The sequence below is a fragment of the Cyclopterus lumpus genome, chromosome 24 (genome assembly GCF_009769545.1).
Source record: "Cyclopterus lumpus isolate fCycLum1 chromosome 24, fCycLum1.pri, whole genome shotgun sequence".
Lineage (NCBI taxonomy): Eukaryota > Metazoa > Chordata > Actinopteri > Perciformes > Cyclopteridae > Cyclopterus > Cyclopterus lumpus.
Genome location: NC_046989.1, coordinates 6200664 through 6266641, shown reverse-complemented (window position 1 = coordinate 6266641; position 65978 = coordinate 6200664). Strand labels below are relative to the sequence as shown.

The 65978-nt window shown below is 42.7% G+C and overlaps 3 protein-coding genes and 1 non-coding gene across 7 annotated transcripts; 2 read left to right on the top strand and 2 right to left on the bottom strand.

Moving 5' to 3' along the window:
• The first annotated feature begins 16102 nt into the window (after window positions 1-16102).
• On the top strand, window positions 16103-16311 carry LOC117727907. The gene has a single exon (XR_004609068.1). It is a non-coding gene; the product is annotated as a small nucleolar RNA U3 (small nucleolar RNA).
• A 19353-nt stretch (window positions 16312-35664) lies between these two features.
• mrps18a (mitochondrial ribosomal protein S18A) lies at window positions 35665-38759 on the top strand. The gene is made up of 6 exons (XM_034528110.1): window positions 35665-35829; window positions 36180-36211; window positions 37159-37263; window positions 37378-37501; window positions 38064-38136; window positions 38251-38759. Exons 1-6 carry the CDS (start codon window positions 35694-35696, stop codon window positions 38393-38395), a joined length of 615 nt encoding a protein of 204 aa, XP_034384001.1. The 5' UTR covers window positions 35665-35693; the 3' UTR covers window positions 38396-38759.
• Window positions 38760-38837: 78 nt separating this feature from the next.
• Window positions 38838-46841, bottom strand: rsph9 (radial spoke head component 9). Of its 2 annotated transcripts, XM_034528109.1 has the most exons (6): window positions 46591-46841; window positions 42117-42360; window positions 41839-42004; window positions 41338-41467; window positions 40887-41030; window positions 38856-39134 (listed from the first exon to the last, which is right to left on the bottom strand). In XM_034528109.1, the coding sequence occupies exons 2-6, from the start codon at window positions 42341-42343 to the stop codon at window positions 38974-38976; spliced, it is 828 nt and encodes a 275-aa protein (XP_034384000.1). In that variant the 5' UTR covers window positions 42344-42360; window positions 46591-46841; the 3' UTR covers window positions 38856-38973. The 2 variants fall into 2 exon arrangements, with proteins under 2 accessions (XP_034383999.1, XP_034384000.1); XM_034528108.1 differs by lacking the exon at window positions 46591-46841 and having other exon boundaries at window positions 38838-39134; window positions 42117-42688.
• Window positions 46842-48164: 1323 nt separating this feature from the next.
• On the bottom strand, window positions 48165-59607 carry tmem63a (transmembrane protein 63A). Of its 3 annotated transcripts, none has more exons than XM_034527516.1 (24): window positions 59431-59607; window positions 58905-58997; window positions 57195-57390; window positions 56894-56973; window positions 56721-56790; window positions 56595-56632; window positions 56373-56515; window positions 56024-56075; window positions 55797-55905; window positions 55491-55561; window positions 55299-55379; window positions 54844-54961; window positions 54459-54592; window positions 53653-53796; window positions 53064-53217; window positions 52868-52974; window positions 52677-52763; window positions 52330-52395; window positions 51811-51973; window positions 51236-51341; window positions 50678-50845; window positions 50371-50486; window positions 50234-50284; window positions 48165-49781 (listed from the first exon to the last, which is right to left on the bottom strand). In XM_034527516.1, exons 3-24 carry the CDS (start codon window positions 57363-57365, stop codon window positions 49653-49655), a joined length of 2358 nt encoding a protein of 785 aa, XP_034383407.1. In that variant the 5' UTR covers window positions 57366-57390; window positions 58905-58997; window positions 59431-59607; the 3' UTR covers window positions 48165-49652. The 3 variants fall into 3 exon arrangements, with proteins under 3 accessions (XP_034383407.1, XP_034383409.1, XP_034383408.1); XM_034527518.1 differs by having other exon boundaries at window positions 48167-49781; window positions 56894-56944; XM_034527517.1 differs by lacking the exon at window positions 58905-58997 and having other exon boundaries at window positions 48167-49781; window positions 59431-59578.
• Window positions 59608-65978: the final 6371 nt, after the last annotated feature.

The window sequence follows — 65978 nt, the reverse complement described above, 5'->3', positions numbered from 1 at the left end:
AAAAGTGTTTTCAGCTTCATGTAAACTGGAAATGCATCAAACACGTGAATGTTTTTTTTCCTCACACATACTAGATGACCACAGTTCAAGAGTCAGGATTCATCGGAACACTAAAGGGGTTGTGAAGGTTATTTTACAAGTAACTGCCCCGCTAATCAGACTTTTCCATCAGCAACACTTCTTTTCCAGAAGCTGTCCACGGACTACGTGTCTGACTGTGATGTGAGTAATAAACGCAGCCAATGGGTCAGCGGGGACAAAATGATGGAGCTTTGGTTAGTCAAACGTTCCTTTTACTTTTTGTTTTCTTAAATAGATTACCAAGTAACATGTTGTACATGTTTTTTAAAAAACATGTACAACATGTAATAGAGAGTCTGTCAAAAACCAAAACACTGGCAAATAATTTCTTGTTTCTACATCAATCCACCAGTAGAAAAAGTGTTTTCAGCTTCATGTAAACTGGAAATGCACCAAACACGTGAATGTTTTTTTTCCTCACACATACTAGATGACCACAGTTCAAGAGTCAGGATTCATCGGAACACTAAAGGGGTTGTGAAGGGTATTTTACAAGTAACTGCCCCGCTAATCAGACTTTTCCATCAGCAACACTTCTTTTCCAGAAGCTGTCCACGGACTATGTGTCTGACTGTGATGTGAGTAATAAACGCAGCCAATGGGTCAGCGGGGACAAAATGATGGAGCTTTGGTTAGTCAAACGTTCCTTTTACTTTTTGTTTTCTTAGTACAATTTAGGAAATGTGATTTCTTCCATGTTTCTTTTCTTCAACAAACATAAAAAGGTTCTTTCAATTCAAAGTTAACACTGGATTGAATCTGCAAAATCATTTCCTTCAAGAAAGATTTACCCCTAAGACGCAATAATGTGTTGGGTAATTTAATAAAAACTAATTTAATTGACCAAAATTACAGATTTCCTCTGGGCTGAGTGATTAATAACGATAATGTAATGACTAATTGCTGGGAAGAGTGTAAACCACAAGGCCCAAATCCTTGAGGAAGAAGATGATACAATCTCAAAATTGAAAAACAAAACATGGGTAAAACCAACTGTTTCAATCTAAAACCGAAACTACAAAGACAAGTCTTGTCATCCAGGTTACAAACAATGCTATTGTTTTGTATAATAGAGGAATCTGGTCACATTTATTGCATATATATTTGTACTTGAGTCCCTCGATCAATAGAGTTACAAAGTGGGAGGGGCTAAATCCGGTGAATTAAAGTCCTATTCATTTTCTCCCTAGACAATGTTACATGACTCACATCTGCGGCTTGAATTGTCACTACAAAAGATAAACAACGACGTTAGGAAATATCTGTGCTGCTTTAAATAAAAAGGTGAGACGTAGATAGACTGCGTAAGAAACGTTGAATCACCAGCGTTAGGAATCTGGTAGTCCGGATTTTACCAAGTGGTTGTTAAAGTCTTACAGTGTTGATGAAATCTGGGGTTTAAATAATTTAATTCAGCAACTAGTGTTGTTTTACCACTGAATGGTCAGCAACGATCAACTTGACACTTCTTTTTGGTTTTCTATTAGCCAAAGTGTTGGATAGTTGTGGATAGTACTTGGTACTTGAGTCCAATATGCAGTGAAAAGACGCCATATTGTTGTTCAATTCAAATTCAACTTTGCTAAGGTGTCCTACTTTGGCCACAGCACAACCCTACAGTATAGTGTAGTCATATTACTATTACACTATTTACATTGAAAGAAAATGTTATACATAAAATGGACATAAAGGAAAACACACATTACCACCCGATAGCTGTCAATAGAGCAACGTGGTCCCTCACTGGCTTCCCACCAGCTGAGATTAATGGGTTTCACGCCTGTGTTACCTGGATGCCTTCAGTAATCACATCATAACCCTCACATCTTTTCTTTGGATATTTCTTTGACCTACTTGTGAGTTGCTAGGATGAAAGGCTGCAACCTTGAAGCTGACATGTTTAGGCCCTCTTCGGGTCAGAGGTCAGGATCACCTCCAGAAACGTGCTACTGGAGCTGAAAGAGATCGCTCGAGGCCACTCAAATGGTGCCAACGCCTGCTGAGAGAGGCAACTAAAGAAACAGGATCCCCCTCACACCTCTACTGATGGACAGGACACAAAGGGAGAAATATTGTCTTGTTTTGCGGCTTTCAAAGAGGAAAAAAGAGGTCAAAGTGAAGATTCAATTATCCACGGTATATTTGTCCTTTTGGGATACGTTGCTAGTTCATTCATCCAACCTGACGATATAGAAAACCCATTCAAACTGAATACTATTGCACATTGCTCATGTTTTTTAATTTTTTGATGTTTATGCCAAGAATTTAAATGTCCTCCGGGACAACTTGTGGAAACAAAACAAATATGTGTGAATATATTTGTGTACATATTTTGTATTAAAGAGTTAGTTAGCGAGTCAGAACAGGTTTCCTTTGTCTAATTGACAAAGTTTCACGCAAATGACGTCCAGAATCCAGTTCCGCAGAAGTTGCAACTTTCCGGCTCGCTATGAAACTTTTTTGACCTAAATATGGGTCAGATTGAGCTAAGAAAAACATACACTTAAAACATGTTTCATGATGTTTATCTAAAGAAAATGAAATGGGAGATAGACGAAACGCATGCGGAGAATACGTGTGATTGAAAGCCGGGGGAGCCTTGCATTATGAGTGTGCGTGTATCCTCTTTCAGGTGGTTAAATTGCCTTCGCTTTGTTTGAACGGCTTGTTCTCTCTGTGACTATCCACGGACTGGTAGTGAAATCCAACACTCACCCGGGGAGAAGAAAAAAAAAACTTTTCCCAAAACTCTGGCTTGATTTCTTTACGAGGTGCAGTGTCCCACTAGGTGGGCCCCCCGCACGCTGGGGAGTCGGCAAAAAACCTGACACTGAACACGCCAAAAAACGAGCCCACGCCACTTAAAACGTACTCGCAGAAATTAAGACGCGGTGTTTTTCCAGAGCAGGGTGCTCTGGGTTTTAATACGCTCGATGTAAATCAAAAGGGAGAGAAAAAAGAGACGTGGAGTGGATCAGACAAAGTTGGCCCCTGCCCTTGAGGGAGCGTTATTTATGTGAACAAGGTGAGAGCTCAAGTTGAGGTTATTTGGAGGCTGATTTCTGGTGTTGACAAGAAACGTTGACGTTTGGCGTAAATCTGGAGTTCGCTAATGACCTAGAGTTGTAGTATTTCAGAAAGTCATGGTTTCCCCCTGAGTGTATTCGTTTGGCTGATGATGTGCTCAACTGATTGATGATGTGGAATATGGGTTTTCATAGTTGCAACAGTAGCAACACATTAATGTGACGTGCTTTTGACAGATCTCCTAAACACTACACTTTCCTAATTTTAAATCTCTCCCTTTGACATTTCTCCCGATCCCATTCCCCGCATCTTACATCTCTTCCACACTCCATCCATCTCATCCGCCGCCGGCCCTGCGTCACCTCTGGCCTTTCACTCTCACCGCGTCTACAAGCTATATCACCGCTGTCGATCAGTCAAACACACCAGTTCTGTCTCTCTGTGTCCTTGTTAAATCACAGATAGTCCTCAGTTTGTCCATCTGGCTGCCAGACATTAAACAGTATATGAACTCATGTTCTCGCTCACCCCTCGTCCTCTCTGGCTCCCCGAGGCTCGCGGCTGTAAATCTGACCGGAGCTGCTAACTGTCTTATCTGCTGTGTATATTGGCTGTTTCTGGTTCGCCCAGGCGAAGTTTTAATGGGGACACAGACACCCTCGCTTGCTCTGTGTGGTCTGCTCGCAGACTTAACGATATGACACTGCGCTCCATAAACCTCGGGAGGCCACACGATCAGCTAGCCGGGGCGCCCGGGAGACCGTATTGGAGTGCATGCTAACTGGCTTGTGCTAACGCGGTGACGCATGTTCCTGAGTAAGATAAAGCAGCATAAACAAGGGAACCTCCTCTGGTTGCAAAACTGGAGGGAGGGAAAATTCCCCTTTTTTTTTTTTCTTTTTTACCAGACACTCAATTTGCATGTGAAATCCCTGAGCCCGTGTTACAAGCTGCAACGTGTTTTCGAGGAAAGATTATTTGAATGTTTCAAGTCTGATGGCTAAACGCCTCTTCTCACCACAGCTAGTCAAAGCCAACAGGCTGGAAAGACTTCTATGGAAATGGGGAGAAGGAACTGTGGTTCTGAAATGCATTCATGCAAAGAGTGAGACATATATGACTAAAGCTGTGGTTTTCTTAAAGAATACAGTAATGATGAATCATTTCTAACTTAACAAAAATGGGAAACTTATTTATCCATATTTGGTCACTGTTTGTTGAGAGGAAGCATCGTAACGTACGATAATACCAGCATTGCTGTGACATTTTGGGCTTCAGTTTGCCATCTACAAGTAGTTCACTGAGATGGTTGATGCAATTTTGTGTGGGCGTACTAAAGCCATGATCATACACCGCATGCAGACACCACGTGCATCGATGTACTATCAGAGATTTGCATATGCAGACACATTCCATAATAAAAGAAATAAATCAGAAAAAGGTCAAATGGTGTGTGTGCAACCGCAGAGGAGCACAGTACACATATACACAAAACAAGCGTCCTGTTTTGACTCCTCTACCGCATGCAGTCGTTGCACCAATTGTAAAGTGCACGGTTCACACGGTCGCACATTTTAAATGTGCAGATGTCGAGATGCAGGTCATGCAGGCCCTCACCGCCACAGGGACACGATGAATTGGAAGTTAAAGTGTCTTTGGCTTCTGTAGTGTGACGTATTCTCCGGTGAAATGGAAATATTTGAGTGGTGTACAATTACAAGAGGGGTTTAAATCAAAGCCTTTGCATTAGATTCGGCCGCTAAGAAGCGGGCGGACTACAGTAGACTGGGACAGTTCAGAAAGGAGACGGATCACTGACACTCGGTTTACAAGTTTCTGTATAATTTGGTTTTTCACCACTGCCCCGCCCCCTTTAGTAGACTGGCCGCAGGTCCTGAGTCTCTTAACTCCATTGAGAGAACGTTTTTGACCTATTTCGCCGCTCATAGACACCGAAGTAAATATTGGACCCTGTTTCCACACGCCACATATCTTCCAAACATTCTGACACTGAAACGGCATTTTCAGACGGCCGAATCAAGTGAAAAGTACCTAATTTGTTCGAGACCTTTCTCTGTGTCAGCGACACACACTCGCGAGATCTGGCAGCTAATGTTGACAAACGGCCGAGCTAACTCATTTCCGTAATGCTAAATATGACCGTTAGCTGGGTGAATATCCGACTTTGGCAGAAGAAAATACAACCTCCATGATGCAAACGTAACATAATCTTTTATCCGTCCACACGACATTCAAACGAGTTGGAGGAGAGGCGGATGACCACGCCCACTGAGCAGACAGGAAGTGGACACCACTTCAAACCATTGGCGAAGCTTCGCAATGCTTGTCATTCAGCTGACACTTATTGCAGGGGAGAATTAAGAATTAAAAACTAATTAATCCACGAGAAATGTATCAACACATAGTGGCAAACAGCAGGCATTGCAACAATCACAATGTACTCCCTCACCATGGAGTGGTGTTGTACCATTGACACATCATAGACCAAATGGCTCATTATAGAGGAACTCAAGTGATCTTTGGAGGAGACAGCCTTGAGCAATACGTAGTCTATATATGTAAAGTTTGGACTGGAAAGGGAGCCTAAACACCTGCATCTCCCCCCACACACACACATGGTCATTATGTGTAATGAAAAGTTTATTTACGACCCCATTAAATTCATTCATCTGTTTTGGTGATGGGAAAGGCTGCTAAAAGGCTCTAAATGATGGTAAACTTGAATGAAAATAACATGAAGAGAATTCATGGTTAAAACCCAAGAACAGAGTTTGGTATAATAAAACACGTCACACACACAAACACACACACCCACGGAGGCCTGCTCCTTTCTGACTTGTTTTAAGAGAGTAAACTTTGAGTTTAGAAGTTGAATAAACCATTCAGCCTCAGCTTCCCACGTTACTTTTCCAATTGAAGCTTGAGTTCACCCTACCGTGGAAGTTGCTGATGCTTCGCGTCAAAGCCTAATACTTGAGCTTCTTTGAAGATGACCCACATTCTACACATGGCTGAGGACACAGCGGGAGTAAGGACTACTTTCTGACCTCGCACTACGCTGACCTGCGGACGACCTCTGCTGAAAGTAAGGAAGGGATCCCTTCAGTGAACACCGTCAACCAAAACTCTGACCGTTAACATGTCAGCCTTCGGCAATCAAAAAGGTGGACCCGTGAACAAAGGTAGTGTCAAACCACATGATATGTTTTAGTTTTGAGATGTTTTATAATTAAGAGCCAGGGTCAAACAACATCATCTGACCTTGCTTTGCTGATGCTAACTGATATATGTGTCTCCCACAAAGCACACGGCTACCAAAACATCCTGCGGCTCGACTGTTTCTACCAACTTAAGTAAAAAACAAAAATAAATGCTTTGATTAGATCTTCTTGTTTGGAAAAAGAAAACAACTTTTGGCCAGGTAAACAATGTAGGCGGAAAACACCGGTGGCCTCACTCTCAGACCTCAATATATCCGGCGAACCATCGGCGGTTTAGGAAGAACTCAAACACGACCAAAACCAACAAGCAGCGAGGTCAGTTTGATGGATGCAGTGTTTGTCCTCGGCTGAAGTAATTCAGCGCACAAGGATGTTAACTTTACCACCTACAGCACACTTACAAAAACACAGGATTCTGTACCATCTTGGCAAACGTCTGAGGCGAGCCGCAAACGTTGCTCTCCTCTTGACCTCATTAAGAGTAACCGAGCGAGCGGGTGTGAAATGCCGGGCCTGGTCTATACCAATACTACGTAAACTCTAACCACCACAGGGGAGCTCCTTTACTCTTTTCCAAAATGATAAATAGCCAACCGCAGCGAGATCGCCAATGTTACGCCAGTTAGCCAAGAGAAAAACAATGTCTGAAATCTACCGGTTTACCAATTAAACTTACGACACACATAATGTTCATTTAAGATAATTTGCCTTGAGCCAAACATGAAGGGACAATTACGCTTGAAAATGTATGGAACGATTAAGAGGAGGCTGGGTTAAAGTTAAACAGTAATTCAGTGATGAATATGAATATATTCTGAATATAATATTCATGGGATGGGAACAGGATGTAGTACCAGAATAGTAAGATCCTACTCAAAACTGCACAAATGTGCTTTACTTCAAACAGATTATTAAAAGTAAATCCACAGACATTAAGTGATTATTATTTATGTTATTTTCCCTGAGTACTGCTTGGCAGATGGCACTTCCTGCCAGTCTAAGTACATCACCAAAATTAGTACAAATAAGACGTTTTATCGAGTTGATGTTAAAAGTAAATATTGTCAAAGTTCTGTTATGGCTAGCGGGCAAGACTGCAGTGCAGAGAGGCGTTGCTCAGGGCTACGGACCGAGGATTCACCACAAAATATCTTTCTCCAAATCGCACTTTTAATTTTGAAAGTTCAGAAGTTGCACATGATGTAAGGAGCAAAGAGGGATATTGATGAAATGTGTAATGTTATTATGTTTCTGGATTACAGGATAGATTGCAAAAACAAAAAGTTGCAAATTGAATAATCGGGTTAGGAGAGTAGTAAAATGTCTGCCGGCGCTCTCTCAATACTGCTGGGAGCGGTAGGAGCTTTAACAAATTATCATCAAGTTCCTTTAGTCTCTCAGGGAGTTCATACTAAAGGGAGATTTCAGCAACGCTCACGGAAATGTCCCCCAAAAGAAAAGAATACAATTAACACATAGTGAGCGGGGAGAGGAGGAGGTGCACGAAACAAATGTCAGGGGAAAATTTGCAGGAGAGTGTCCGTGTGTGTGTGTGTGTGAGTGTGTGTGTGTGTGTGTGTCCGTGTGTGTGTGTGTGTGTGGTTTTGCTTGCCTGCACCTAAACAGGCCTGTTGGGGCCAGGTAGGGAGTTGAGGAATAGACACACAAAAGACTGTGCTTTTTGTCACCCAGAGGAAGGCTGCATGCCAAAACTCGTACGTGATGTAGACAGACGACATGCCTGACAACATCAAGAGCACATGGCCCGTGTGTGTGTGTGTGTGTGTGTGTGTGTGTGTGTGCGTGCATGCACGTGTCTGTAAGTGTGCATTTTGTATGTGTGTGACTTGTGCAAGCACATGGCACAGTGGGCCTCAAGAGACAGATTTCTCCGTTTGATTAGTTTCCTTTCCCAGGCCTTAGCTCCCCTCCTCCAGCAGCTTAAAGGAGAATACATTTAGAAGTATTGTGTACCTTTTTGTTACTTTCACATTGTCTTGTTTCTAGTTTGCACATTTCTTCCTAATTTCTAAAGTTAAATCAAAAAGGTATCCTAAAATAAATCATTCTTTCTGGGAGACGATGCAGATTTAAAAAAAAAAAGACCTTTTGCGTTAGAGTGAAGTTTCTAAGATAATAGGATTGATGACTCGTGACTTATCCTTCCTCAAATAACCAACTGGAGGTCTCTGCATATGTTCGGGCTTCATGTTTTCTGTAATGGATGATCAACTGTATAGTTGGGGGCAGTTTTCAAATCTTTGGAAGTCTTTTTTTATTTTCTTTTTTTCATTCAGTACATAAACAAATGTCAGCTTCTTTTGAAGGGAGGAACATGTTTAACTATGTTGACTTTGACCACTTGCCAGTTTCAATAATGTAAAGGTGAAGGGCACCCAAACAAAAAGCCTCAGAGCACATGACATATCTCTCTCTCTCTCTCTCTCTCTCTCTCTCTCTCTCTCTTTCGCTCTCTCTCTCTCTCTCTCTCTCCCAACTTGCTGGTTTTGTAGAAAGTCAATATTAACCTTCCGTCATAAAGCGGGGCGTCAGATCTAATGTAATTTACTGCGTACAGTAAAAAGCCAGAGATTTAAAGAAAGGAATACCCCCCCCACTCCCCGCCTCCCGCCTCCTCCCACAAAAAAAGCAACACACGTGAAGACATATGGAAAATGATTTTGAATCTTGGCTATGTTGCGACGAAAGCTGTGAAATGGAGAAGATGTAAGGGGAGAGAGGAGGAGCAGAGGGTCCGGGGAGGATGACAGCACCGAGAGGCCTGGAGGAGGTGTTAAAGGCCAGTAGGTGAGTGTTTAGCGGAGGGCACAGACAAAAGAGAGGCCGACGCTTGAGACAGAAACTGGAGGGCAGTGGAGGGGAAGAAAGAGGGGAGACAGGAGGGGTGAGACGAGTTTCAGGGTGGCAGTGAAAGCTACTGAAGCTCTGCAGGAGTTTGGGAACCAGTGAACCTTGCTCTATTCCCCCCCTCCCACACCTCCTCTACTCATCCCCCTCTCCATCAATGTGAGGAAAGCCTCCTGGCGTGCCGGCGATACGTTTCCCATGAGCTTTAACATGCGGCCCATTAACCCTTCTCTGTAACATCCTGCGCTGTTATCACTCCTTTTTCTGTGGAATCTTTGTGGGAAACCAACTAATATCTCGCAGAAAAAACCTTTTAGGGGAGGCCAGGGCGATGAAGATAAAACGACACTAGGCCGTGGGGAGGATGATGACGGTGACAGCGACGCGGTGGTTGTGATTTTCAGACACGCCAAACGTCGTCACTCGGTCCACTGCTTTGGTCCAGAGGGAAATGCCTTGACTGCAGATATTCATGGAGTGATCATCATTAGATGGAGTGGTCTCCAGAGGATCCATGAAGCATCTCGACAACTTTTGAATCAACCCCATTGGACAATACTGCAAACACCTGATTACGTTTGATTACTTTTAAATAGTTTTTGTATCTGTTCTATGCTTTTTAAAATACTACGACTAAGGCCAAATAGTCAAATAGAGGTGAAGGAGAACTTCACTCATGTTATTGACATTAGCGGGACATTGTGGGCCGGCGTTATCTCCTTTACTTCTGTAAAGGATGGTCCAGTGTATCCTTCCTTGAAAAAGGAAGCTCTTATCATGGCTGCCACTTAATACTTCCGAAGCTTTTCACAAAGTAAAAACGTCCGCGGCCGATCTCTCCACAATACTTTAACGTAACTCTCGATGTGTGGAGTCGTCCGGTTTTAACACAAATCCTGGGAATACTAAGCCGATTGGATCTATTGCCATGGATATTTTGTTCCCCCACAAGATAAATTGCAATGACCTTGGTGATCCCGTGACATTTCTTCTATTGTCAAAATGTGTCCAATTCTTTGGTTTATGACCTCCGTTTTACTTGCATGCTGACATGCCAACACATTCCTTCCCGAACAGCCTTTTTTAAAGATGTTTTTACTTTTTGCCTTTTTTGGATAGTCAGGAAAGAGGGTGAGAGAGGGGACAACAGTCAGTAAAGGGCCTTACACCAGGGCTGCTGCTACCTGGTAGAGCAGGTGCCCCCTGTAAGGCCTTAAATGGGGCACCTGCTCAACCAGGGTCTACACAATTTTCAAGATTGTCATTTAGCACGATAACCACGACTATTTCTACATATTCCAAAATTGATGATGGCTGAATTGCATGAAGCTCCTTCAGTTTTCCTGGTCGTAGTACACGGCTGCTCCATAGACTGTATACAATATGGATGTCGTCTCTGTGATGTCACCCATTGGTTTCTGAAGAGCTCAAAGTGATTGGATCTGGCCGTCGCCATCTTGGCAGTGACAACACAGCCAAACTCTAAAAATGGGCAAAAAGGTGGATCGTCGGCACCCACCTGTCACTCACAGTGTCCACGCCCTTAATTATGCATTTAAGCAAATAATAATAATAATTCAAACGGATGTATTATATAAAAATTCACCCCCGTTAAGTTGTCATGAAAGGAAATATTAGCTGTAGGAACCAAAACCGCTCTACAAACCAGGCTGTAAACATGTTTATTTTTGCTGTAAAGTTGGGCACTTTTACATGTGGAGTTGAAGCCTCAAGTGGCCATTCGAAGAACTGACGTTTCTTTTTCTTTAGCGTTGGCCGAGTGACTGGTTCACGGTCGCACTGTCATGACTTACTGGGACAGGCATTGCTAATGTTATTAGTAACACCTGCACTTGTCCTGCTATTACAAGTCCTGGTATTTCAACGAGAAGGAATGAAGGAATGCATAATTGTTTTTAAAAGAAATAACCATTTGAACTAAAATAAGTATTGAGTAAGTAACAGTTTCATACAATCTGATGCTTAATATCTCAGAAACACTTCCCACACGTGAAATGTGGAAACAGGCTGACTCCCCTGTGTTCATGTAATAGGGAGTGATACGATTCAATGAAAAGGCCTGTATATCAGAGAAGCCCAGACACGCAGACAGACAGCTCTGAGCTAATCCGGCAGAATATCAAAGAAAGTCAAGTCTCCTGAGAGAGATGGAGGGAGGGACCGTGGAAGAGAGACGGACAGATGAGGGGGAGAGGTCAGGAAATAGGCAGGGGAGTTCAAAGAGGGGGTGGAGAAAGAGAGGAGGGTCCAGGAGAAAGCGAAGAGAGTTCAAGTGTAAAATTAAGAGAATAAAACCCTTTTGTAATCTGCTCCTCGCCCGCTGACCAACCACTGGTTAGCCATTGCTCGCGCGATCTCCTAAATAAGCCGAAGCTGTGTAAGGCCTCTCAGATTTACACGGGGCTTTTCAGTCTTAAAGGTCATTTTATTGTCAGACTCCGACATCATCCGGATGAATCACACTTTCGGGAAAAAAAAAGGAGTATCCAAAAAGAATCGATGTTGCTAATGTTGCGACACAAACACAGGTGGAATTATTCTATTCTTGGGTTCATTTTGTACAGTGAGCACATGCACAGTGAGGAGGGAAGTGTGTTTTGTCTGAGCGGCTTCTAAAGCCCCGGAGCTGGCCTGCCTTATCAGCCTCCTCTTGTCCCCGTTGCCCCTGGCGACACATCCCACCTGGAGTGCAGCCAGCACCCCGTTAAGGAGATCAAAGCTGGATAAAGTGGATGAAGCTAGCTCTCTCTCTCTCTCTCTTGTTCTCTCTCTCTCTCGATTACTTTACATGTCAAAAGTTTTTGACAGAACTCGTCAAGAGTCGGTCAATCATTATCATCAGTGAGAGTTTACAGGTGGGGTTTGCTACGCTGGCAACCTCGTGTTTTCAGAGATTAAAAAAAAATAATCGCTCATATTTCCCTTCCGTTTCCTCATTAGCACCGAGGCTAATCGCTCCGAACCGTCATGACTTTGCTTAGAGGGCACTTTCAAGACAAAGTCCTGTTTCACTAAACACCCGAAGCCACCTGTCCGCTCAACCCGCTTCAACCCTTCATATTCAGCAATGTTCGCTTACATCGACCGCAGAAATCCCTGCTTCTTTGTTTGTCGTTTTTTTAATATGAAACAGAAATAATGCAAAAGATGTCAAAGTCATCTACAAATACAGCGGGAGGGGGGGGCCGTAACACAAACAGAGCGCTGGTGTTACTCCCATATGTCTCCTCGCTCCGTTTAGGATGATAAGCGTAAACTCGTGGGGTCGTCTTTCTGCTCACTGTGGAAAGTGGAATTGTTTGAAAGGAGGCCAACTTTGGAAGTGTGAAACGTTTCCAAAAATAACTCCAGTACACGGTGTAATGAATTAGAAGAGACTTGTAACTCTACCTCTTGCTTTTATTGTTACAAGAGCCCAATAGAGGAAGTGAGGTTTGTGTAAAATACATCATCTTTTTCCTTCCATTTCCCTTTTTAAAAAAAATGTACCTCATTGAACAGCAAATAAATCTGTAAGTTAAATTCCGGGAGACAGTTAAGTGCCTTGCAATGTTATCCGGCAGTAAACGTTGTCGTTGTGCATATATTACATGCGGTCCATGTTGCCCGCATGTCTCCTGTCTGACACTCAAACAGTGTGGCGGTATTGACGACTGCCACCTGTGGCGGCTATCAAACACTCACGAGGAGAAACTATTCATCTTGTGATGTGGCAGTTTGTCACCTGCCAACTGTCATATTCATATCACCAAGCAACAGTCAGGATACAGTGAGGTGGAGCCGTGATCATGTCTGGATGACACCGGCATGCGCTTTGTTTACTGAGAGCAGCCCGAGCTGCCAGGCACGAGGAGTCCCAAGAGGATTTTCCAAAAAGAACACAAACAATTTACATAATTAGCTCTGTAAATGACTCAGGCTGTAATAACATAAACGGAATATAATTGAACAGATTAAACAGAGCAATTACAGTGTAATGGCTGATTGGACTATATTTGAAACCACGACAAGCACGACCACCAAAAACTACAAATAAAACGAAAAACAGTCAAAATATATATATATATATATATATATATATATATATGTATATATTTATTTATTTATTTATTTATATATATATATATATATTTATATATATATATATATATATATATATATATATATATATTTATATATATATTTATATATAAAAACTGGAAATCCCAATACCATGATGGACATTCTGATTTTTAGGGGATCAAGATCCAAGTCACAGAATCCCAGCACATCTCCTGTGAGTGACCAAGAGACTCAACACCGCTGTTATCCTACAGAGAAACGGTGACGTCGGTGTGCATGTGAACTACTCTCTGGTTTACTGTGAGACGGCATCCCAGGTGCAGTCTAGTTTGTGTGGGAGAGGAATGTGCAGATGTATCTGTGTGTATTCTACAGTATCAACACGCGCGCATGAGAACGTGATGCCTCCAAAAGGGCGCAGCCAGGATTGTAAAGTAGTAATACTTTGTTACTGTACCTCCGTGGATGTCAACTTTGTTTCTGAGTCTGACTCACATCGTGTGCGTGTGTGTGTGTGTGTGTGTGTGTGTGTGTGTATGGGTGTGTGCTGTTTGGATGCTCTGCTGACCCCATTGACGCCCACAGAACCTTTCCTCCCAAGTATGTCCTCATTTCCAGTAGAAATCCGATAAGATTTACTTTCTTCACGGCTATTCTATCAAATTAACTTTTATGGCATTGGGATCATCTGCTTGCCTGTTACAGGCTGGCTGAGGATCTGAGGAGTGTAACTTGTCAAAGTCCGGTCAGGAGGGATCACTAGAGACCCCCCCTCCCCACCGGCCCCGCAGGAGGTAATGGTCTGTAAACACAAATAGGGGGTATATTCTCAGCAGCCAATGTATCTAAACACAGTACACGTAGAAGACAGCTCACGTACACACAGCGTCCTCAGTTGCTCTTCCTGAGCTTTCTTCCATTAAAGTTTTTTTTATTACTTTCCTCAGCGAGAAAGACCGAGGGTGTTGAGCGCAGTACGTGATTGTAAAGCCCCTCCCCCAGAGGCACATTTGTGATAATGGGCGATTATGAATGAAATTGATTGGACTTTATCGAAGAATCTTCTCCTTCTTCTCTCCTCCTTCTCAAATCTACCAGTGAACTTCGTGTCCGTCTTCACGTCACCGCCGTCTGTGTTTGGCAGCAGCTTTCGAAAGGCCAGAAATCAATCAAGGGACGTTATCAAATGAAAGATACTTGATCAGTCTCCATGGTAAAGTCACGGAAAGGGTCCCTGGAGAGGGAAATACTCCATTGGCTGCGGCTACTGGCACAAAAAACATTTTCCAATTACAGTAAGTCTTGTCATCAGTCTTCTCAAGTACCCGTGTACACTGGCTGTAAGCCACCACTGCTCCTTGGAGAGAAACAGAAGGGCGTTTGATACCTTTTTTGTTGTTTTGAGCGTACAATTGTTAATAAAGAGCTGGTACACGGTGTCAGACTGAGTGCTTCAGCGAGAACTGTGGGACTGAAAAGTCTTGAAACGTACGTCAAACTGTAGAATATCAAATTGTGTTTATACGCACCTCAGAAAAACAAGACTGGGGCATTCTGACCGCAAGACTGTGACAATGTGACATCAACATCTCTGGTTTGAGTCTGGCCGGGTGCCTTCGCCATCTTTCTTTCCACTTGTTTCCTTTTAGCTCTATCTCCCTTTAAAGGCCTCAACCTGCCTTGAAGACCAAAAATACCTAGAAATATCTGAAAAGACTGAATTTAGGATTTAGCTTTGATCTACATGCTAACGCCAACATGCTCACATAACGATGCTAACGTGCAAACTCGGCCGGGATAATGTTTTCCATACCCACAATTTTAGTAAAACGTGTGAGCTAACATTAGCACTAAATGCAAAGTTTGAGTACGCATTTTTATCCTTACAGTTATTTGATCATAAATTAAAGTATAAGACCAATTCAGGTCACCCTGTAATCATGTCTGTACCACAAGTTAATGGCAATCCATCCAATAGTTGTCCAGACGTTTCATTCTGAATCAAAAAGGTTAAATTGCTGGTGGCGCTAGAGATACTATCAGGGTAGTTCCAGAGTAGTCGATTATCCGGCAACGCCATCTGTGCCATTAGCTGTTAAACAACAGCATATGGGTGCAACATACTTCTTACTGGGAATAAGATTGAGTGATTTGGCAATCGATGATGTCACACAGCTGAAACGTCCCTTTCATTTAGTGCAGAGACTTTCCAAAATGTCCTCGTGTTGGGAAAAGGACCCATGAGTACGTGGTCCAAGAACAATCGGGAGGACAGCCTATCTGTCTTTCTTTTGGACTGTTTTTTTCTTTTTCTTCTTCTGTTTCACAGCCGAAACCGCCTCCCTGTCTCTCTCTCTCTCTCTCTCTCTGTGAGTTTTCTTACGTTCACTCTTCCAGGAAAGTTGAACCGATTTAACTCTTTTCCTTCACCAATCGACGGCTCCGTGTTCCCCGTGCGGGTATTTCTGATGTCTAGTGTGCAGCAGCTGTGAGTGAACAGCTGTACTGTTGGAATGAGTCCAACTCCCCTGTTCAAGGACAACTCACCAGGAGTGCTTGAGAAAGACTTCTTATTAAATACTCCCCGGCCGGCACAGCCAACCTGGTCTGGTGGATTTGAAGTGAATCCTGGAAGAAGCCTGCAGCCTTCAAGGTTCGAGCCCTCGTTCTTGTATCCTGTCTTTCACGGTAAAAGTGATTTAACTCATTCCCCGTTCGAGAAGTGAACCTTCTTTGGACCCTCTGTCACAATAATATAAATTAATGTCACGCTCTCACAGATTTGTGATCTGTGCTCTGAAAAGACCCACAACTTTCAAGGGATCATTTTTATAGTTTCTGACTTGTGTGTTTCTGAAGTGTCCGGTTTCCCTGGCGATGATGATGAGTTGTGATGTTCCTTTCCGAGCGCGGAGCAGATAGAGAGTAATGATTCGGGGTTTTTTTATGCTCTTTGTCCTCTATGACCGTTTCGCACTTCCTGAGGGCTTCAGTGGGTAGAGCGGGTCGTCTTTTAACAACAGGTCTGGAGGTTTGATTCCCCGCTCCTCCCCGCCTGTATGTCGAAGGGTCCTCCCCGCGCACTTCACAGCAGCCCACATGCTAAGAAAGGTTTAATGTCATGTATGTACCTTTTACGTATATGACCATTGTGATCAAGTTTGAGTTTCAAAATAATATACAATCTGTAACAATCTAATATCATTCTCTAGGAAGCTATGAACTTACTGGTTAAGGGACCTCAATAGAGCTGCATGTATCCAAGTCTTCTTTTCTTCTCCTCTGGTAGTGTGAAACAAGAGGCCTTGCTTTTACGCTCACACTTGAAGGCATCACGGGCCCTCACATTTAGCAAATGAGCGACCTCCGCCTGCCACCGAGTGAGGGGGAGTAGGAGCGAGAGACTGAGGGAGGAGGAGAGGAATGCTAGATGGACTAGGGCAGTTCAGTAGTCATGCTTACTTAACTTTGTGGGTTAATTACCATACTGACAGATTGATTACTGAGAGTGACAAAGGAGGGGGGGGGGGGTCAGGCAGCAGCTCCCAGCTGTACTCCTTAACCTTCAAAACACGGTGTGTGTGTGTGTGTGTGTGTGTGTGCGCGAGCGTGTGTGTGTGTGTGTGCGTGCGCGTGTGTGCGTGTGTGTGTGTGTGTGTGTGTGAGAGAGAGAAAGTTACTGCAACTGGTAATTGGTGAGTGTAAGGAATTGTTGTGTGAATAATAAATGGTTAAAAAAGTATTTCCAGACCTCCGTGGATGTACAACATTGCCTGGTTGACTGCACAATGCGTCTCTCTCTTTGTGTTTGCGTGTGTGTGTGTGTGTGTGTGTGTGTGTGTGTGTGTGTCTGTTGGACACCTGGAGCTTGAATAGAGTGTTTAGGATGCCTGCGTCCGTATACTTTTCAGTTCAAGGGTCACTGCAAAGGTCGTCCATGTCGCTGCAGTTGGAAAACAAACACATCAAAACACACACTACCATTTTCTTGTCAGTGGGTTCTGGCTCTGATCACATGATCGTGGTAATTATCATCACGGCGAAGCTGTGGCAGATGTACCATAACACACTTTTATCACATATACAGGTGGGAGCCACACATGTGTATAAGAATACACAGTAATTACACACTTGGATTTGGAGCTGTGTTTTTTAATATTTCAAACACGGTTGAATGAAACAAGTCGCTTGACCTCACGCACTGAACCCGACACACAGATGTGTTGACACTAGTTTCAACACAGCTGTTGCTTGTGTAGTTTTAAGCTCCATTCGGTACACAAGACAGAAACACGTCAAGTGGCCGACTACTGCGCGAGGTCTGTGTATGGTTATGTGCTTTGTGTATGTATTCAGGTGCCTCAATATGTCATAAATTAAGAAATAAGACAAAACTAACAATGTCCGCACTCTAATTTAGAGCTCCCACATCTACCCTCCGCAACCTCGCTGACCTCATCCCGCTGACTTTACAGATCCTCTGGGCAGCGATGCGAGGGATGAGACAAGAGACGGAGAAGGAAGTAGCTTAAGTGTTTTTTTGGTCCTCGTCTGTTGGGGATCAAAGCCAGCTCCTGCTATACGAGCTGTCTCTCTCATAAGTAGGATTAGTCGGAAACAAATGCAGCTCCGGAGGAGGAGGAGGATGGGGAGGGGGAGGAGAGGGAGGAGGGGCACGCTCCCATGCCAGCACATGTGGGTGCGTTACAAGCAAAAGGAGGCCAAAACGACAACTCATTTGGAAAATATCCCGGAAAGGATGTTGATAGTGATATCCACACACACGCACACACACACACACACACCCACACACACCCACACACACGCACACACGCACGCACGCACACACACACACCCACACACACGCACACACACGCACGCACACACACGCACGCACGCACACACACGCACGCACATGCACGCACACACACACACGCACACAAACCCACACAAACGCTTCTTTTGATGCTGTGATGGGTCCGTTTGGGGAAGCCCTTGTTCAGCCAAGCACCAAAGCAAATGAAACTCTGGAGAGTTGAACAAGTACACCCTCTTTGGTGTGTGTGTGTGTGTGTGTGTGTGTCTGCAGTATCTGAGTTAATGGGGCCTTTAGACATCATTTTAAATTGGCAACAGTTGGGCCTCAATTTGTATCGATCAGCAGTGAGAAATATCTACACATTTGTAATCTGTATTAGTTAAAGTCGATCAATACATATCAGAAACTATTAAAGTCAGGAGGGCAGACGCTGTCTTCATGCCTATATTAGGCCATTCTATTTGATATCAAACTAAAATAGAGTCGTGCAGCTGTCCACCCCACCTGACCATGCAGGTGACTCTGCCATCAACACCAGAACACACACTGTTAACTCGTGTACAGTATGTATATCAGCGTGCATCCAGTGCGTGTGTGTGTGTGTGTGTGTGTGTGCCCGTCAGGTATGCGGGACAGGAATGGCTCGACGGATGCCACAAGTAGTTCTCATTAATAGTGCTGTTCAAGCAGTGTGACATTTCCGTGACCCCCGGGCCTTCTTCATACGGTGTTTGTGCCAACCTTAACCTTGTCGGACCATGACAAGCACGCCATCACGCTGACAATCATCATAATAAACACCGGGCAATGTGTGGTCAAAGGATGAAGCATGAGACTGGCATGTCTGGTACAGGCTGCACGTGGTGGAACTCACTCACGTGCAGCGCGCAATCTATATGTGATCGACATATGATCGCAGAACTGGGTCCTTTGATCGGTGTGGACCCCCCCTGGGATGGGGGGTGTTTACAGGACTGGAACAGATCCAAATCGTGTTGTTTATTACGACACAAAGAATGCACATTGACTTCCAACATATTTATAATAATAAACTTAAAGGAATAGTTCAACCTTTTGAGAAAAAATACACTTTGCTTATTTGAAGCCAAGAGACGCTTAGCTTAGCTTAGCATAAAGACTGGAAGCAGGGGGAAATGGAATAGAATTCACACCAGTTTTTAAAGGGGGGAAGATCATGAATAGCTCTCCTTTTCAGTGGTAGCACACATATATTTGGGTTTCTCGGGGGCCTACCAGCCAACAAACTGTCAATCAAGACAACCCAGTCAGTATTTTGTGGGCTGCCTAGAATAGATAACATAGACTCATTCGAATATACCGGCCCTTTAAAGGCCTTCTAAAGGCCCTCTAAAGGCCCTCTAAAGCTCCCTAATTAACATGTGAAATTGAATTAGTCAAATACACACAAACAAAATAGCTTTTTTTTCCTCCTTCTTTAATTGTAATGCTAACTGGCTGCTTGCAGTAGCTTAATTTGGAGTGGTGTGTTTTACAAAACATCACTCTAATAACAAAAAAACATTAATGCAAAATACAGCAAATACAAGAAATTTAAAAGAGGCACCAAAGTCATAATATAAAAACAGGCCACTAAGAGCAGCATAACAACATTAAGCTGATAGACATTTTATACATAGTTTCTTGGCTGGCTGAACTCCTAAAGTTCATTTAAATTCTGCTTGTGTTCAATCTAACTATGCAGAATGAAAATAAACAAACCTAAGCAAGCAAACCCCAGACTGAAGACAGCGAGTGAACGATGTGCGCGCACACACACACACACACACACACACACACACACACACACACACACACACACACACACACACACACACAAGCCTCACTGTCACAGTGTTGTTCGGGGGTTACCAGGCTTGTCGTTGTGCCGGGTCAACACACATTTCTCTCTAAAGTGACAAGCAGCGGGGCTGACATGTTCAGAGCTGTTTCACTTTGTTTCCTTTTTATACACAAACAACGTCCCACTGTCATCACTCCAGCCTTCAAATACCAAAGGGCCCCCCCCCCCCGCCTTTAAGAGTACGGCCTCGCCGTTGGTCTCTCGTCGGGGGCCCCGTGATTTCTCTTGGAAAGCACGTCCCTAAGGAGGGAACTTTTACTCAATGCACGCTCAGAAGATTTTCTTCTCTCTGGGTTTTTCATGTAAGCAGCGCTCACATCCAGAATAACTCAATACACCCAAACATACTCTGCTGATCCTCGCTGCTTTCACCACATCCTCGCACAGAGGGGGTTTTTCTTCATTGAAAGGTGCCTTCAGAAGGACAATGCCCGCCTCCCCCCCCCACCCCCTCCCCCCCTCGCCTCATGTCTTGTGACATTAGGATTGCATTACACTCTGACAGAGCAACACTACCCTCCCTGATTGTATTTTACAGCTGGTAGTCAATCTCTCACCCTGTAAACCTGCCGGGCCTGTGTTGGTGTTAGTGGGAGTTTTCTCACAGGTTATCACTCGATCACAGCTGTTTTTTTCTTGCTCTCTGGCTGTAATTTAAGCTACTCTGCGATGATAATGGATTTAACAGGTTCCTCTTAACAGCACTCTGACCAGATGTGCAAGGCAGCCTCGGGATAGGCTGGTAAGTACGACTTTATCTTCATTTCTTCGAAGGTGGTCCTACATTTTCAACCAGGTAAGTCTCACCTGGAGGTCCTCGCCACGCCCCTTGATTACAGTTCACGTTTATGACTTTCTTGGCCTCATCTGATTCTCTGTGAATTTCCCTCACAGCTCATCCACTGTGGAAAAACTCCCACCTTAAGATTCAACCCAACGGCACACACATGTGCTGATAATCATCTTTTATATTTCCTTAGTTTCCTCATTGCTAAAAACAAAAAAGCCATTACTTCAAGCTTAGAGTTTACAGTAGCAGTATTCCTATCTCACTTGAAGCAACTTGTCTTAAAGAAAAAGGAAGGAATAGGAATAAGGAATTGGGAATAGTAGCTAGAGAGAGTTGAGTAAGAAGATTAATACCACTCATTAAATAAGGTTGAGGTTGCAGAGCGGATCCTCTTTCGGGACCATGAAGACTCCATACTATAACTGCGAAAAGAGCCATTTTGCATTGTGAGTACTATTTGATACTTTAAGTACATTTTGCTAGTACTTTGACTTTTACAATTTTTCAAAATTCACAGAGCTCCCGGAGAAGAGGTCAGGAGGGCCGTGTGATGCAGCCGGAGGGAGGGACGCTGCGTCTTCTCGATGACCACGGATGAGAATAGAGTCCCTTTTATGAAGCATCTCAACCTAAATGACCACAAAGCCAACATTTCTATTTTCTTAACCTTTCCCAGCTGTGCGAGTCAACGGAGAGAGCAGGGTGTGGACGAAGAAGGTGCAGCAACGTAATGAGAAAATATCGCCCAGTGGCGCCGTGAGAGAAGGAGAATATAGCCGGGGCGAGTGCGGAGGGGAAAGATGCCTCCAGGTGGGTGGGGGGGGAAAGGGGGGGGGGGAGGAGAGGAGAGAGATGGAGGTCTCTGCTGTCTGGGTGGTGGGACCACAGGGAATGACAGAATTATTGGGATGAGCATCAGACTCGCCGAGAGGCAGCCAGCCAGACATTGTTGAAAACTACAATAAACTGTGAGGTATATGGGTTAAGAAAACTTTTTTTAATATTGCCTCACTGGATATTTCATAACCGCCGCTCCTCAGACTGCGAGTAAATCATTTATTACGTCCAGAGGGCCTTAATACCCTCGTTTGAGCTGCTCCTTTTGGGTTTTCTTCATTTTCATTTGGAAAACGTAGCTTCATTAATCTTGCTTCTGGACGTGTCCTTTTGGACGTCGCCGCGTTGAAGGGGGGGGGGCGTTCCTTCGTGTTGCGTTCCATCGTGTTGCGTCTGGATTTCGTGCTCATGTGTTGATTAACAGGTGGAGGAGGAGGACAACTGGATACCTCAGTAGCTCCACTGGCTGAGGGCCATCCATCCTCTCTGTCATCCGCACGAGGATATTTGAGACGAAAAGAATGAAAGGCATGACTTTGAGGAATCCTCCTCGTATATGTCATTGTCAAAAGGGTTTCAGCCAAAGCAAAACAAAGCGACAGGTGAAACACTCCACTGCGCCGCTTCTGACACCACGAACGACATGAAAGAACATTTTTCTCATTCTGCTGGAGACATGACTTATGTGGCATCCTTTTCATAATGTTTGCTTTTCTGTTTTTGTCAGGCCGCGTTGGCTTGCTTTCCAGCTCCCCCCCCCCCCCCCCCCCCCCCCCCCCCCCCCCCCCCCCCCCCCCCCCCCCCCCCCCCCCCCCCCCCCCCCCCCCCCCCCCCCCCCCCCCCCCCCCCCCCCCCCCCCCCCCCCCCCCCCCCCCCCCCCCCCCCCCCCCCCCCCCCCACCCTCCCTCTCATGTGTAACAATTACTTTGGTTGATGGAAAGGCAGGGATCAAAATCCCAGAAAAATGGTCAATTAGCTTCAAACAAGTGAAACGTTATCTGGCCGTGTTCACAATTTAACTGGCTTAAACGTCTGGACGTAAACATGTGATTCTCCTTGTAGCTTCGGGGTAACTAGATGTGTTGGCCTTGATGTGGTTTTTTTCGACATCCTAGAACGACTCCACCGTAATGAAAGCAAATGACCGTGCTAATGCTTCCTGGGAAAGGAGATCAGGATATCGCTCGTACGATTCGTGATACTCCCTGACCGCTCAACACGCGGAGGCCTTCCAAAGAGCTGTGTGTGAAAAGAAAATGGAAAGAAATGGATTTAAAAGTCTTTTAAGGCGAGGTAGGAGACGGTTCACCTGAGTTGTGTTGGATCGAATGTTGCCTCCGATGTTTTGTTTGACGTGTCAGTTTCCTCGGAGCTGGTCGGACGTCTCGAGAACGTTGGATCCGAGTTGTTTGGATTGAAGAGTTTTCATTGTTTATCCCAGCGGTGCTCTGGTTCCAGATCTTTAAATTGGCTCCTCAGATCTCCAATTTCGTCAGTGATTGAAATGGGTCAGCGGTTGTGTTCACTGACTGCTGTTTATCTGGTTGGAGAAACCACTAAACAGCCAATCACAGCATTGGAAGGACACATTAAAATGAGAACATATTTGTTTTTGTTGTGTGCCAAAGCCAGAAAAAAAAAGTGGTTACCGGTACATCAAAATTGTTGTAAGGTACATATGTTACTATTCTTAAAACATCATATATGACTAAATGTGAGGACTAATGAAAGCGTAACCTGACATTTACAGTCCGGAGCAAAAACATTTCCTTCACCAGAGCCGGACTTTTGTTCCTTAAATAAAACGTCAATTAAAGATAACAATTTACAAATAAGTCCTAATAATTCAAACACGACGCAAGTTATTATCCTTTGCATGTGTTCTCCAATTAAAAGGGGGGTCAAGCGGTCGCCGCTGTGCAACGGGCATGAAGTCAGAGCAACGTCCGTGTAAAGTATATTATCCGTTCTGCATCGCACAGACAGAATATCTCTTCAGCATGTTGACAGTAAGTGAGCAAGTAATGCAAACAAGACTTTGCAACAGCCAAAGGGAGCGGAGCGTCTGCTCATCAACATTATCCTTCGATGATCTAAAAGTAATATTATTCTTTATGGGGTTTTTTCTAAACGTGACCACCATGCTTCGATGCAAAAGAGGTAATTTAATTTCCAGCAGGGCCCCCAGTCCACAGAGGCCTGGTCTGCGGGGCCTACTCTGCTTGGAGCGGATCCACCAGGATCCCCTGCCAGGATGTAAAAATCATAGACCAACACAGGCACGACTCTCGCTCTGGGTACTTGTCTTTATTAATAACATTTGTGTTATTAAAGTACCCTTTAAGGGATGACAAAGATCATTTAATTTCCACGTTAAGAGGCTGGTTGTGAAGGCTGAGTCCCTGGACGTGTGGCCCGAGTTCCCTCTAAACTTTCATTGCATCCCAAACCTCTTTAAAAGTTATTGTGATTTTTCATTATCTTTCAGTTCGCTGCTGGGATTCAATCATATCTCAAGAATGAGGTAAGAGAATCATACCCCCGTGTGGGACGAACGATAACTGTATAGTTGTATGAGCTGTATAAACATATTACAAGGATATTGGCTATTGTTAAACGTAAAACTGATAAAGCGAGCTGTTCTATTTCAATGTGTCTGCAGAAAATGTATTTTGGAGATAACACAAAAACATTACTAAAAGACCCCCTGGGGTCTTTGGTTTGATCGGCCGTCGATGTGATTGCAATCTGGCAGGAGTCCCGAAGAAATGTTCAGAGGCCAGTTTCATATACTGTATATGGTCAGGTTAGAGGTTGCCTGTGTCTCGTTCAACAGAATTAACGCCTCGATAGACAGCTTTTCTGTTGAAGCCTCCGGGGAGAAATATTAAAGGAAAATTCCGGTTTATTTTTAACCGGTGTATTTTCAATAAATGTGGCTATTGTGGCTCTGTCGTGTGCTAACTTTGCACTCGGCACGTCGGATTGTTTGCAAATCTGCTTCTGACCGTCACTGCTGTTATACTCTCCTAAGGAAGCTCACAAAGCTCAATGAAATGGTGGATTATTGCCATATATATTTATATATATATATATATATTTATATATACTCATTTCACATTCCTTCACACAAAGGAAAGGAGACACAAAGAATGGAGGCCGAGAGGCAACAAGAGGAAAACCTTTGCTGCAGAGAGTGAGACTTGTAAAATAGACATGTCCACGAATGAGAGTGATGCCAGCTGTGTAACTACAACAAATGAATTTGCAGCGCTTATCGACATTATCCCTCCGCAGACTTTATTTCACTTTCCCAAAATCAACGGGAAGAAAAAGGCCTCGGCCGTCTGGGTCAGCAGAAAGTGTTAGTCGATGAAAACTTCTTGGCATTTGTATTCTTTCATTTTTATTAGCGTAAACACACAGTAAATGGGAATTTAAAAAAAAAGCCTCATGCACGAAGACAAACGGACATGCAAGTTTCCCTGCATGTAGAGCCCAACTACTCGCTTGGGCAGCTTCCTGAATCTCGACAACAGAAGTGACAAGTGCAAATTTAGCGTGACCACGATCGCCACATTCATGGGAAACACGCCAGGTTAAAATACACCACAGTCAAAGGCAGCCAGGCACATGCCAGATGTTTTACATCTGGGTTCATGTTTTATTAAAACATAGTAGAAGGACACATCACTGGTGAAGTAAGGTCAGTTTAAGTATAGACCAACGTCTGCCTCAAAGGGCTTTAATGAAATAAAAAGATAAAATAGTGTTCATGATTGTCAGTGCGTATAAACAACATCTGTTGAATTGTTATATAGAGACTTTGCAGATTAAAATATAAAACACAAGCTTGAGGGAGTGACAGTTTATTACGTAATACAATTATTAATATATTCGAAATGTCATATTTACCGCAAGGTACGCCGTCGTTATCCGTGCTGTCGTCGCAAAAAAACAACTTCTCCTATGGGATCTGGTGCAGTTGGGAAACAAAACTTCCAAAAATATTTGAAGTTCAAAACAGTAAATCCCCCCCCCAAAGGTAGTGCGGAGCCTTCGCTTACAACAGAGTTGCAAATATTTTGACAGAGCATGAGTTAAATGATGTCGGACTATACTATTACTAGTGGCATGCAAACCCTATACCTCCTGTCGGCGAATGCTCCGTGACCTCGGGCTCAGCAGATATTACTTCAGGGAAAAGAATCTCATTCAGCAGGCAGGTAATACTCTCCGTGTCCTCGGAGACTGTTGTCTGCTCTCGGGATTTGAACCGCCGGGTTCACTGCCCCAGAGCGCAATACTTTCACATGGTTTTCTGGATGATGACAAAGGTATGTCTCTCTTTAAGTGTGGCCTATTGTGTTAAAGACACGGCATTGCTGTTTCACATTAGCTTTACCGTGCAACTCATTCAACATATACAGCACGGGTAATCAGAGCCACATTTCTGCTGCGGGGGGGCGGAAGGGGGGGGGGGGGGAGCTTTTCAGACTGGGATAAAAAAATACAAAAATATATATACAGTATATATATATATGAGGTCCGAGTCTCCTGGACCGAGCACATGCAATAAGTGCAAAGCGGGGGAAAAGGCTCTCCGGTGTAAAGTCTTCACATGAACCCGTTTGAGATTCTGGGAAATTTTGGGAGAATGTGGCCAGATTGAGATGTTGTATCTTTAAAATAAAATCCACAATTTGCTGTTTTTTAACAGGGGGGGGGGGGGGGGGGTTATGTGCTGTGACCAATAACTTCTTTAAGTTAATATAATGTTTTAATAAGTGAGCCAGGCTATAGCTGCTTCCCCGTTTCCAGCCTTTATCGACATGGCGCCTTTACGTTCATACAAGTGTCTAGTTACTGTCTTTAAAGCTATTAGTGGCATGGCTTTTGTCCAGCTTTCATTTAATTTGTAGCTCCGGGTGCAGCTCGGTCACATGTTCTTTTTGAACTTTCAAAGAGATCTATCTCAGATCAAATATCTGCAGATTTCCTGGGGATCTGTAGAAGATGAGCTCCAGTAGTGATTGAATCATACGGAACACTTACGACAACAACAGATAGATGTCCTTAACTTCTAACAGGTGTCAATGTAAAAAGAGGTCCTCAATCAGTATCATGGAAAATGTACTGTACGTATATGTCCATATATACACGTGTGGAGGTCAGATAAACCAATGGCGTGTGCTCCAGGAGGATGGAAACAAATTGTACAGGAATGGCCATTATTTACATGCTGAAAAGTATGATAAGAAAAAAAAAAAAGAGTACGAGATGAACTATCTCTGTTTGAAAATGAAAACGGTTCTCATTGTTCACGAAGGGAGTACAGATATGATCCAGATGCAGACGGAGAGCAATTTTTAAAAATTTTTTAAAAGCTCTCCTAGACACAGAACATGAAGTCCGCCTGAGATTAGATTATGATGGCAGGCTATCGTTCAAGCCCAGAAACACAGATTCAATGCAAAATCTACATTCATAATTTAACTTTTTGTTTGGTCTCAGTGTATCTGTTTGGTTTGTGTCGGTCCACTCCTTTGGTTCAGGCTGATAGATTAACTATGTCATTTTGTAAATACATTCATGTTTCCCAGAGGATGACCCCTAACGGTGCAGGTGATCCCTTGGATTTCCCTTTAGGTCTATAGACAACAATCGGCTTCAAATTGGTGGTTTTGAGTTAAATGTCTCAGCAGCTATTGGATGGATCGTCGTGACATTGGGTCAAAACATTCATCTCCCCCTCAGGAGGAAGTGTGTCTTTCCATCTAGTCACTGTACATTTTGACCCTAATGGTGGCACTAGATTCTAGTGCCACCATTAGGGTCAAAATGTACATTTGCTGCAAACAACTCAAATCTTTTAAACGGCTCTTTGGCCTTGTTGTGCCTAAATTGTGCTGCCTGTCCTAAATCCACAGGACATTTATAGATAGAGAGAGAGAGGAGCAGAATCGTTACCACGTAAAGCCTCAATGCAAGCGGCAGAAGAAAAGTGCTAACGTGAGGCTATAAACGAACCGCACCGCGGTCACATGAGCTCGAGTTTACACAACGAGGCCGGGGAGGTGGACTCGTTGGTGTGACGGCGTTTTGTAGTCTAGTAACGGGCCTTTTTTTTAAGACGCATAAAAGCTTCAAAATTCACAAGAGGGTTATTTACTGACGTGTTTTATGTCGTCGGGAAAGAACTTGCGTTAACCACAGAGCTTATTTCAGGCATTTAACCAACCACTCATTGAAAATAGACATCGACTTCCAGACGAGGGAACCTGGAAGTGCTAAAATAGGAACATGTTTCCTAGTTTTAGGCCTCATTCCTGCAGCACTCTATACTTTGGTTTATGACCAATTATACCTGCGTGCTAACATCAGCGTGTTAGCATACTGACGTTAGCGTTTAGCTCAAAACACAGCTGTAGCCTCACAGAGCCTCTAGTCTCCTGTAGACCTGTTCTAGGTTGTCTGATTCAGTTCTGGAGGGATACCACTCGTGTTGTCATTAGAAGCTTCGATGAATTAATACAGTGAAAAGATTATCCTTACTAAAAAATAAAACAAGTAGAAGTCCCCCATCTCTCAAACAGCTGTGGGGTCAAACACATGAAAGAGCACACGAGACACGGATCAAATGTAGGAGACATGAGGGACCAGTCTTTGATGCTTTTGTGCTTGTTCTTCTTCCCCGCGCGAGCATAAGGGGAGACTCTGAAAACAGGGTGTTTAGCAGACATAAAGAGACCTAAATCAGCTGAGAGGACTTTGTTTGTTCTTCCCGGTGCATCACTGTGTTCCTGTGTTTCACTCGCTGTTCACTCGCCTCTTTAATTCTTTTCTCTCCCCCCCCCCTTCCCTCCCATCACAGCCCATGAAGGTCCCTTGTGAGCTCCCGGTGCTTGGGATCATTGTTCTCACCCCAACAAAGAAAAACACATCCCACATTTGTAAAATGGCTCTTGCCAGTTGGATGGATTTTCCCAAACAAGTATTTCAGCAGGTAGGGGGAAAGGAAGTCTGCTCTTTTGAATCTCAGCAGCCAGCGTTGTGCGTTACGGGCGAAATGTGCGACCCAATCAGATCTAATCACATTTACACAACGTTTTACACAGTTGACACCTTCCTCTAAGCTCTCTGATGCAAGTCCGATGGGTCTATTTACAGATCCTGAGTGCTGAGAGAGATACAGAAGATTACTTTTATTAGCACTGCGATACTTGTGAGCTGCAGGGGATTTCTTAATCATAACATTGACTTGTTTCTTTTCCAAGTTCTTCCCTTGGACATTATTTCTTGCTTGTCTTTCCTTTATGGGAATGAATGTCTTATTTCTTAACCAGCCAGATGTTAAACTCTGAGCCAAATACTCACACAAAAGAATTAAAAAGATTTTGAAGACAGGAAAAAAGGTATTTATCAGCTCTTTTGGCTTCCTTTATTGCCAAAAGCGAGAATATGACAGATAATCAATCATAACAAAAAACAAGTTTGAAAAAAAGAATAGTGGGCAGCAGAAGAATCAAGGTGGCAATACGCCGAGGTGTCGAAGACGATTTGTTCTGCAGAACAACAGCGCAAGTATAAAATAACCCACAGAGCGATCCAACACTAACAACTAATCTACTTTAAATGGTCAAATAGACCATTATAGATTATTTTCAGATGTGTGACACATCTGGAGAACAGTAAAAATACTCCTTGATCCAAAGCTCGTCTATAACACTTAAGAAGATATGGATGTTGCAGCTAAAAGTAAAAAATGAATGATCTACATATATATATATATATAAATGTATATGTGTATATATAAATGCATACGTATATATATGTATATATATATACATATATATATACACATATATACATATATGTATATATATATATACATATATATATATATACACATATATACATATATGTATATATGTATATATATGTATATGTATATATGTATATATGCAAATATGGTAGCTCTGCCTCAGGCTGCCTAATTATGCTGTTATTTGTGTAAAGCAGATGAATCAAGACAAGTTTGTGCAGTTATCTGAATTAATAATGAATTACTTAATTAATTGCTTCTTGATGCCTCAATATCTGCAGATATTGCGTGTTCCCTCTTTAAAGCAAGACTCAGTGAAGGCCGGTAATCCGACTTATAGACGCTGAAAGCTCAAACAGGGCATCAGTTAAGTCTTGACCAAACATCATAGTGGGGTTATGAGGAGCATTAAACATGTATACTTAATTTAAATGTAATTTTTTTTTTTTCCCCCCCGGGTGTGAATGGAAAGAATTAAACATGTGAGTGCGCTTCCACTTGATGACAAAGCAGCTCTTGTTAAAAAAAAAAGAAAAGAAAAAAAAAGCCGCTCTTCCTTTCTGACTGTTCTCAGCGCTGTGTTTGCCAGCCGTGGAATTTTACTGGAGAGTTTGCCTTGTGTTTGACTGCCCAGTCCTTATACATACGAGTGAAGTGAAGAGTGGGAGATGGAAGGACTTCAGCTTTGCTTCTTTTCAGCGTCCACCCTTTTGTTGCATCATGTCTCTTTGTGTGGAGAAAATGTCTCCTCATTAAGCCCCATGCATAAAGACTGGAGGAACTCTTGACTGATTGCCGTTCACTGTACAGCTTCTTCTCACCGTGGCAAAGGCAGACTGGACGGACACACACACACACACACACACACTCACACACACACGCACACACACAGTAAGGTTTTTACATTCTCATTCAGGGGATAAGATGTATTGGACATGGTGTTAAAATACAAACAAAAAAAAGAGAGTAGTAAAAATAAGATAAAAGACGGTCTCAAGTTGTTTTCATGAATGACCCCCAACTGGGAAAGGAAGAGAACAAGGGACAAAGATCATGTACCCCATCGGGGAGCCTACATAACATGTCTCGCTGGTGGAAGAGGTTTTTTTTTTTTGTAGATCAGGAAACATATTGCTCCGACGGGAAAGTCATTAAGTCTCTCTGCTTTCACTCCACTTTGGGATTGGAGACATTTCATTCCTGCATTCGTATTGTTCCTTTAAATGCGTGTTAAACTGGTTTATTTAAAGGATTATAAATATGACTCCTACCTCATCTGCCAAATTAGATGTAATAACTGAGTTATGAAAACTGGGTGTAGAGCCCTTGAACATCCAGTTGAATGATTTTAGTATTTAATCCCAACTGACTGGCTGCTGCTGCACACTATGTCCTGCTGCACCTGACAATCACCACTGCCCCCTGCTGGGATACACCTGTCTACAATGTGTGGCCTCCTTCTACCAGTTAACACCACTCATTACGTTCACCGGAGTTTCACTTTGGGGAGGAAAAGGAGACGGAATAATGAGGGCCAAGGAAATGCTGAAGTGACCTTGTGTAACACCGGGTTTCTTTACAAGCCGGGCATGGTTCACATAAAGGGGGGGCGTGGAGCAGCCAGGCATATGGGCTGCTTTCACTTTCTCTTGACAACATCGTCACATGTTGAAGGTTTACAACTCGTGACAACCCAAGCGTGAATAAAGCATAAAAATGTCTTTGAAGCACTGATATTTTTAATTAAATATAAACTGCTACCACCCCCATTGTTAAGGGTATAATAAGTCAGTTCCCATTGTTTTGCTGAAATAAGGATGATATACGTTTTGTGATGTAGATCAGCAAGGCTACGATAACGTAAACTGACCAATTTCTCAATGGGAATTTCTGACCCATATGCGGAGGGGCAGGTATTAAGGTCACACTGAGATAAGCATGGCTGTGATGAAATGCACAGCGGGGGGGGGGGGGGGAATAAGTAGGAGACGCGAGACTCATTTCACTTTTTTTTTTGTCAAAAGCGCCATGGCACCACATCTCAAAAATAAGAAGTGATTTAAAGGCCGGCCAGAACTGCCATTGGTTTGGGTGAAACTGGCTTTTCTCACAGAACTTATCGAAAATATGAACTTGAACTCAAATTTGGCAATGGATCAAACGGCCGTGTGTTATAAAGGCTCATACTAATAACTGTTTCAGCAGTTCCCCTCAGCTCTACGGAGCTTTTTAGAATCTCTCAGCTTATTGTCTTGGTTTTACGACCCCCAAACTTTGTATGTTTTGATTCATTCAAGAAGAGTGAATATTTGAGTACACTTGTTGACTACATATTTAAGCTATAATGTTGCTCCGTGTGAGCTCAATGTTTATATATGCCACTGCTTGCTAAGACCTTAATAAAGCCATATTGACTTAATACGGTTATCATATATCAATATTGTGTTTATAGCTTGTTTTGCTGCCCCCAAGTGGCCAACAAATCAGCTGCAGAAGGTCTGACTTTACTTTACTAGATCGTCAAATTCAGAGATTTTCAGCACATCGACCAGAATGAATAGTTGGTCAAAAATAAAAAATAAAGTGGAAACTCCATTAATATAAATGGTCATCTCATTAGTCACGTCCCCACTCGTAGACCGCCTCTTATTAAAAGGGACTGCAGTTGACTGGAAATCCAGTCGAAGTGAGAATACCGCTGCAGGCGTCATGGCAACATGCACAAGGAGGAAGTTAAGAGCAGAGGCAACCGCGGTGGGAAACTAATCTGGGCAGTGCTGCAAAAATCCACACACAGCATGGGAGGGCCGTGTGGCGCATTAAAACTTCCTTCAGAGCTCACATGAAACACCGGTTACCCTCCTTGTAGTTTGCTGGGTTTTTTTTCCGACAGGTGAAACGTGATGCTTTCATCAAAAACAGATGGACGGGGAAAAAATGATTCCGGTCAGAGTTGTGTTTTAAATTTACTCGTTTGCGAGCCACTGGGGATGACAAACGCGACTCGGCCCGAAAAAAGGAAGAAAAAAAAAGAAATGCAAAGAGAACCGCGGTGTTTTCAAAACATTTTGAAGAGGACCACTCGGGAGCCGAGGAGCTATTGTTCGTATTGTATTAGCAGGCAACGCGACCCGCGTGGAAATTGTACAGATTCTAAAGACGGCTCGTCATATATAAAGTGTGCATATGGAGATCCAGGGGGAGCAAAGTGTTTGTGTGTGAGAATGTGTGTCAGAGAGAGGATGGAAGCAGTGGAAGAAGAAAAAGAAGAAGAGGGATAAGAGCCTCTTCAAAGAGCAGTGGGTCGGTTGAAGAAGCCAGTTGCCATTTAGCAGTACACCCAAATAAGTGCCGGAAGGGTAGTGACTGAGAGGGGCTGAGAAACAGAGGAGGAGGAGGTTAGGGGGGGATGGGGTGGGGGAGCTCGTGGATACTTAGATGGATGAAGATTCTTGTCAAATCTTTACCCAACATCAGAGCCCATCGGATGTCACTCTGGACCTTGAGATCCGCTCTTTTAGTTTCCAGTTGTCCGCTCTGGCAAGCCTTTTGCCTCTCACCTCATCTTGCAGGCGGTGGGGGCCTTTTAACCAAACTCACTCCCTTGAAAATAGGCTAATTGTGTTCAGTTGACTTCCTTGGATGCAACAGCCCTTACGAGTTAATCACCCAGGAAAGCCTCTTAGTGACAGCTATGCCTTAATTGCATACCAGACTATGCCCATCAATTTGGATGGCAGCAAATCCACACATTCCATCTGCCATGGGAATGAGACAAAAAAAAAAGTTGGCTCTCACCGAGAGAAAATCTTTACCGAAGGAAGCACTCCGCAGAGTCAGATTGCGTAATTCTGAGATTTTGATAAAAGTAGCCGAATTCTCCGATCCCACGGTGTTCCTCACATGACCCTCCTGGAGGTCTTTCTTTGTGTTTAGACTCTTCAGCGGAGACTATCACCGGGGGCCTTTGAGTCTTCCCCAAAACATGAAAGGGAAAACAAACTGACCAGTGTGACAATAAAAAGGGAATGTGCCCGTGTGGTTTTGGATTTGTTTTTTGTGTGATGTGACCGTGCCCGCTCCTCTTCTGCTCGCTCCTCTTCTGCTCGCTCCATGCTGCGCGTGAGCAAGTTCGTCCCGAGGAAAGCGGAGGTCAAACCTTTTCCACGCGGCAATAACTTCCCACCACGACGTCGAACCAACATTGCTTCAGCATCCCTCAGTGCTCGCTGTGAAAATGTCAGGCGAGCTCTGTTCATCTGAGGGAGCTCCTATCTGATTTACTCACCCCCCTCTCCCTCAGCTGAGGCGCCTGTTTGTACAGGGCCATGTTTCATTTGAATATCAAAGCCTGTGAGGAGGCGGCCAGACACTTTAAATGCCATTTTTTTTGGGCTTCTCTCAAGGAATGTGACCGCTTAAGTGTCCTTGACGAAGGGACCTGATCACTGAGACAATGCTCCCTTTGTGGCCGCAGGGTGACGGTAATCTCTATCTATCTACACTCTGCGGAGACGGACACAGAAGGCCATTTGCATCTTTGTGTGCGGCTCCATTAGGCTCCACAGTTCAGACGGCATTGAAGAAATTGTTCACATTTTTTGGGGGGGGGGGGGGGCGGCATGAAATCAAACAACCGCGATGCTTGGAAAGTTATTACAAGAACAACGTTGTGTCTAGCGTGTGTCACAACAAAGATGTTGTCTACCTATTCTATTATCACTGTTTTACTGGAATCTTTTATGTAGACATCAAGTTATTCCAATCAATTATATAATCAATTATATCAGAAAATAAACAACTATGATGTCCACTGTTTACAATGTGCAGCGTCTCTCATTAAAATTGCATTTCCAAATATGCTAGATTCCTTTTTTCCCATAAACAAATAAGAGTTTCTCCAAACACCTGTGCAACTTTTGAGTGTAACAAACACATATGAGCCATTTGGAAAGACGATATTTTAATACTTTAAAGTGTGCATTGTTGACGTTGATGCTTGGATTGTTCTTCTTCTTGTTTGTCGATGCATTACTACGTGTTTGACACTCGTGGAAAAACTGCTCTATCAATGACCCTTAAATCAGTAAGAATGTATTAACAGAGAAAATGCTGCATGCACAGTGAAGCCCGTAGCAAACTGAATATTTCATATAAATATTTATAGAATTTTTTTGGGGAAAATTGAGACCTACCCTGAGGACAAAAAGGAAACCTGTTTGCATAAAGATAATAGTTGTACGGCAAACAGCTCTTATTTGAACATGTACACGTTGCATGAATGTGTTTTACTGTATATCCAAGAAAGGACTTCTGTAAGCAGATCCATTGTTGCCGCCATGTCTCGGCTTTCTTATTGCTTTCTTTGTGCAAACAGCCATAAGAAAGATGCTGAAGAACAGCAAACATAAACATGACTGGACAATGGCATAGTGTACTCATGATAACACTATCAAACATCAAACTCTTTATCTTCTTTGAGTCTCTGCATCGTGAAGAATCTACCTGTATCCACCAGTTTCTGCAACAAAGGTTTTGCACGTTCCTCTTGTTGCCTCTCATACTTTCATCAGATGAGCGCGGTATGAAAAGAGGCGTGAGCTGAATCTTTTGGCATGAACTCTGAGCATCTAAACAAAAGCAACGCAAGGATGAACGTGTCTCTCGGATTCACATGCTGCAGTTTATCGCATGGATTTATTTTCTCCTACACTGGCTAGACGAATACATATTAGCTTGTGCAATCTCTTTTACGCTCCCTCTCTCTGTGATCCGGACGTCACTATCACATTTTCCCTGGAGTTCCCCATTGTTCTGGGAAGGCTATTCCTTTCAACATGCCTTCATTGATTGATTGATATGTTGTAGATTAATTAGATTTAGGCTAGATCTTGGCTCATAATGTGCTGTCCTATGAGACAAATATTTTTGATTAAGGATCATGACGCCTATTGTAATTATATTCATTTGTATTTTAAATGTAATTTCCTGTTGGCCATATTCTTTCCTTTTTTTTATCAAGCCAGTTCATTAAACACAAACACATGTCATACACGTGCATGGGGGGAATTTAAGTTGATGTGTTTACTTATATAACCTACTTTCGGTTGGAATGTGACTTTTGTTGGTCTTTAGTACCATCGATGCAAGAAGAGGTCTTCGCCGCGAGTGTCGCTGTTTCTTTATTCTCGCGAGATTACCAGACCGGAAGAGACGGCGGCGAAGGTCGGGACGTAAACATGGCAGCCCGCAGTATGCTGAGGTCTGTGTGGACCTCATTTTCGGGCTTGAAAGTAGTGAATGTTAATGTCCAACAGGTGATAAATGTTCCCCAACTATCGGCTTTAACCATTCAGAGTCGAGGGATCCGCCAAGGTGAGTTTTATCTGGACACGTTAAGATGTTAGCCCTCCGATGTAAGAAGAGCTCACGTTAGCTAGCATGCTAACGCATCTCAAAGGTTATTTCATCTTAGACCTGCATGCAGCATGTACCTCTCAGGAAATACGACCTAGCCTCACCGCAAAAAAACAACAACAAATAAAAACAACAACAACATTAATTTCAGTAAATTGCTGCTTGCTAGAAGCCTGTCGGTGTATCTGTAGCTTGTAGCCTCACTTCACCACAGTCTGAGTTGGCACCACAATAGGAAAAGCAGTAAAGATTTGTTTTCTTCATTTTTCTGTTGAAAGGCCTAACATCATAACATGTCTGTGTTACAGTGGTGAAGAAGCAGGAGGGCAAAACAACAACGGTAAGTCAACACAGACTCTAATGTGAAACTGATCATGTTCATTGTAGCATTTGAGGGACTTCTGATCTAGTTGGTGATTAGAAATACACACACACACGTCAGGAATATTAGAAATACACACACACATATATGTGTGTGTATTTCTAATATTCCTGATTCCCTTGGTATGTCATGCTATTTACTAAAGAAACACATTGAAAGCCAAATAGACACACAGTATGGATGTTTACAGCTATAGTATGCAGCATGTTCACATGTATAGACTGATATAAAAAGTAATCCCTCTCAATCATCATGTGTGACCCACTAGAAGTGTGTGGTGGTGTCTGTATCTACAGAGAGCCGTCCCTCTGCCTGTATTTCATCTTCTCTTCTTATTTTGCTGTTTTTGGGACATATTATTGTCACAAGTGAAGCGCTTCATTGCAGCCTGTCATCAAAAATGGCATTCGGGCTTTGTTGTGAAAGTGTCTGTCTGACAAATAAAGCTCAGGGTAGTCGGACAGAGCCAAAACAAGCTTCTCCGCCGTTGAACTTTTCTGAAAAGTTCAGAGATTTTCAGCTTGAAGGTCAAACACGTTCAGAAAAATAGATACTGGTTTGCAATGCTTTTACTTTCCACCATAGGGAAGGGGGGGAAAAGGCACTCATGGGAGAGAAAAAATGCTACCTGTATGCTGGCTTGTTACATCATTGCAACTCAAGTACAAACTCGTACAAAGTTTCAGCTTGTTTTCCAAAGGAGAGGCTCTGTCAGATATAAGGAGATGCAACGAGGGCAACTCCCTTGACCTGCATTCGCACACCTTCAGCCTACAGTGGGATAGCATAGTGGGAGAGGGGGGCTGGTGTTTAAAAATCACTTTCTCTTACTGCACATATTATTCAGTCAACCTGTCAAGAAACCTACCGTAACGTATTGTATCCCTTTTATTTTAAACTGTCAGATTGAGGGACAAATAGTGGACGTTCTAACGGGACCACAGCCTCCCAACCCCGCAGCCAAGTGTCCGATCTACAGATGGAACCTGCAACACAAATACAACTACACGGTAAGGGCGCCTACAGGAATGCAATGAGCAGAGTAATCTCCGAAAAGGGAATCCGCTTGTTTATTGTGTCTTGTTTGCTTTTCTTATTTTCCTTTTTTGTTTCAACCCCTCCAGGATGTCCTGTTGCTTAGTCAGTTCATCAGGTCAGATGGAGGGTTGATGCCAAGGAGAATCACCGGTCTCTGTCCTGAGGAGCATCGCAAGATTGCCATCTGTGTCCAGATGGCCCACAGAGCAGGTCGGTGTTACTGCCGGCCCCTTGTTTGTGTACTTGAATCTTCGTTCACACCAAACTCAAATCACTCTCTCATTTATAATCTGTTTGACACTGAGAGCCACGAGTTAGGCATTTAATATTACTGCAAGATTTCAGAAAATTCCAATCACAATTTAGTATTGCATGAAATCTAAAACTGTTTAGTTGTACTATCTTTGAGGGGGAAATCTCTGAAGCCAATATTTATAGTGGACCAAGTACCGAAACAGAATTTTGACTGCCTAATATGATGCTGAGTGTAATGGATTTTTGAATTATCAACCAATGTTTGGCAATTTTCCCTGATATGTTGCTCTTTTAATTGACCAATTGTTTCAGTATCGTTGATATTAAAGACATTAAAGACAGAGCTAATGAGTTAGTTTAACTCTGCTAGACTTAGTTGGATAGTGTACGTGACTTAATACAAAGCCACCAAATTCAGCTGAATCTTTTTGTTTTTGTTTACTAATGTCTGTTTTTGATGACTCATTTAAATTGAGTACATGCATGTATGAGACTAGTGTGTTTCTCTGTGTTGAAGGTCTGCTCCCTGACCATAAACCCCAACTTCCAGTGGGCCACGTCCCAAAGAAGACCAAGCCACAACTTAACAGGTAATGTACACACGTGTGTGTCTGCTCATATGCGTTGTTTCCCACCGTGACCTATCCATCTGTCAGCACCAGCCTCAGTGCAACTGAAACCAGCAACGTTTTTCTGTTGTACAGATACCTCACTCGCTGGTCCATCGACACGGTGAAACCCATATATAGAACTGGACTGAAGTGGTGTAAGAAGCGCATGGCTGTCGGCGACCCAGCTCTCAAGGACAATGTGCGTTACAGTGTGAAGCCCCTTAATATAAAACACTGACGGCCTGACGAATCGCTTCAGCAACCGGATGAGAGTGGGTGGATCTTTTCTTCTTTTTTTTTTAATGCGAAGACGCAGTTTCAAGTGGATTAACTTTTGTCATACCTCCCTGGGAAAGGGTTTGAAAGCTTCAACCATCTGTATTTATTCTACCTTTTTGTTTATCAAGCTGAGTCACCCTAGTAATGAAGCATGCGCAGCCCGACCTACCACCATCTCTTCTGTCTCTGCTGGTTTTCAAAAAGCCCTTAAAGTGAATTCTGCAACAACTTAATGAAAGCAACAACTGGGTCAGTGTAACAATTTCAAAGTAGGTGGTATGTCGACTGTATACTCGGATGTGCAAATAAAATGTGTCTGATTACACTGCCTCTCAACGTGTGTTTACAGAAAAGGAACAGCTCTTGTGCATGAGAACCGAACGCAACAAAGAGCTCGTAGACACACCGTGTGACTGTACTCTTTTTTTTGTTTATTTGTTTGAAGACGGGACGGGAAATATGTTAACATAGAATACATTTTGAGGGGTTAATATGAACAACAATTCTCAGCTCGAAATAGGTGGAAGATGTCTCTCTTCACAGCATGAAGGGAAGGTCCAGGTTCTTGGTCCCGTCACCGATGTAGATGTATCCGTGCTGTGGCGTCATTGGCACGTGGTAGAAGGTTAGGCCGAGCCACAAGAGGCTGCGGACCACACACACGCTGCTGGCACATTCAAACTGAAGACTCCATGATCCTACACAGACACACACAAAGTCTTGCTGTAAATGATCGCTGCTAAATGGAGGAGGCTGCCACATGTTGAGCAGAGTTTAAATACAGGCTACAATAATCTTTGGAAATCAGTCCAAGATTATTAAATGTTTATGTTCAATAAAACAACCTTTCATGCTTTTGATATTGACAGTCTAATCTGTTCCTTTTAGTATGTTTGGTTGTGTTTGGTGAATTGAGAACAAGAGCTGGATCTGCAACTATTTCCTAATGTAAACCAAAAGAAAAGCCCCATTGATGCCGTTCCACAGAAGAGAGATCATTTCGCTAATTGGACGTCTCTTTCTCCTCCCTTTTTTTTTTTTTTTTTTAATTTTTGCCTTTTCGGAAGTATGATTCATCTAAAAGTGAAGACATGTTTCAGGTCATGACTACACTGCTGCAGGAGAAACCTAGAGTCATAAATCCGGAGCTGGAAACCGTTTGCAAGATTGTTGTGGAAAAAAGGGGGTGGAGTGGGGGAGGGCCCGACGTCGGGTCTCAGGAGAGCACCTGTCTTTTGGTGGAGATCCTTCATACCACGTTTTCCCCCGAGTCCCGTTTGAAAAGAAAAGTTATTAACTCATTCTCTTTGTCGGCGAAACGCATGCGATCTGGACCCAGACGGCTGCAGTGAGTGTGGCATTCAGACAGCTGTGCAACGTTTGCTGCAGTGACGGACACCGCTGACATCCGCATCAGCTCATGGAACACACACGGCAAACATATACACATGTGAAAGCCCTCTTGATAAATCAAACAGCTGTTGCATGTTTGGTCATGGGGCGCTGAATTCTTTTTTTTGGGGGAAGGGGTGCATTTTTCTCTCACGCACATGCATCAATTTCCATCACAATGGAGTAGATTCAGCAACTAACCGTCAAGACTTTCTAAACACGACTACTGCACTCAAGATGTTCATATTTGTGCTCTGCCTCCTCATTGGCAGCGCTCACTTTTAAATTGGCTAAAACAGTAATGTTATTCCTTTGGTATTGTTTTTGTTTGATTTCCTACAGCTGTGAGCATTCATATTAATCATTTGACTTCAGTTTGGTTTCAGGTGGTCCTCTTCCCATGTACTGGTTTCTGGTCAAGTTTTTATGATGATAGAATAATTATCTGTAATGTTCCTAGGAAAAGGAGAACAGCCTCTTGGTCGGTTGGCTATGAAACCAGATCTAAGAGGCCAGACATTCCTCATCCAGCAATAGCCGTCTGGCTATAAGACCGCTGTATACCGAAGTTCTTCCAACATATTCCCAGAAACCCTCTTGCATCATATCATGGCAGGTAGGTTGATCAGGCGTTTTATGACTTTGTCAAGTTAGGTCTGCTTCAACTGAGCATGTTATCTGTTTTCTCTTAGAAGAAACCCCTCCTGACTGTCAGTTGAACCACCAAAATGATCGGTGCAGAAATCCCACCTCATTCAGTTGTTATGTAGTACGGCAGTTGGAACACACTGAATGAGGAAAGAAAACGGACTCTTTCCCACGAGCATTGTGAAGGCCTCAATAACACCGATCCAAGATGTATTAATGGATCCAGATCACAGGAGAATCTCTCTGCACTGGTTTGATGGACTGTTTTCTCATAAATCTCTGTGATCATAAAATCAACAAGGGCTTTTCAATACTTTCAATGGTAGCAACGATAATCGTCTTGTCTGTGTGTGACATAACGACTGGTGGCATGTTACGGTATGGAAGAGACTGAACTCCGTTGGTTTCACCTTTAGGAATGTCATCGCTCAGTACATCCAGGAAGTCGATTGCTTGGTTGAAATCACCAATTTCCAGGATGGATTTCTTCGGATTCTTTGCTTTGCTGAAGTGAAAGAAGCTGTCAAGCTTCCTCGCTTCTGATTGAGACAGACCTAAATAAAATACAACAAAAATGCACATTGGTAAGTAATTTAAACTAAACCACAGCAACGACGATGCAACTCTACAGTGGAATGATGTCAAGATATTCATAGGCATGCATGCATATGTTTGCTTGGAAGTTAACCAAATGCATTTTAAAAAGGTGCGTATAAAATGTTTTATTGTATGCATCCAATTGAAATAAATACCATATGAAACATCTTTGGGTCATTCACATGCTGCAGCACATATTGATACTCCACAATGAGACACCATGTGACAGAGTGATATATGTGTGTATATACAGTATAGATTTACCCCCAAAGCTGCGGTTGATCTGGACAACGCCGAGAGGACTTTTAACAAAGGCGCCACGCGGCACCACAGACACTTCCTCCTCGATCTGATGGACTGTCACCGCCAGCCTGCTTTCCTCGTTGACTTTGGTCTGAAACCAAGAACAGGCCATCTCTAAACTGGAATTGTATGGCTGTGACTTTGACATCCAACAGAACAATTATTGATTCGTCAAACACTTTTTTGCTGAAGACATAGTTGACCTTAGATATTGTGTGACTTTTGGCAAAGGTCGTACATTGTTTTGGTGCCACATGACTTGGGAGACTTGTGCCACATCACTTGTTTTGTCTTTAGTTATAATTCTACTGCATAATGCTGCGCTAAAATATTTTTCTTTGGGTATTGGTAGATTGATTTATATTCATAAACTGGCTACTTTTACACTTAAGCTTGCTCTGACCGCATACTACTATAACACTCGGGAGTATAATGTGACGGCTCAGTAGTGATCATACTAACAGCTGCTTCATTCTCTGCAGCATCATCCTGCTGTTCTTGCTTGTTCTCGAGATGCTCGTACACAAAAGAGGGGTCTCCGATGAAGCGACCCTTCGCGGCCTTGGACACCTCCTCGATCATAGAGTCGGTGGCGGGAGGCAGCAGGGACCAGTCCATGCAGTTGAAGCTGCACACACAGAACGAATAGGAAGGTAATGGCATCCCACCCTGTCGAGTGCAGACAATGGAGTAGTTAGCTCCAAAGAAACAGAATAAAATAACATAAATACATACATTACCTATAGAGGGTCTTTTTGTCCTGCATCTCATCTTCTCCTCTCCCCTGAGCGATGAAATAATCACTTTTTAGCCCCAGTATTTTGCCCCAGAACAAGACCCGATGGAACTTGTAGTTTTTCTTCAGCATCACCAGAGACGTCTGCAGGGCGGCTCGATGCTCGACGCTTAAAGTGCTTCCGGTCCCGGCAACGAGTTCCAGAGAGTAGTACAACGAGTTTGAGTCCATTGTGTCGGCAGTAAATACTTTAAAGCGGAGATATTATAGATATTATTGTCACCTTCCAAGATACCTGGCGTCTCAAGCTAAGCTAAGTGCAAGTCAACGTAACGGCTAACGGCTAGCCCGGTTGCTAATGACAACAAACCCTGTTGCGCCGGTTGTCACGGCAACGCGCTATTTTCTTTTTCTTCTATATTTTTTTGTCTTCTCCTTTTTCTTTTTGTAAATCCCTGATGTCTTTATTTCTTTTAACAGGGTGTACATATAACCTCTAAAAAAAAAAAGAAGTAGTTTTCGGTGTTTGCTCGTCGTGTTTATACAAACCGGAGCGCTCGCGAGTCTCTGACGTCATACCCCGGCTTTTCAAGTGAGTGCGTGCAAGAAGAAGCAGACAGACAACATAAATATTAATATGGCTGTATTTAGTTTAATTTGTTGCTATGGGAGATTTTAATGTCAGCTCTCTGCCTCACCCCACCACACCCAAAGAATAAACCCCAAACTACAATGAAGTGAGGAATCTGTGTCATTATTATGATAAATAAAGTTACAGCTTGTTCCCGGAACTAATCATTTGCCTACTTAATGATTCATTAATATGGGATATCCCAGTCTATTCTCAAGTAACTCATCCACATCCTTCATCAGTCATCCATCAGCAATTATTATGGGAAATTCATCACTTATCGCGTTAAACATGAACTAATAGTTAACTATAGCAGTTAGTTCCTCATTCGTTTCTCATTTGCTCCTTGATAACTGCTCAATTAGTTATCTCTCATTGTAAAGTGATACCCATCCCAGTTAATGAATAAAAGCAGGCAACACCTACATGTAGCCATCATTAACGTCAGCTGTGATAAAGCAAATGCAAAGCCATGGAAAAAGGCATTCAAACACCCAAAACATATACTCAGTATACAATACATTATTATTATTTGGGACTTTTCTCTTAAAGCCATCTTGTGATTTTTCTTCTGGGGCTCTGTGTGCAGCCCCCCCCCCCCTTCTCTTTGACTAAGGAAGCCCAAACACAGGCTCTGGCAGTTTTGTGTCTGGTAGTTTAGCCCAAAATGTCTTGATGACACAATCAGTTAAGCTCTTTGCACAGCTGGCAGGATGCATACTCAGATCCCCCTAACGTGGAGCACATGGTAATAGGAAACCGTCTCAGGGTGTATTTACTGTGTGCAGACGATCATTGTGTGTGTGTTTGTCTGCATGTTGGAGAATAGGAACAGCCCGAGAGCGTGTTGGTGTTCACCTGAATAGTTAACAATACCCGTGAGATGAGATATTGTCGAGGTAAATGTGTTCATAGTTCAAAGTAACTTGTGATTGAGGAGTGCAGGGCAACCGTCGCCAACATCGCGATCGTCCGCTGGTCCTGCAGTATTTGAACAAAGAGTTCTCATCCTCCATCTGCTCTTTGATTGCCGATTGATATCTTTGTGTTGAAGCTTTGCCATTAGAAGGGAATTTCTGGCCTCGGGGAGACTGAGCAGCGCTGAAATCACAGTTTTTTTCTCGCAAATCCTACTTTAAAAGACCCATTGGTTTAACCTGGCTCCGATCCAGCCGTCCCAACCAGTATACGCAGTGTGAAGCTGGCTTACGTTACTGTACACTTAGGAAAAACATGATTGGCTTCTGTCCAGCAAATGATGTTGGACAGTCTGCCAGGTTTGGGGCCAATCGTGTGGCTGGTGATCCTATTTTGGCCCCTCATCTTGCGTGACAATGGTGCCTTCCATTGTCACGATTTGTTTCTGAGTTGGTAACTTCATTTAGATGTGACAAAACCCGAAAAAACCACAATAATAGGACATGGCAGTGTTCTCTTTCATGCTGATTGAATTAACTTTAACCCTCAACATCCTTACCTTTATATCTGGCATTTATTCAGCAATAGTTTTTTATAATTACTGATCGATAAAGTAGTTTTCTTCGACACACACACATAAGGGATTCACAGGAAATGAGGCATGCGTGTAATCCAGCCTGATATCAGCCTCGCAGCTCGCTGACCCTGGATCAGAGCTGCAAATCCAACATTTCCTACCAGCCAATTTCATGTGAAGCAAGCATTGTTTGTAGTGAATGAATCCCTTGGGCGTGGGAAGGCAATTTGAATCCAGCATGGGAACAATGAAAACTACTGTCTCAAGAGGTCATTGCAGAATATAAATACATTGAATGGCTTTTTTTTTTGCACAAAAAATAATACAAACTATAAATGGTATCAAAAATGAGGTTTTGATTCCATGAGAACATATTGAGTTGTAACTTTCAGGCAGTTTTTCTCTAAAGAACACAAGCACGGTTTTAATAATTCCCGATGCCCATTCATTCCCATGCTTGCCTATTCCCATGCCACGCTGCATTTCCAGGGCTCTGTGTGTTGGCTGTAATTGTCCAAACAAAAGGACCTCGGTCTGGAGTCACATGCTTCATCAGCAGCGGTGATTTCAGCTGTCTGGCGCTCTGCCCTTCTGGCTAATGTAGTCCACCAACAGAAAGGGGAGGGAGAGTGGGGTGACTTTTTTTTTTTTTTTTACAGAGTACCCCACACAGAAGAGAACACACAAGGACAGCCCCTCACCAACCCATCCACTCACTCACACAGACAAACACACTTTGAGCTTGTGGCTCAGGATGTCACCCCATTAGAGTTGGCAGTCTAGCTGGAAGTTTTGGAGTTTTGGAGGCCACCGAGTGATCCACACAGACAACACAACTCCAGTTCTGTTTCCCAATCGGACGGGAGGGAAGTAATACTTGGGAGTGAAGCGTCCTGTTTCTGTCCTCGTCCCGCTGCTCTGGGAAACTCACCTCCCAGGCGACCGGCGTTGCCACGGCACTAATCCTGACGGACAAAAGATGGGAGTGCCACGGAGCACGATGCTGCCAGACGCTCTCATTGGCTGGTACCATCCCACGCGATGCTGTGATTGGCCCGCGCTATGTTTATATACAAATTGGAGCAGTCAGAGGTCACATCCATCGATCTTGGTGGTGACATGAAGGAAACCTGACCTCAAAAACCTTTAGGACTCGAAATGGGTTTAATTCCTATTTGATACACACACACACACGCATGCACGCACACAGGGGCTGTTTCTTAAGTTCAGTGGCCTGGGAGTGCAGAATTCAGTGAATACTGAGAGAGAGAGGGAGTGAAGTGACTAAATAATAGTGTCTGTGGTATACAAAAGAACAGACGACAACAATACCAAGAATGCATTGAGGGCACTGAGTTCAGGGGGTTGCACACCTACATACAAACACAGAGGTTTTGGATTAAGACTGGATAAATATTTTGATCCAGAGAAGGGCGTGTTGTGTAAACTAGTAATACCTTACAGGCTAAATTACTGCTTTCCTTTGACCTGGGGTATAGCGACAAAGCCGTCTGAAACCAATCATTATTATCATAGTCGGGTTTTATCTGTTATCTTCAAATTTCAAAGCGTATTCTTTTTTTGAGTTAATACTCTCCTCACGCTGTACTTTCTAAATCTAGTACCGTCACTCTCCGTTGACAAATGGGAAAAAAAACGATTGCAGATGAATTGGCTATGCTCACATTACGGCGACTATTGTTGCAGATATATCTGTATCGGTGTACAATAAGTTCCAGGACAGAAAGGTCAAAGATAGCCGTTTTAAGGTCATTTAGAAAAAGTGTCTCATTACTATTCTGTCCTTTTTTTGTATCTGTTAATTTTTCTGTTTAAATAACTTGGCCACAATTCTAGAAAGTAATATGTCAACATCATTTTTTTGCTGAGAAGATTGACACCATTCTCGTGTGTTTTGCACTAAATACGAAGCTTCTGCCAGTTAGCTTAGCTTAGCATGAACACTGGCGGCAGGTGGTATCTAAAGCTAACACATGAACATCTTGTTTGTTTAATTTGTACAAGCAGCTCTCCTCGCTGTAGCTTCATGTTTAGTGGCAATAATCTTCTGATATTACGATACCAGAAAATAATAATAAAACTTATTTTAAAAGGTCTCCAATGTCTAAATATTCTGTTCTGTAAATGTTCCAAGACGTCTCCTCAAATAGAACGGTGGAATTTGTTAATAATTATAGATGATAAATGAAGTTATAGTGTAACCTGGAGTCCCTTTTGGTGCACATGAACAAATGACTTTCATTTTCCCCTATAATTTGAACAAAATGACATAGTGGTTTTCTAGGAAAACGTCTTTGAAATCATTTAGCAAATAATTAGAAAAGTACTGACCTGTCAAATAAAGCGCTCACACACAGATGTGAGGGTGTCTGATGTCATCAGGGTTATCTCAAATTAGGGTTATGACTAAACGGAAAGTTAACAGACTGGGCGTCTGAAAGATTTGGGCATTTACCAGGCAAAAAAAAATATTCCATCAATGACGGAAATGTACGATTCAGCGTCTTTCTTTTAAAAAAAATTGTTTTACTTCTTGTTGACCGACTCGAGGCTTTCTTTAAGTGTCTGAGTGAGAGGCGCTGGCTTGGTGTTCAGAGGGAGAGCATCTCGCTGAGCCGTTTCGACATCAGATGCCACAAACCGCTCCCAGTTTGGAGTGAACTTCAGATCAGACTTTCACACGCCATGTGGGCCCGAAATCGAGCCAGTGAATGTGTGGTGTGTTTAACTTTGGGGTCACAGTTTGGCTTCTGGTACGCTGCACAGAGCTGCTTCCCATGGCTCCTGCGGCCTTAACGTCTCCTGTAACAGCAAGTGCATTAAAACACACATTTCATACACACGACCCAGAGACAATCTATCAGGTATCTGATATCAAACGCTCTTCTCTCTTTCCCAGCTCATCCTCGGAAGCCACAGGAGGATATCTGCAAGTTATTAGTGCCCCCGCATCCCGACCCCGCACAGCTTTCTCACGTGACTTTGTCGAGGTATGTCTGTTCAGATCTGTCTCCAAGTCTCTTTGTATGGGGGTCATGCAGTGCACGGTTTGTATGATTACAAATAAAAAGGCTATATTGTGGGTTTTGTTATTACTTTCAGCATACTGGAGATCATTTAGCACTGAGAATAGTATTTCTTTGATTTCTCTCTCTCTCTCCCTCTCACTCACTCACACACACACACACTGAACGACTTGAGAAAGTGTGAACACGTGAGAGATTGTTTTTGTAATACTTAATCTTTGTCCGACATTTGGGGGTAAAGCACAGTCAATAACCTTTGTTCACTCTGATCTTACAAAATTGATACAACAACAAACAAAAAAAAGTTAGTGCTTTTTAAAAAGTCTCTTTATAAACAATCTTTCAAATGTGTGGGTCCAGTGACTAAACACGCTGTTAATAGCAGCAGCTTGGGACCAATGTCTTGTTACATTGTGACTTTTACAAATGTAGACCCAAGAGAAAAGTGTCAGATACTTTCTATTAAGCTTTTAAGGAGCGTTTCAGTAGCCGCTGCTCTGGATCTGTATCGGTCATTTCAAGAACTATTGTGAGGCTCCATCAGGGTACACTGAGCCTTGTCCAATAATCTCTAAACCACAGCTAATTAATTAATTGTATATATAAATAAATGACAATAGAGGGTCTTATCAGCTGAGGCAGGTACCATGGTGAGAAAGGGGAAAAGGGCAGAGGACGCAAAGGAAAAGGGAGACAATGGTGAAAAATCAGGTGAGGAGGCGGAGCTTCTGGAGTTGTCGCCCAGTAAACTGGCTCATACCAATGTCAGAATAAGTTAAAAATCCTCAATGCAACACTGTGCATTTGTCCCTTTTTTTCTCACCACCCCACTGCAGCTCAACAGCGCCCCCACATGGCAAAAGAATAACTGTAAAGTTGTTCCCGTTTGTCCTCGAAAGCTGCACGAGGGGTTGTTTAATGTTGACATTTGAATCACTATGCATAAACACAGCCACGGCAAAGCGACGAGTTCATCTGAACATATTCGATATGAAGACCTCGTCGATCACAGTTACAAGTTTGTCTTTTAAAAATGCGGTTCCTTGTCGCACATTTTTTTTAAAAAGCTGCAAAAACATAACTTCAGGAGTACATTCAATACAAATACACATTGACCCGTCATCTTAGACAATAATAAATTATGACTCTCACCCTCCAAAAGAGTTTTGGTTGCAAATCTCCAGCAATACAGATGTAAATGTTCTCTTGTCCAATTACAAATATTGTTAGTAGACACAAAACTGGCGTCTCTTGATACAGAAAGTGCAATATGAACACGAGGCAATATTAATTATTCCTTTGGCAAAAAAAGAAAGAAAAGGAACTGGGAAGAACTCTGAATTGAACCAACAGAACACGTAACCAACAGAACGCTCTGCATGTCCACCTCTTTGGCAGCCGTGCTGCTGGCTTGATTGTTCTGGTAATACTTGCATAATAAGCTTCAACATGTGCAAATAATAGACTCCAGTGTTGGGATCCAACAGGGTGATGGCTCGTTTGAAAATGGCAGTTTTTTTTGGTGAAGACAGAAAATACGTAGAGCATCGCTTTGTGATATACACATCAAATAGAAGACTGAGGGGTTGTCAAGGATGTGTGTGATATGCTGATCAAGTGCAAATCATGATCCAGGGGGGGGGGGGGGGGGAAGAATCATGAAAGGAAAGCCTGCAGCGGAAATAAAAAAGTCCTACTAAAGTGAAGCATCGGGGGAAAATAATGAGCGTCGTTGATGCCGTGCTACCTGAGGGTCACATGGTCACTGAAATAGTAATGTAGTAACGGTTTGATATGGAAAACGTCTCGCCGCAGCAACCCTGTCAATGACTGCAGCGGGAGGGGGGGCAAATAAATGAAGTCGTTTGGCAGTTTGCAATCTTTCTTCCATTGATATTGTTGTGTTATGCAATAGCATCGGCAACAAACTTACATTATTGGCGATATTGTTAGGCTAAATGTGTCCATCTAGAATCCAATTAGCCTAAAATGGAAGAGTCAAACAGGATACCATCAATATAATGATGAAGTGTAATTTGTGTCGGGTTTTCAAGCTCATACTTGCTTCAAAGAAATTAAATAACCGACCGCGAGTGAAACACTTTGGTGTCGCTAACAGCAGACTAATTGCACGACTCCGACGGCAGGTCTGCACCGCTTTTAAAATTTGTTTTCATACCGAAGAGAAGATTCAAAATACAAAAGGAAATCAGTAAACGCGTCTAGTTCTCCCAAAATCTAGCAGACGAGCCGCTCAGGAATGCACCCGATTGTACGAGTGATTCTTCCATGAGGCCCTTTATGAAGGAAGCAGGTTTACGGGGGAGGAGTCGTGGGCATCCCGACTCCAAAGCTTTTGACGCCTTTTCAGCCATCTTTCATGTTGTCCAAAGGTGGGTCCGAGCTGGCCTCCGTAGAGCCGTAAGAATGCTGAAGTTTAGACTGCTCTGTGGATTTGGCAGGCGATTTGGGATTAAGCACTCTGGGGAGGTAGACCTGTAATTACACAACACAAAAGAGATGAGTACTGAAAACAAACAAAACGGCTCCAAAGAGAGGTTTTTTTGTGTTTTTTTTTCAACGTTCAGTTTTGTGTATATTCTTTTATGCTCCCGGATATAAACCCCTATGTATATGATGCAATACTGCAGGCAATGGCCAAAGTAGGATATTGATACGAAAGAATGTTGAAGGGAAAGAAAATAAATAAATAAATGTACGAGACAAACTAGGCGTTAGATATGAGCTTTCCGGTCTTTAGCAAAGATGAAACATTGACCTCAAAAGCTTCACTTTGTTAATGAATACCAAACTAGAGGGGTGACAAATAGCGTTATATAATTTACAGCAAAGCTCAGGTGTTGAGTTAACTTAAGATCGGGCCTGCCCTAAATACATCTGATCTTTGTATTCCCGCTGTGGACTTTGTTATGGAACAAGTGCAGTACCATTGAGTTTTCTTCCACGCCCTCTACTGTATCCTCATCCTCCTCTTTCACCTGCAAAAGAACACAAACAATATGAAGGCTCAGCGTGAGGGGTGACTCAGAAGTGACAGCATATGCACACGAAACCAAACGCTCACCGCATAGTTGTGTGGACTGAGGTACTTGAAATGGCCAAAGCAGGTGTAGCTGACGCAGATGAAGACGGTGATGAACAGGACCACCAGTGTGAATAGTGATGTGGCAGTCAAGAAACCTGAAAAAAACACAGTTTTAATATGGCATGGGGTTCGACTTTTTAATAGCTGCATGCTATAGCTTCATGTAATTATATAGCAACGCAATCTGTCGTCAGGCCAAAAAGTGTCCTCCGAGTGAATCTCGGGTCACTTTACTGATGTTAATCTTTGTCCCGGTTGAGCACACACACACACACACGTTTCCTACCTTCTTTAAAGACAGAAAAGAAGTAAAGCCATATCAGGCAGATGATGGGCGCAGCCAGAGCTTGATTGACAGCTTCCAGGTGGACCTGGCGGTCCAGGCGAGCAGGCAGGTAGGCAAAGTACATGTTGTGTTTGTCCACCAGGTGCTTCAGCATCATGTACAGGAGACCTGATGGAGTCAGACACACACACACACACACACACACAACAGTGACAGGAAATATGCTGTCTGTGACTCATTATTCAAGTTTATTGTCACACCCAGTTATACAAGTACACCCATGTGAAATGCTTGTGCTGGGAGGACTGTGGACTGATGAGATTAATTATTCAAGATGTTTATAGTCAAACCAGTTACACAAGTACGCTTGTGTGAAATGCTTGTGCTGGGAGGCTCAGAAAAAAAAAAAAAGTAAATATAAAAAGACGTCTAAAATGTAATACAATGCAATAACAAAAACTTCAGAAGCAATACAGATATCCATAAAAAAAAAAATGTAAAAAGCAATAAAGGTGTTGGATTGATTGTGTGTGAGTGCATGGTTGTGTAACTACTCACCAAAAGGCACAATAATAGGACATATGATGCTGTAAGCCATGATGACAGTGAACACACACAGGCACCAGCCATACATGGCCCCATATTCAAACTCATAGGCCTGATTCTGTAAACGGGAGTCAGAAGATTAGCTGACGTGTAAATGTTGGAGGAGAGTCTGAGAGTAAAGCAAACAGAGAAAATACCGTTCTCCACTTTTTCTGTATAGTTTCATTGACTGCATTTTACAGACTCTTTCTAATCTAACTAAACTAATACATTAAGGTTAATTCTGGCAACAATTGTGGAAACTGGGAAAAAAAAAAGAGTGAAAGTTTTGTTTCTTTTGAGTTTGAACGAAGTGTTTTAAGACTGAAACTATGAGTAGAACAGTACCAAGACATTAAAAAAACGACATATTTTTACAATGATCGAATGAAGTATTTTTTTACAAAAACGATAGAAAATAAAATGTATAACTGAGCAGGACTAATACACAAGTGGGCCCTGTCTCTGTTCCGGACCTTGATATTGAGTAATATACAACGACGACTCTCAGGTGTGCTGTTCCTTTGATGGACAAAGCCTTTACAAACCTGTTTGACATATTTCCTTTCAGCAGCAGAGCGGGCGAACGCCATACGAATTGTGTAAAGCAGTAACCCTGGCAACCGCAGCAACTCCATCCCGGAGCCCACCAACGCCGCCGTGATCACATAGTTGACAAAAAACGCACCTTGGTCAGGTAAGAATACACACCTGGCGTGAGGGAAGACAAAAAGATAAAAGAAAGGATGACTATAAAATTAAAGCAATGAGAAAAATACAGCGATTAAAAAGGAATTTTAAGAAAGTAAAATCAGTCCACAAAAAACAACCAATCTACATTACAATGTAAAACATGAAATTAGACTATAACATAATGCACTAAATAAATAATAGCAACTCACATCAAACAATTGAACCTGTATGATAACGAGTTGTGTAAAACTGATTTATTTGTCTTCATAATGAACTTATAATCAATGCTAGAGAATCCATAATTAAAATCAATGAGTTAGAATTCATTTTTATTTTCAAAAGGCACGATGCAAAAAAAAAAAAGGATTACTTACTCAAACCTCAGTTTCCCATTTGAAAGAAACTCTTTATCAAACAGCCAGCGTAGAAACACTGCGAGACTAATGGAGGGGGACAAAAAAAAAAAATAGAAAACGTAAGGAAAGAATGACATTTTACCAAAATCTATTGTCTATTGTTCTGGGAGGAATTCGTCAGCCAACTGACATTGACTTTTTTTTTTGTTGTTGTTATTTTAATAAACACATCTTGTACTTTCCCATTTATCACTCTGACAAACACAGTTTGCTGCAGTAAACAACAACTAAAGTATTACTGAATAAGAAACAATAAACATGGATGCTGGGCGAGCTGTTGCTTATTGAAGACGATTACAAATTACCTTGTGAGTCCCAGCGAGGGGAGGATCAGCACCATGAAGAGCAAGAAGAAGTACAGTTTCCGCATCATGCTCAGCTGCTCACTGGACCTGAGAGACAGATGGCACTCGATCACAACGCTTCCTCCACCAACAGAAATCCATCCCTGCACTATCAATATGTGTGTGTGTGTGTGTGTGTGTGTGTGTAACACCTGCTCCAGTGTGCCTCTCCAATTGTAGAATAGTAAACTATGGTAGGCAGCAACGCAGAGAAGGACCACAGCAGGAAGGTGGGGAAGAACTGACTGATGATCGGGCTCTAGGGTGAGAAAAACAAAACACCGGTAGATTTTACACATCTGAAATGCCTAATTGTGACGAGTAGGTGTCTGCATGTGAAAGGCTCACATTGAGATAGTAGATGGGCTTAGTCACGTTGAACTTGTCCATGGTGCTGATAATGATGCTGGGAGTCGTGAGGAAGGTGAGCAGGAAGAATAGGAGAAAGTTGAGCATCAAATAGCGCATGAGCCACGGAAAACCCTTCACTGACAGATTGTCCCTGCAAAAAAGGACAAACAGAAGCAACACAACAGTTACACACAAAGAAGAGAACACATACATGTGGGGTACAAACTTATTCCTCCCACACTGATTTCTATTTCTCAGGGAACCAAATCTAAACATTTACACATATATGGGTATTTTGGGGATGTCCCAAGGGTTGGTATCGCCAATGGTTGAAATCAGTGCAATCAATTTTACTTAATAGGAAGATCACGTGTACAAAATAAAAGAAATCTCCAACTTATCAAATTGGACTCATGCATTTGGTCATCAGAATTGAATAAAACAACACCATATGATTCCACTAAAAGTCAGTTAATGATACTATTGAATTATTGGCCAGCCCCAAGGGCACCATTGCTATGAATAGCAATTGATATGATCTCCGTGGAGCACAAACTTTGTGAGGCGTTGGCGTTTCAGGCCTTACCAAAACACGTTTTTTGGATGGGGTGCATAGCCGACGCTCCACTTGTTCACTTTCAGAGTTCCACTCTCCGACGAAGGTTGGGGCACTCTCCTGCAGCAGCAGCTTTTGCTGCCACACTCCAGTGCGTTGAAGTCTTTCAAAATGCTGAGGTGGGGAAATGACAGCTGTTAGTGAGACACATTAACCAGCTTTCATCAGTGGCAGCGGCCCAAAGGTGCCACTGATGAAACAAGCAAAGTCAGCCGACACCATACTGCTGCGTCTACACCGTCACATGATGTGTGCCGGCCAATCGTTTCTTGTTACGACAGTCACTGACAAACACAATTTAAAAAGTGGAAAAACTAAATTGCTAGGGGGTTGGATCCAATACAACAATTTTACAACTCAAATTAAGTCCTCCCAGTCGTGTACCTTCACCAACCAGTCAAGTTACAGTTAACATCCAGCGTCTGTCCAAAATGTCACTTTATCATTTTTAGAAATGTGTGAAATTGTCATATCGAGCATATTCATTCTTGAGTTACGGGCACAAAATTGTTTTATGGAGGTCGCGGTGACCTTGACATTTGAAAAGATTTTGCTCAAGACAAAGACCATGTGTTCCCAATGAACCGGACAGACAACCCGAAAACGTAATGGCGACCGCCTTGGCTGGAGGCATAACAAGTCGAACTGCTTGCATTGCTGCTTGGCCTGGATCATCACGCGTCAGGTGTCATAACAGGTATTACAGATACCTGCCATTTACTTCTCCTGTACAGTAAAATGCAGACAGAAAAAGACACCTTTAAATTGGTACTCACTACTTGGCCATAGCCTCGTTCTGCAAGGTGACGAAGGCCATCCCCAGGGGGTGCTGTGGCACCAGTTCCGCCTCTTTCCTCACCTCTTCCAGCAGGTCTTTTTCTTTAGTACTGTAGTACTCTATGGCATCAACCTGAATAAAACACACATATTAAATGTTTTACACAAAGCCCCCTTTATTTCAATATTGGTGTTAAACTGCTTGCTTCATTTACTGCTACTGTAAATTAATACAACCGATACTACCGTATATCACAAGAGTCATAACAAACCAAAACACTGCATTTGCTTTTACTTTTCTGAACTTAAATTGTAACATAAAAGATGAAATATTTAGAGCATCTAGACGCCGTGTACAAAACTGTAGTATCTGGTCCATCTCACCTTCTCAGATTTGGCGCAGCAACAGATTTCACCACACAAGCGGGGGTTAAATAATTCACGGTTCCCTGTTTTCTCTAGGACACGCTCGTAGTAGCACAGGTTTTTTCCTGCTCGCATCCTGGGGAGAAGATAACAAACAAACACATACAAGTTGGTTTAACTTGGTAAAGATAACGCCTGAGTAAAAACACCTTGTGGCACCAGCGTATGTATGCCTGGAATATGCTTCACATGCTGGTGCTTGCAACCATTTCATGCGTTTAACAACTGAAACCGTTTAAATATTAAAGAGTAAGTCCTTTGTGGTTGCATGAAACTAAAATAATGAGGTATAAAAGATGCTAAAAGGCTCAGTAGAGCTAGGGGGAAATTATCTGTGGGTTGGTCACTGCACACAGAACATACAGTTAAAATGAAAAATACGTATTTTGTCATTTAATGTTCTGGTGTCTTACCTTTCCTTATCAAGGTGCATGAGCGTGGACACATCGTAGCCCAGGGTCACAGCACACACTCGACAGGAAGGGTACGCCTCTCTATAACAAAAACAGTGCTGACGTTGACGAATGGAGCATATGGCGACTATTTATGGTGACATGCAAGGACACTGCGTTGAGGAAGATTCAACTTTGTTCAATACTACTCACGTGAAATGAGCCTTTACATCTTCCTCTGTTGCCGCTTTTGGGACCGAACACACAAACAAAGTGTTTCTGGTCTACAAACAGAAAGAGAGTGGCAGATCAGTCGGTTACCATCACAGCCGAGCGACACTCAGCATCTACTTCACATAATCAAACATTAATCTGACTTTCACGAGACCCTCAGCTCCTCACAGACAGGTGAAATATAAATTAGTTGGAGTAAAACAGGTGATGTGGACACAGTTGAAATGTATATGTTAGAGAGACATTCAGACAAAATATCTTGCAGTCTAGACACCCGAGACTCACCGTCTCTCTGCGCATGCCTTTTATTTGTGATGTGTGACGACGCAGCAGAACAAGTGTCAGGATCAGGTACAAAAGTGCAAATACTGTATGCAGCCACAACAGCTTGTTTCTAGAGGCAAAACGTGACAGAAACCGAGAAGCATGATGTCACGAGCAACCCACAAAACTGTTTTGCACTACAAATATTTGTTTTTATATCCAAAGTGTTTTCGTCCTACAATACTTACCCCGTTTGAAGATTCCCAATGGTTGTCCTTCCAAAACTATATGGATCATTATCTGGAAGAAAACAAACACACTGTAAGTATAAATGTGTATAAGAGGAGATCAGAATACGAGCAGCCTCACTGTGGATTTCACAAAAACAAGTGGTCAAAATCCCCAATAAAAAAAAAGAAAAGGTCACCAGTCACTGATTATGAAATAGTCAGTGCAGCTCTTGATTGCTCGATTCACATTTAGAACCATCAACAAAGACAAATACACACCTGAGCCATTCTGTACATAAAATAGCCTTTAAAATGTGTGAGCTAACTACAATTTTAACCAACAGACAGAGAATCGGGCAAAACGCACCCAGCAGGTTTCCTGACAAGTTGACCGGCAGTATGATTGCGAGGGAGGTGACAGTGATGACCAACAGCAGGACGATCAGGTGTCGCTGGAAGGACAGGTAGTGGACAGCATCGATGCCACATTTGGCTTTTATTTTGTCGTCACTGAAACACACACAGCATGATAAAATATCTCCGTTTGAGGCACAAGTAAGAAAACAATGACCTGAAAAAGTTCACTCACTCCATTCCGAGGATGTAAGGCAGCCAAGAGCAGAATCCCTAAACAGAAAGGGAGATATTTTGATTACATCAACATTCAATGAGGATACCGCTTTAACAGTACACACACACACGTTATTTTACATACCGATTCATACTCAAGGTCATCCACGCTGGATAACATGCGTCCGTAGCGCCGGTGTTTTGACTCGGTGAACCTGATACACAAAGTACAGTCAGGGAACAAATCAGATACCTCTGAATTTCACATTTGAAATATGTCCCATGACAAATTTGACGTGCGTGACATGATTAACTGACCCGTCGTTGTCTGCAACTAATGCCAGACGTCCATAGTCCCAGAAGTTCTTCCTGATAACAGAGAAGGCAATCAGCAACATCTGTAGGTGGCATTGGGAGAAGAATCGATCAGCTGACACCTCGTGCCACAAAACGACTTCAATAAAATGCCGTTGCATATCAGTTAATGCATTTCTTTATATCACAAAAGTATTTTGGCAGGGATTGACCTTTGCCTAAAGGGATAATACACAAAGATGTCCAGTCTTCTCTCACTTGACCGCATCGCGGGCAGACAGACACCGTCAATTTTTAGACTCACCAAAAAGACACAGAAATTGATCAGCAGCACAATTGGCACTCCTCCAAAGCCGACTCCCTTGAGTACGGTGCTCTGTGTGGAGCTGAAGCAGCTAGTGTTGTCCGGGAAGCCAGAGTGATTGCTGCCATTCGAGGCCAGTAGGGGCCACTGCTCCTGCCACGGGGAAGACATCGCTGGAGTGGAACCAGCCGTTTGTCTGCAGAGATTGATAGTAGTATATATATTGAGAAACAACCTCCCGGAGCCAAAGCTGCTCCCACAGTGATAAGAAAAATATTAGGGCTGCAAGTAACAATTCCTTTCATTATTATTTTTGGGGGATTAATTGTTGTTGAAAAATGTAGGTCACGGTTTCCAAGAGCCAAGCCGTCATCTTCAAATTGCTTGTTTTCATCCAATCAGTACAAAACCCTAAGAAAAGAAATCTTCATCTTCTTGTCCATGTTAGCTTGACAAATGTATGTCGTCAGGGGTTTCAAACCATGCACAGCATGTGCAGTTATTCTAGATTAACACACTTTTGATCACGGGATGTATGCGGTCAGTTACAACCTGCAACACTTAACAGAACAGCAAAGCTGCAGCCATCAATGGTTGTCCTCAGTTAATATCACTCTCTGTAAAATGTCAGAAGATAGTGAAGTGCCTGTCACAGATTCTCAGAGCCCCAGGGTGATGTCTTCAAATCACTGAAGATATTGACTTTACAATGATATAAAAACAGACATATACTGTAATCTGCAAGCACCTACGCAGTAGATTTCTTAGCCTATCAAGGCTGAGCCACAGGAGCAGCAAGAGGCTGAAGCTTTTCATCCCAACAACTAAGCAGCTCGTAGCATTTTTTTTCTTAAAGAACTTTTCATTCCAGCTAAAGATTACACCAGATGATATCAGTGGTTAGTATACTTCAAACCAGCTAGGAGGAACTCTGAATATCAGATGTTGTTTCGCTTTGATTGCAATGAAAGTCTATACCAGCGCTTGGTACCAGAGGCGGGAACATTTCTTTTGTAAGTATCAAAATTACTATGTAGAAATACAAAAAGGAGTCCTGCATTCAAAACCTTAACTAAGCTCTGGCATGCTATTTATTTCCCCCTTAATTATATAGCAGAAAGTCTCCTCTATGGTAATATTTTATCATATTTATAAGCCTTGGATAAAAAACATTTTATTTTGTTTACAGATTGTGAGGAGCTTTACACGTTGTTGGGTAGTTTATTATATATATATATATATATATATATATATATATATATATATATATATATATATATATATATATATATATATATATATATATATATATATATATATATATATATATATATATATATGAAAGAGAAAGAGAAAGAGAAAGAACAAACTGACCACCCGTTTCGTATGTTGAATCTAATTCTTTAAAGTAATTAGTAGGCCTACATTTAGGTAGAGCGGAAAGTACAATATTTACATTTGTACTAGAGCTGCATGTACTTCAGTACATTAACTTCAGTACACTTAATTACGTTAAGTCTACATTACACCACTCTTCGGTTAGTTTAAGACGCCTTGTGCATATTCTTCTGAAAGACATGTGCGCATCATCGTAATCACGACTGTGGTTTCTGAATTTGTCTAATGTTTGAACTCGGAATTAGTGGATTTCCGTCACGCTGAACCTCGACGACTCGGCCCGAAGCGAAGATAAAACAAACTGTCAGTGACCGTGTAGTTTCACGACTGGAGCCCCACGTCGAATCCCACTCGTCACACGTTATTAGGGAGCTCGCGCCCCACCTTCCCTCGAAGAAGATGAATCTAAAAAAAAAGTTAGAATGAATGTTTTGTTTCCTGACGGGTAAAAAAAAAACACAACTAGTTAAACAGATAAGTTTAGGTTAGCTAGCTACTGTATTCTGTCTACTCTTAGTTTGTCAGGGGGACATTTATTTAATATTACACACTTTGACTGAACACACTGTGACAAACGGTGTATGACCCTGAACACATTCATACGAGCGTAAAGTGAAACAAACGCATTCTTTTAAAAGGGTTTAGAAGTTATTTTAAAGCGGCAGCTACCAAGGAAGCTAAAGAGCGCACAAGTTACACGTAAAGTTGTCCAACGGGCCATCACAACTTCCGCTAACATTACTTAACTAATACATTGCCTAAATAAAATTGGGAAAAAAGGCACAATTTGCGCTTCCAGTTTGCCCCCCGGGGTTACGCGTCGTGTAGTCCGTCATACCTGTGCGCTCGTTTTGTTTTTTTATTCCTGAGAGAGGGGAACTTCTAAACACCAGAAATGGGACGATCTCCGCTCCCTCACCACGTAATGTTCCGCGTATGCGCAGAGCAGAGGAAACTGGGACGTCTCGCGCTCGCTCAGGGCTCCCAATCGGTCCTCGTGCCTCCGCAGAGAGAAGCCGGTAAGGACCTCCCTCTGATTCTGCGCGTGCACTTTTTAAACCGTGGTGACAGTCGGTCGTCAGAGTTTTTTACAATTACAACACAAACGAGGATCCGCTCCGCCTGTGTGTGTGTGATTCGACGGCACTATTTTCAGCGCAATTAAGTTGCGATATTTTTTACTCAAGTAAATATCGCGATAACACCTTGTTAAAATTCTTCTATAGTGTACTTAACATTATCAAAAGTAAAAGTAGCAAGACTTTACAGTAACCTCGACATCTGGCCCTGCCAACGTGTGGATAAATATTGCACTTAATGACAATTTATCATTCTTTATTATTAATCCTACTATACTGTTATTGTTATTATTTTGTATACTCAAAGAAAGTTTTATTTTAGAAGTTGATTATATGTTTTGTATGAACACAAATAATACATATGGTCATTGCTTTTTTTTCCTGCAGCTGATTTACAACAACATGTGAGGTGGACAGGAGTACTGCGTTCAATAATAACCCTCATTATGATTTGCATTGTACCACTATTACAAAAATAAATTGTATATTAACATATATTCAAGAAACACTACCAGTTCCCAAGATAAATGTTTTATTCAAACCACAAAACGAGAAGGGTTTCTGGAAATTGTCAACTCTCATGTCAAAATGCATGCTGGGAAGTCATTCATTCAACTCAAGTTCTAAAGTAGTTTAACTTAAAATTAATAAAACAATAGTTACATGAAGTAAAGGAGAACAAAAAAGGAGATTCCACCCAATTCACGTATGTGTTTTTTTTGGCATCTTATTGAAGTAATGGCAGTTTTGACTCATTAATAAATGAATACTTGCAATTTTCAGTTTTGCTTTATAGAATACCGTCTGAAATTGTATTTCTGTTTAAGAACACCATAGGAAATGAGCCAATCGGAGACAAGGAAACACGTTTATTTGCAGTCATCAGGCATGGTTGCACTAAATTGTCAACACAGTTCACCTTCTTCGTAATGGACTTCGCTAAACTACAGCAGAGTCGTCTAGTTAAAACATTTTCTTTATTATCTCTAACCTTCTGCTGAATCGTTGTCATATATGTGAATAGCTTAATTTTACAGTAACAAGAAGTAGGGCAATATTTTAATTTGCACATCCATTACCCCAAGCGACACCTCATCGATGAGTCAAGCTGTTTCCTGTTTGGAGTCTTCATGCTAAGCTAAGCTGACAGACTCTGAGCTCTAGCTTCATGTTACCGTACTAACACGAGAGTCCCATCAATCCTTTCATCTATCTCTCAGCAGGAAAGTTAATTCATACTTCCATGGTGATGTACTTTGGGGAATTATTACGTTTTCCTGGATGTACAATACCTCCTGCTCTGTAATAACAGCATTACCATTTTGAATCGTTATGATTACCATATGATTATGGTGCCGCTTGACAATCAATTCACAAAAAATGTTTCCCTTCCCCTCATTCTGAATAATGAAAGGAAGCCATTTTTTTTCTCCTGCTGTTGAGTTTTGTGTTCCTTGTCGGGCAAAAAGGAGAAAGTCCGTGGCATGTTGTGTAAGACATGACATAAAATATCAAACATAAATGACCAATGTTATTGTAATGTTAGTGTACACACCCGCTCCTCCTGTAGCTCTGGAGACATTCCTCTCAGTGATCCCACCTAAAGAAGTCGGCATAACGCTCACTGTCATAGAAACCACAGCAGTTCAGTCTGTCTTCTCCACTTTCAACCTGCCGAGGGGGAGATATAATATGCTCTTTGTGACTTCTCCCATCTCGTCTCATCAGTGATTTGTCAATGCTGCATGTGTTTTGCTGAGATTTGAACAAGAATTAGCATAACATCATACATAGCGGAGATAATCTGAATTGTTCCACATTTCAGACATCACAGAAAGGGGTGTTGTTGTGGTTTGTAGGACAGTGCATTGCTAACCAATGTCACAGGCCTCTATCAGATGTGCCAGTGGTCAAATTAACAAATCCAATGCAATTAGTCATTCAATTTGCTGTGAGATTCTGGGGCTGCTTTGAGTATGTCTCTCTGCCTCTCTCTCTCTTTTCTGGTTTTCCATTATGGGATTTTCTGTTTATCTGTTGTGGTCTTGACTGTTCATTTCTGCTTCCCATGTCTTGCTGTGTGTATTTGTGTGCGTTTCTTGTCCCTGCGTCTCTGTCTGCACACAGTGATGTCCGTGTTGTCAGTGTACACCAACATCAATCTACTCCGTGTGTGTGTGTGTGTGTGTGTGTGTGTGTGTGTGTGTGTGTGTGTGTGCGCGTGCTTGCGCGCGCGTGTAGTGACTGTTCATGCCTCACTGTGGGACGCGTTGATTAGCGCTCACTGCGGCTCAGCTCCCAGCTGTCCTTGCGGCTGGCTGCTGATTGAAACCAATCAGGCTTGCGATGGCCCCATCGCGGTGACCCCTCACCCCTCCCACCCCCGGCCTAATCACCTGCTGATTGGCCCACGCAGGGCCCCCTCCCGTTGGCACGGAAGGTTAATTTGACCGGTGGATGAAGGCTCCAGGAGGGAATAGGAACGTGCGCTGGGTGATATTGCATGGATATAGCCCACCTGTCAATCACCGCCACTTAAAGGGGAGCAGCTAGGGAAACACTGACAACCAGAGAGAGAGATAGGAAGGGAAGGCATGGTGATGGTGGAGTTAGAACCTTTTAGCAGCTTTCTTCTGTCGCATGAAAACATCCTCACTCAAGGTCCACTCACTCGCTGTTTTTTTGTTGTCCTCCTCATTAGATGGTGTTTTCTCAGTAAACTCAGTCTGATATAATAACAACTATAAGCAACTACCTGAAGAAGACAACAAGATGGAGTTGAAAGCTCAGGGGGAAACTCGTATGTGAGCATTATTGACAATAGTTTCCAATGTCAAGAATGAACTTTCATGCTCAAGTTTGGTCACAATCTGTTGTGTTTTTTAAAATATTTCCTATCACTTTCCTCCTCTATCCCAACATGACTTAAATCATCTATACTTTTTGTTAGGTTTTGAGAAATGGTGACATGTAAATGAGTGTAACTATTGTAATTCAGTAGATTTGAAAAAGATATGAACAAAACAAAACTATAATCTTGTGACAATATTCCATAAAGTATACGGTATGTTCACAAAAAGCTCACACGTCACCTGAACAATAAATATATTAGGTGGAAGTTAGGTTTTACTTTATGAGATGCTGAGTGGTATTTTCACAGAGTGTAATGTGTTTTAATATACAGCACACATATATCTATAATATAATAAATGGATAAACTGACAGGATCTAAATTATAAGCAACACTTTCTTTTATTTACCAAGTACAATGTCGAGGTTCATCCAGAGGGTGGCAGTGTTGTATTCATTGTAGAAAGTTGCAGCCTGTGTAGTAAAAGGTCTATTAATAGTCCACTGCTTTATGGTCAACGTCTTTACTTTATACTGTAAGTCTGTCTATACATATATTTTCTGACTTCTCTTACTATATATTTGTATTTGTAAATATACATATATATGATATATACATTTGAGCTTCCAGGTTCTTTCTTGACCTTGAAAAAATACCTTGACAATTTATGTGTTTTAAAGTCAATATTCTTCCGGTGCTTATTTTGGGGGAAGTTCATCAGCAGATGAAGTTTGCTCAGTTGTCATTAGAGGTGATTAAGCTGAATAGCTAAAAGAAACGTCTTTCTTTTAAGTGGACTTTGAGTTAAAGGAGCTGTGTTTAACATTAATATAACGTACCTGAGCAGAGAAAAACGTCACTTCTTCTTCTGTGTGTGATGTTATCAGAGCTTCTCCTTGCTATGTTTTCATAGCCGGGCCGCCCGCGCGTGCTTCAAGTGCATGTTAGCGTGCGTACCCCCCTGGTTAGCTCATGGCCGCCGCTCCCCACAGCTCTCACGGTTACAGCTGGTAACGCCGTCCTGAACAACAAGCGTTGTTGCAGAAAGCCCAGCGCCCATCCCCCAGCGTTGCCCTCAGGTAAACGCAGTTTGTCAGCACTTTCGCCATAGTTTGGTTAGCGCTGTTAGCACAGTTAGCTATGAGTCGCCGGCTCGCTGCCGACATGTTGAGAGCCGTTGAGAGTCAATCGAAATGATCCCAATCTCGGAAATTGCAAAATGAGGATATTTTGTCGAACTCTTAAAATGTAGATTTGTTTCCCTTCAAAGCACAGCACTGATTGTCATTTGAACGTTTTGAAAAGTGGGGCCTTTTGCGATAGATAGCAATTTACTGCCAAAATGGTGTCTAATCAACTCAAGACTCTTCCTCTCACTATCAACATTTTGACAACGGCACACCCCCTCCCCCATATTGGTCTTACCCTCTTCACCCACGTCGGCCCATAGATTTCATCTTATCCCTGCACGTTGGTGTGTGCGCTTGCTTGTACATGTGCGTGTATGCGTGTGTGTGTGTGTGTGTGTGTGTGTGTGTGTGTGTGTGTGTGTGTGTGCAGTTTGTGGCAGGTTCTTCTCCCTCCTAGTCTCTGGTGGGCAGAATAATGTTGCCAGATTACCATATCATTACCATAACATTTCCATGTCATTACCACACTTCTGCCCATGATACGTGTCTGTGTGTGTGCGTGCACGTATGTGTGCACGTGTCTGAACTTTGCATCAGATCTTCAACTGTTTCTCTTTGTGTTGCCCTCAAACACACATGTTCACACACCCACGCGCACACACACACGCACGCACGCGCGCGCACACACAATCCCCCATAGGAATACACACATCCCTCTGACACGCTCCCTCTGTTTTTCACTGTCATAGACTCTATCTCTCTATCGCTGTCCCGGACCCATGTAAGCACATCATAATTCTCAATAATCTGCCATTAATGAGCCGTGTTTGCTTATTTGTTTCCGTTAATCTAAATGCCAATTAAAATTAACCTGTTTGTGGAATAGCAACAATTGCTAAACACTTATTTTAGAGAATGAGGGGGACCTGTTTTGTTGGCATGTAGTAGCAAGAATCACATATTTATTCTTCAGATTTTTGGTGGCTTAGTGATAGTATATGTATTTTTCTAAATTAACTTTCTATTGGAACTAAAATTAATGGAATTAAATGAAATTAATAAAAAATGCCAATAAACAATTGGTTCTGGCTTCTCAGATATGGATATTTGCTAGTTTTCCAAGTCTTCTATAATTGCAAATTAAGTATCTCTGGATTTTGAACTGCTGGTCAGAAAAAACAGTGGACCGTGTGAACTTGGGCTTTGAGAAATACACATTCTGCATTCTTTTCCAGATTGGAGCAAAGGTAACATTTAATTGAACTATGCTTTTTCCTTAGTCACCCACCCTCAAAGTGTTGAACTCACAACAATTAACACATTTTGGATGAATGACAACCAAACATCCTTTGGACTCAGTCAGAAATGCTCCAGTAATGAAGAACAGAAGTCCTCCTCTGTAATACAGTCAGTCCGCCATTCTGGCTCCAATTCTGCACCCCACAAGGTCAGCCATTTTGGGGTCTGCAGCTGCCAGAAAGAGCCCATTTAGTGAGTGGAGCATGTTTGGGGTCGCGCCCTTGTTTACATGGGGAGCCAGAACTGATGGTTTTAAAATGGCGTCCAGATGGTGACAGAGGCTTGATTGCGGCAGAGGGGGCTTCTGTGTCCCGCCCACTCCTGCTGTCCAGCTACTTTAGCTAAAGCTGCATGTCTCTATCTGCTCCCTCTATACCTCCTATCATCAAGCGACCACTGCTGTTGTTATCACTCCCTCCATTATTGTGTGTCTCCTCTGTGGATGTGACTCCTTGTTTATCTCTCTCTGCCATTGACCCCCCCCCCCCCCCCCCCGGGTTCCCTTCTTTGCCCCTTGTGCTTCCTACAGATTATTTGGCTCTCTCTCTTACTCAAACACACCACATCCAGAAAATGCACACACTCGCCTGCAGGTGATGCGTGGCAGCGGTGTGTGTACATTGTCTGTGTGATGGATTGGACAAACCGTTGTTGAATTACAGTGTCGCCGCCCCCCGCCCCCCCTGAAAGCACAAGCTTAAATAAGAGTGTGAGCTGTGTTAAGGTGGAAAGGAGAGAGAGAACAAGAGGAGAAAGGAGATGAATGGAGACAGAGGGAGCGATGAAGCCAAGGAGAGGAGGGTGAGATGGGGTGTCAAGTCTCAAGCTCTCTATCTCTGTGCATTCCATGTTTGCTTTATCGCTCCAGAAAAGGAGAACAAGTGGAAAGAGATGAGGGGGAAGAAAGTGGGAGAACATGATGGAAGGGGAAGCAGGGGATTGAGGCGAAAGATGCAAGGGGGGGGGGGGGGGGGGGGGGGGGGGCAGAGGGGAGGGAGTCTTCTGTGTGTTCGAGGAAAGGGGGGAG

Bases quoted from the DNA above. Each gene is read 5' to 3' on its own strand.
- mrps18a (XM_034528110.1), top strand. From the start codon at position 35,694: ATGGCAGCCCGCAGTATGCTGAGGTCTGTGTGGACCTCATTTTCGGGC. The intron at 37,264-37,377 runs GTAAGGGCGCCT...CAACCCCTCCAG, and splicing joins AACACAAATACAACTACACG to GATGTCCTGTTGCTTAGTCA. The intron at 37,502-38,063 runs GTCGGTGTTACT...TCTGTGTTGAAG, and splicing joins CCAGATGGCCCACAGAGCAG to GTCTGCTCCCTGACCATAAA.
- tmem63a (XM_034527516.1), bottom strand. From the start codon at position 57,365: ATGTCTTCCCCGTGGCAGGAGCAGTGGCCCCTACTGGCCTCGAATGGC. The intron at 53,218-53,652 runs GTAAGGCCTGAA...CCTTTTTTGCAG, and splicing joins CATCCAAAAAACGTGTTTTG to GGACAATCTGTCAGTGAAGG. The intron at 50,285-50,370 runs GTGAGCGTTTGG...GTTCTTTTGCAG, and splicing joins TCAGTCCACACAACTATGCG to GTGAAAGAGGAGGATGAGGA.
- rsph9 (XM_034528109.1), bottom strand. From the start codon at position 42,343: ATGGACTCAAACTCGTTGTACTACTCTCTGGAACTCGTTGCCGGGACC. The intron at 41,468-41,838 runs GTTAGTATGATC...TCTTGGTTTCAG, and splicing joins CTGCAGAGAATGAAGCAGCT to ACCAAAGTCAACGAGGAAAG. The intron at 41,031-41,337 runs GTAAATCTATAC...TATTTTATTTAG, and splicing joins GATCAACCGCAGCTTTGGGG to GTCTGTCTCAATCAGAAGCG.